The sequence below is a fragment of the Lipophrys pholis genome (genome assembly GCF_963383615.2).
Source record: "Lipophrys pholis genome assembly, chromosome: 10".
NCBI classification, from domain to species: Eukaryota; Metazoa; Chordata; class Actinopteri; order Blenniiformes; family Blenniidae; genus Lipophrys; species Lipophrys pholis.
Window position 1 is genome coordinate 17,401,657 of NC_137640.1, and position 70,994 is coordinate 17,472,650.

Below are 70,994 nucleotides of genomic sequence, written 5' to 3' on the forward strand. Positions count from 1 at the left end.
CAATTTTATACTTTTCAAGCATTGGGCCCACAGAGTAGCAAGGCAGGCTGAGTTTCACACGTGATTTGAATGAAAAGACTGCAGCCGCATATCCTGTTGTCTTTATGAGGCTGACTGTAGTTTCACACGCACATGCACACAAAGATAACATATTCAATATCAGTTTAAAGAGTGCTGTTCCGTTCCACACACATTTTCTCTATGTTATCTGAGGACAAGATACATTGCAACTCACTATTTCTAATATAGCTAATAACTATTTCATTAACCACCGAGTTAAATGCAGCAATATTTTGCCAAACTCCATAGGTTAAGATAGAATTTAGGCATCACCCCCAAATTATTATGTAGACTTATCATGCCAACTCTCCTCTGCATAATCAGATTGGATGCAAAGCACTTGCCTTTGTGTACAAAGACGTGGTGACATTTGCTGGGTTGTCTGTTTTCCAAGGAGGATGAAGGATAGTTTCCCCTGCACTGGTCTATATATCCTTCCTTCTCCTGAATTACTCTAATTGTCCAAGAAGACAAAACACATATTCCCTTCATGACGATTTACCGGCAGATCGTATAAGACATAAAATAAATCGTATTTTCAATATAAGTGTCATGCTGCAGCCAGGAAACAGGAAACGAAGTTGAACCTCAGTCAGAAATGGATTTTCACTCTCTGCACTGGAGCCTGTGTAATCAGAGAAAATAGGCCATTGGATGTTCCCTGTCCGTCTCTCCTAGACCAATCCACATTGTTAAAAATGTCACTAAAAACAAATAGCCCATTTCTGTATAAACCAGCTGCTAGGTAACCAGAAAATTTAATTACCATCCCTGAACCCATCTCAGCTCACCTGTATACTGCCATAAGTATACATAAACCATAAAAATATGAAGTGAAGTGTCCAACACTGATTACCTCTATTGTACGACCTGTTGGGTCAGGTATAAAACATTTTTCATTAAAGTAAAGGTATTAGCAAGACAAATGGGTAATCGTGAGGTTTGAGTGAATTTCATGTGGGCAAAAATTGTGATGACTAAAAGAGTGCATGAGCGTATCTCCAAAAATGAAACTCTTGTGAGGTAATCCCCATATGTAGTGGTCAATGTTTATCAAAATTGAGTCAAGGAAGGAATAATGAAATAGTAACAAGGTAATAGTAACAAGGTTATACGTGACTTAAGGGGGACCAATATGATATCAAGCAGGTGGTCCTAATTTTGTTTCCGTTTTGTGTCCAAAAATACTCTACCATGTGCAGTATATAGTAATATGTATATTATTTGTATATCTTCATTAACTAGTTAATGCATATTGATTATGATCATATTATTTGTCTTCCTTTTCTGCTGCAACTGTAAATAGTAACAATCTTCAAGCAGGTAAACCATGAAAACTATTCATGAACTTCGAATATCACATGGATAGTTGTTAGTATCAAATGCTGTTTGCATTGAAAACTGAATCCAGACACCAATTTTAAATAATATCCAACATTTTTTTACTTACTTGATATGACAGGCCTAATCAGCATTGTGTTCACTTAATAGGCACATTCGTTCACTCGAGCTTCACTACAGCTTTATTTATGTTCATTTCCGCAAATCAGTGAGTACAAAGGATTTGATAGCTCTGATTTTGAGTCCTATTCTGCGAGAAAGCTAAAATGGCAAAACGATGTCTGTTTTCACATTGCTCAGTTGCAGTTCACCTGTTTGTATAAATGGGATATATTATGCGTAACTGCTTATGCAGAATCACCTGCTGCTGGTTTTCCCAGAACAGCCGCATAATTGACATGATTCAAAATGTTCTTTCACTGCCAAACAGAATGATTTAGAGAACAATGGTGACTAAAACTCCTCAGACGGGTAAATATCTTCTTCTATATGCCTGACACTGTTTAAATCACTTCAATGAAGCCTCTGTGTTGCTTCAGATCTCAAAATAGTTGTATGCTCAATGAAAAGAGCTTGCTGTCACTAAATTCTTTTCTGTTTAAAATTACCCCCACGCCATTAATGGATCTCTGAATCACCCTTTATACAAACTTTCGGCAGCTCCCGGAAGATTACGCTGCTTGAAAGTACTCAGGGGAAAAATCATGGTCATTCCAAGAAAGTATGTCAAGTGTGAGATTAAACTCAGCAGCCACAGTGTATCACTGGTAAACTGCCATGACTTCAGGATCATTTATAACCAATGGGGGTGGGGTGGGTGGGGGGGAAACATGCTATAAAATTGAACATATGTAATACCGAAGGTCAACTGTCAACTATGGCTAGATGCTTTGTCTCAATGTATTTCCCACTTCTGCAGAGATCATGACAGCAGTTATTCTTCATTGCAGATCTTTACTGGGCACTATTTACTAGCTCTTTATTGGACACAGATGGAAATTTAATAAGGAGCAAACATCTTTTTGTTAATCTTTTCATTCACCCCTAGCAATTTAAATGGAGTGCAACGACAGTGCAAACATGTCAAATCAACAAACTGGTTATGCATCAGTTTAATCAGGTTTACTTAAAGTCCTAAGACAGAGTCGTTTATTGATGTATTGGGGCATACGGTCTTAAGATTAGGAGTTACAAATATAAATAAGTCATGATACTGTCATGTGAAATACTGAAAACCACATATGAAGTCACAACAGCAACTTTATGTTTATAATAAAAACATAAGTTACAATTCATTTAAAATGTACATTACTTCATAATTTAGCAGGGAATGCGTTTATATAGTCACAAAGAATATTGCATTACCACCAATGCTTCCTCTGAATTGTGTCATTGAGAGTTTTTCATTCATGTTTGAGACTAATCATATGGGAAGGTCTTTCTATTATGAAAAAAAATGTAATAGAATAAAATAAAAACACACCTCTTGCTTGGTGAAGAAAAATGAATTTTAAAACCAGACTTGAATGATGAATCCCAAAAAAATAATCACATACCGAGTGACAAGATCAAAATGCTGCAGTCCCTGGGGAAAGAGAGCTTGAGAGCTGTTCATCCGTGGCTACTGTAACTAATGTTGAACTCAAAATTACACTGCTTGTGCATTAACGCTTGGATGGATGAGACAAAGAAAAGGATGTAGAGACTTATACTGCAAGCTGACTTTATTGGATTTGTTCATTACAATAATGACATCAATCAGCAGAGAACTGCCGTGATTACAAAGCAGACCAGATATTGGAAGTTCCTGACTCTGGGCACAGACAGAAATTGCATCTAGAAAATCTGGATTTTGTTTTTTAAATTACTATAAAATATATTATGCACGATTCACTTTCAAGTGGTTTTCCAGCTGTAATAATTGTCCCCCATACCTGGGAATGACGCCCCAGAAGTGAAGAAAGTTTGTCATCTCTCTCACTGGCTTGTTTAAATTTTTTAAAGTGCGCTCCAATGAGCGAAGCAAAAATCAAACCCTGTATAGTGTCATTGTGGGTTTAGCCAATCCCAATCAAGGTTGCCCCCCCATTTGACCCTCCCTTAATTAGGCAGCTCTGCTCTGGCACATGGCACCATGAGAGGAAGCACATCCTACATACAGTACACTAGGACTCCGTTTTTGTTTTGTTTTTTATGGTAAATTAACAGTTTTTGTTTGTGTTTTTTAATCCATCATCATTACCATTTGTTCTTGGTGGCAAAATATCTTAAATGAAAACAACAACAATTAGTTTGAATCAAGCCTGGCTAGTCCTAATTCGATCTTATAAAGAGGGAATTGGATCAAACAAGGAATTCAATAGTTGCAGGTGTTCTTATAGCGCCATGAAACTTATGCATGGACTTGTGCAGACATTACTAATTCTATAGACGCCCTTAGAAAAACAGTTATTACAGCAAGTGCATTCAGAAAATATAGTATTTGGAGGTTGTCCAACAGGAAGTCATACTGTAATATCACTGAAAAGAATTTTACCATATTAACCTCCCCGCCCCCCAAAAAAAATAAAGTTATCACAAACAAATATAAACAAAGCAAAGCCAGTTTAAGATATAAAAAATAAAATTAATGGTGTAATAAAGGAATTAAGGAGGTTTTATTTATGAATTGTGTAAATCATTCACAAACAGCATGGTTATATTTTCCCAAGAACAAGTTTCTCCCTGATGGTTGAATTCCACTGAATTGAAGTAACTTGCATTGATCCGCTCAGGACCAAACTTCAGGTACCTCTGGTGCTCATCCTGAGTTTGACTGATTGAGGCTCAGCCTTGAGGATGGCTTGAAGACATCTCAATTCTTCTTTGGATGCTGTTTAATAGATAATGGGGAGAGGGGGGGGGGGGGGGGGGGGTGCCATTAATATTCAGTACAAGACACATCCAGGAAGCGGCAGGCAGACACCAGGCTGCAGTTAAAAGCAACATTTTGTAAAAAGAGTATTTTCTCGGAGCAGAACAGAAATTGTAAAGAAACAGCTGTCCATCTTGAGGGAAGTCAAAACCAGATTAACAAGAAAGCCCACGACAGAGAAAGCAGTCAGTGAAAAGAAAAACTGACCCAGAATTTTAACGCAAACTTGTAAATTTACTTTCTCCTGAAACAGAATCATATGCTTTTTTTCTTTTTCTTTTCAAATTAACGCTTTGATGATCTGGCCAGAACAAGCTGACCTGCCATCCTTTCAATGGAGTATTTCAAGGTACTTCTAAGGTAAATAAGGTACTTCTTCCTGCGACTAAAGATGTCATCTGAAATATTACTCTTCCCTCAATTTCCATTAGCTTCAAATGGGTGGCAGAGCGATACAGCGACATTATCTGAATGCAGAGAGAGGAGGTGCAGGCTGCCTTGCAGGGCACGGTTGAACGAGGTGGCAAGAAGGGATTTAGGATGTTCAAACCCCCTGCTGATGGCACTGCAGCCAGTGGGAGGGAAACGGTGGTGAATCAGAGAGCGCTCAACTGGAGGCCAAACTGCCTTGCATAAATTCTGTATTTTGCCCCTTTACATCTATGGACTATATAAAATACACAGAAACTTCCACCCATAAACCTTCTACACTCACAGGGAGAAACACCAAATAGTCTGACAAAATGTCAGCCGCCATGTCCGGGCAGAGAGGAAGAGAGAAAGGTGTGCTATAGCCTCAAATGAGAATGGCAGCAAAAGGAAGATGCGTGATAAAGATGCAGATGTCTGGACAAGGCCTGCCAGATCTCAAAGCATCGACATGCAGCTCTGCAAAGATGACGGCGGCTGAAACAGAACCGTTGTTGAAAATGAATTCTGAAAACATTTCAGTATTTTTCATGAGCCATGTGTTGATCTCATGAGCTGATTTTGAATTGTCTCCCCGGCCAACACACAAAGAAAAAGACATAAAGCTAGTAAATACACTTCTCACAGTTTTAAATGAAGATCTAGTCACGTGTTCTCCCAATTTCAATAGGGAGACCGCAAATAAGAATTAATTGGGACGGGTACAAATCAATATGACAAACAGATTTGCTGAGCAGGTGCAAACGGAGGAATACACCCAGTGAACTGCCTGGGAAGAATTTACAGCAGACGGCAGCACAGATAAACATTTCTCAGTGTGTGTTGAATCTGACCATGCAGCAGAGATTTGCTGAGGAGATGTTTATATTATGTGATGTACGATTGTGTGCACAGTGTGCAACCACTACACACGTAACTCAATCTTGATCTGGATCCTATAAACGTTCCCATGATATTGCCACCGCTGCTTCAGGCCTGATTTTGTCTTCATTTTAACTCACAAGCCCCATTTCATCCTATACAGGTCAAACAGACCTTGACTAGGGACTTGAACATGTGGTTAACTAGAATTGCTCATTTGGTCCCAGCTTCAAATATGGAGTTCTAGATGTTACTCATGAGATCTATCATTTAAGTTTTCATACATGCAGTAACTCATGTGCCAACACACAAAGCAGAGACATGAGAAACGATTCCATGTCGTTTTAACTTTTGATTATTCATCACAGATGTAGAATGTGACTTGTGCAATAAAATTGCCATTTGTTTCTGTCAGTCAGCGTTTTGTGCAAAAAGTACAGCAACACCCACATCGACAGCATGGAATAAAAAGCAACCCTGCAATGGCCCGGCTCAGTTCTGTTCTTTGAGACACATTACTGGTACTTAAAACCATCTGCCGTATTTCCAGCTCCCAAAGAAATCACCCAGTTAATATCAAAATGACCTTTTGTCTGCAAGGCTTTGCTTTCACGCGTTATTGCAGTTTTGTTTTTTTTTCTCCCAAGTTGTATGATCAAGCGAGGGTGTAACAGCAGCCAGGAGGCAGACTGTGTAATGATGGTGGTTTAATAATCAATAATTCAGTATTTAAAAACTGTTGGAAGGCAGCTAGTTCTCCAACATACCACACGTTGATAGATAAGTGCATACACTAATCTGTAGTTTGCCCATTGTGAAGTAGTAGCTGGAAGCATTTAATACTTACATTGTTCAATATGTGAAACATAAAGAGAAATTACAAACATAGCTTATGGCAAAATCCTGTTGTCTCCTATTCACACATGCGGGGCTATGAAGAATTATCACTATTATTGTAAGTGTGGGATTTATTAGGTCATGCTGAAGGTAATGCAGCCTCATGAAAACTATTTTGCAGAAACATTTATCTTTTAATGTTCCTAAAGTTTATTCAATGGATTGTTTTGGAGGTTTTAAATTGCATTCCAAGGTATCGCAGCCTATTTTTATTACAACTATCTTCTGCAAATGTGTGTTCAATTACCATGTCACATCCTAGCTTTCTCATACCAGTTGATCCCTTGTTAAGTATTGCGAGGAAAATTTTTTTTGAGGCTCTTGAGGACTGTAGTCTGACACAAATTCTTCTGTAAACACAGCTGTTGACTTGGAAAAAAAAACTGATAGTACCAGCGATTATGATACTTACAGCAGCAGCAAGTGCCTGCTCCAGGTCCTCAATGATGTCTGCCTCATCTTCCAATCCCACAGACAGTCGGATGAGTGTGTCACTGATTCCTAGTACACGCCTCTCATTTTCCGGCACCGACGCATGGGTCATAATCGCCCTAAATTATAATGGAGGACTTAAATGAAAGTTGTGTACGGAAAAACATCCTGAGGATTTAATAGAGGAGATACATAGATTTCATAATAGAAAGAGTCTCAAACTTTGTTAAAGCCATGGAGCTTTCTCCATCCCTTAAACAAAGTCCTCTGCCTCCCCCTTGTGGTGGAACATGTGGAATAGCAGCCCAGGTTCTCTTTAGACGGTTCTCTATGAATTTTGTGCAGCATGCCAAAAATCAACAACTCTGCTCCAAATGCATTAAGTCAGGATACTCATATAATATAATATAGTATAATAATCAAATACTTGAATGTTGTTTCTACCACAGTACTTACGGATGCTCAGCTAAGCTTTCATAGCCGCCAAGACTCTCGGCTACTGCAAACATCTAAAATTAAAATAAATAAAGCAGAGAATATGTAGTAAGGAAATGCACATACAGTCACAAAAACATTGAAATGATTTTACATCTAGCAGCAGGACTATAGACCCACTAGGCCTAAATGTACAGTAAATCAAGATATATAGTCATTGAGGACTTAATCTTCTATAGAAATATCAACTGTTAAGGCTTTGGCCTGACCTCTAACACATTCTTCCACATAAACTTTGTTTGACAGTTCTGAAATTGTTTTCTTAGTTTCTGGCTGAATTGTATGTTTAAAACAGGATATGAGAAGATGAATGAGTTGTCCACCAAAGAGACTGTGAGAAATCTCTTCCACATTATATCTACTGGAGGAAGAGGACTGCTCTACGGCAGGTTTCGTTGCAGTGAGGGACTTTATGTTCTTTGTTCATTGTGTTGGTACGTGGACATAAGATCTAGTTACAATAATCCCTCCAGTGCTACCTCACCTACTGTATGTGTTAAACATTAAAATGAAAAATATTCTCCATTAAAAACTAAACAATTCAAGACAAATTACTTTAAGGTTGCTGAGGAAGGCGGTGGCATGTTCAAGTTTCCCCTTAATGTAGAAGGTGATCATCCCTGGGCAGCCAGTGCACTGTTTCTTCATTACATCATACTGAGGGTGTGATGGCAGGCCTATAAAGAGAGAAAGAAACTTGAAAAACCAGTCTGACAACACCATAAAGGGTGCGCCTCCCAATGATTATGTACACATGATCTTTTAAAATACTTGGTTTTCATTTCATACAGCGATCAGCTACAACCATATGGCCAAGTTTCAAGGCCCACTTTACTGCCGCATACACGAAAAGCTGACATCCGTCTATCAGAGGCAACATTAACATCTGCACTACCTTGATCCGTTTGATCAGATCACACAAACCGGTTTTCAACGCTAAGGTGGATTAAAAGGGCTCTTCCGCCGGTGACCTGTCACCAGTACACTGCCTTTACTTCCCTGGACTACTTTCTATTGGCACTACAGGTCAGGGACACCCCACAAGAGTTGCAGTCTTGGACCGCTCTCACTCAGCCGTCTAGCCATTACAATTCAGCCTTTGTCAAACTTGCTGAAATTCTTAAATTTGACCATTTTTTTCTTCTTACTTGTAACAGATCGACTATGATTATAAAATGCTTGAATACTTACTGATATAGCCAACCCACCAAGAGCTAAGATAAAAAAGAGATGAGTGTTATTTATTTCTTGTGTCAGTGGTTCCAATGTTATGGGTGATTGGTGGACATGTATGGTGTTTACTGAAAGTGTGTCAATAAAGTAATTTACTGCTAAGAATAACCCATTCTACCTCCACTCTGTTTGATCCTGGACCTCAGAGCCTATTCATATAGCTATGGTGTTACGACAGGTAACAGAAAGAAGTGCATGTGGAGTTTAATGGAACGAGACGTTGAAATTCTTATGTGAGAGTTAACAGAACAGACTATAACTAAACATCACAAGGGAAGAACAGGGAAGGGCACCAATTGTTTAAGCTTTCAGCGTTTAGTTTCCATGAGAATCGGAGAGTAAATGAAGGTAGGAGCACTAATTATTTTAATTCTCATAGCTTGTGGGGGAAGACAAGCTCTTTAAATATTTGCTTTAGTTTGTTTGGAATGGAGCACATTCAATAGCTGGTAGTATGCTGACTGTTCATAATATAATGGGCGACTACAATGAGAGACCAACACGTAAATCAGATGGAGTCACTGGCATGGAGCCACAAGATACCTGTCATTTCTGTTTCATAAGAAAGTTGAAAAAAAAATGGCATGAAAGGTCATGAATTGTGAACCTGCACCTGTGCCTTTGACCATGTGAACCATTTCTCCGCACATGAGAGGAGCCGGAAATTCAAGAAGTTTATGTGCAGGTTAGGACATGTCTGTTGACGCTGGCATGAATGAATTACCTGGAAAAATGACTCGCTCCACTCTGGGATCAGCTTCCAGAAACTTGGCTGCAGCCATGGCATTCTTAAAGTGACGCTCCATCCGCAGATGAAGCGTCTTGAGGCCTCGGTTACACAGATAGCAGTCAAAGGGAGATGGTACACCACCGAGTGCTGAATGAACCAAAACAAAAATCACATGATGGAAGGGGAGAAAAAAAAAAAATACGAAAACACAAAGAGGTTTTTAACAAATCCTCTTAAAGTCTAGATCAAGCAAATAATCATTTCCTGCTTAAAAAAAAAAAAGGAAGGTTTTCAGTAAGATTTTAACTTTGCTCTTAGGTTCATGTTTTGGTTGTGCAGAAGTGCATGTAGGTCAATTTACAGATTAACCATTGCCATTTGAGTGTCTGGAATGGTGATTTCACTCACAGAAGAAGATGAAAGATTGAAAAGAAAAAAAAACGTAAAAAAAAAAAACATTTAGCTCTTGCTTTTGTATCATCATGTGCTTTTATGACAGAACGGTTGTAGCAATAACTCTTACTCTATGTACAAGACAAACAAATTCATAAATTTACCTACCATTCTGCAGAAACTTCAATCGCTCATGCAGGTCGTCTCTGTTCACGGAGACGAGACCCATCACAACATCACTGTGGCCTGTAATAGAGAAACAGCAACATCGCAAGTCAGGGATTTTTGGGCAAACAAAGACTTGGATATGTCTTTTTTCTTTCTTGTGTGAAAAGCATATCAGTCTGAAAGTGAACATAATGGAATGTCCCATTGCTTTTTGTTCTGAATAATGAGAGAATAGCTCAAATACACATAACCTACCATTCATGTACTTGGTGGCGGAATACATGCAGATATCGGCTCCCAAAGCCAAGGGGCGCTGAGGGTACACAGGAAAAAGACACAAGTTAATCATTCCAGGGTTTTTTTCCCTCGTGAACTGGGGTGGGAGTGCAGAAAACTTACAAATGTAACTTCAGAACCAAAAGGACAGAAACTCTCACCTGGAAATAAGCAGACATGAACGTGTTGTCCACAACCACCACTATGTCTTTGCTGTGTTCGTGCACCAGGTCCGAACAGGCTTTGATGTCCACAACTTTCATGGTTGGATTGGTGGGTGTTTCAATCCAAACAAGCTACACCAGTAAAGAGAAGAACACATTGTACTATCTGAGGTTGTTTGGGGTGGGGTGGGAACATGTGTTGGGCCTTCAGCTGCACGTGTTTAATAATGAGTCAAGTTATTACACAGTGTTGATTCTCCATGACTACCCGCAGAAGAAAAAGGACACATGATATAACATGCTTATAAATCCATGCTGCTTATACACACAATAACAAGGCATAAACTCAATAAATAGCTCTTGTAAAGCCAGACTGTACTATATTCTGCATTCTTATGTTGTCTTTCCTTACTTTAGTATTGGCCTTCAGAGCAGCCTTAAGCAGTTCTGGTTTTGTACAATCAGCAAAAGACACATCCAGACCAACTTCAGCTGCAATCCTTTGGAAGTAGCGGTTTGTTCCTTGCATTTATGAAAAATAAAAAGGAAAGGTTAGCGCCATTATTTTTCCAACTCATCCCCAGGTCAATGGGGGAGAATTTATAATCTCATGGCCGCTTGAAGTTCCTCACCTCCGTAAACATCATCCATGCAGACAATCCCATCCCCTGACTTGAGCATGTGCGTGATCGTCACTGTGGCTGCCAGTCCTGAAGCGAGAGCCAAACCTGCAAGGAGGGAGAAGAAGTCATAATTACTCTGTCACGTTGTATGGCTTGGATACAAGTCATTCATGTAAACATATTCCCTCTCTTGCTGTTAATCTATAAACAAATTTGTTGACTTACAATACTTTGCTCCATCCAGCGCCGCCACTGCTTTCTCAAGACAGTTCCTTGTGGGATTTCCACTGCGGCTGTATTCAAAACCCTACACGAAAATGTGAGTTCCATCAGTGAAGTGAAACATTAAAACAGCATAAAAAAAAAACACTGCAGAGAACAAAAGGAAGCAGGTACTGGATGTTCAAAGACTACATGGTATATTTCAGTTTAAGGTTTTTGATTTTCAGGAGAATTAAACTTTTCAAAATTCATAAATTTATTATCATCCAATTTTCACTTCACTTTATCCGTTTTAAAGGTTCCCGGTGTGCAATAGAAGAATATTTCAAAATCAGCAAGTTATTCAAAGACTATATCGCCATTTGTCCACAACAAAAAATGACAAAACATAGAAACTCACTCTGGATTTTAGAGCTCTGGGAATGAACAGAATCAGTACAACCAGTTTTTTTTACTGGTTTTAATCATTGTTACATATATGTCCATCAGTACATGGCCTGTGCCGTCTGTGAAAATGTCACTCCTGTCAGCTCAGACCACTAATCTGAAAAACACTTGAGTAAGATTGAATCACACAGGAGTTTTGAGATTCTGTATTTAGTACCTCTTCAAAAATGTTTTTTTTGTCTTCGAGCAAATTTACCAAGTTTAAATTGCAAGGTCAGCATTGTCTGAACCAACCTTACAACACAATGATATTAAAATAAGACATTTGTTTGGATAAATACCGTGCAGACTTGATAAGTTTGTCTATGGTAATATATGCGTGAGTGGCTTGTTTGTGTGTGCATGCGTCTGTGAAAAAGACCATGTAATATGAAATTGTCGTAAACCTTATCTGTCCCGTATGATGACTTGCCCCTTGTCGATCCCCTTGAGCTATAGGACACTGTTTGGTCTGAGACAATCATTTACTAGTTCAAAAAGAAGTGAATTTGAATCTGTTGGGAAATGTGTTTGGAAAAGGACCTACCTGAGCTGTTCCAAACTAATCCTTGTAAATCTATCCAAACAAGTAACTCCAATTCTAGTTTTACTCTCTTAAGAGTTTCTCATCATCTGCATAAACAGTTGGCAAATTGCAGTACCTTCTACTTTTGCATCCCATAATTAACAAGGATTATGAGCTCTAACAGAATATGGTGGGGGTTGTGTGCGGAGTAGATTTTGTCTGGGAAAACCAGAACAAGTGTTTGGATTTGGTGTATTTCTTCGAATGCCATAATTTAATAGAGAATGCAGTTTAAGTTGGTAAGTATGCTTGAAGATTAGCCAGATGACATAAATAAGAAATTTGCTGTTAAAACTAGACATGAGGACAACCTTAAAATGCCCTGCTCTCTACTTTTAATTTGATCTGATGTGTGCCAAAGTAGTTCCCACTCATAACCTTAACCGCTGATAGTGAGGTGGGAAAAACATTGTGTAATCATTGATACAGCTAAGTTGTATGAAATGATTACTATCTTAACCAGACAAAGTGCATGATAAGAGGTTCACACAGTCAAGGACAAAAAAAGTTGTTGAAAATAATAATTACATATTTAAAACTGAAGCAGGACATGATGAATGGTAACCCTATGTTGCTTTAACATAAGGTGATCCATCACAAAATTGTGTCTCATAGTGGGAACTTCTGTGTGCGTGTCTGTGCCACCTCAGTATAGTCATTTCCAATGTCATCCTAAAATATTGACTATTAACCCAGGTAAACGAATTAAAGAGAAGGTGTACATGAACCACGAGTTATTAAACAACATCATTTTATACGTAGAGTTTTAATGAAACTAAAAAGCCACCCCTGGTTAAACTCAGTGAAGAAGGTGTCTTCGTATTGTTCCAGGTTCATGATACAAAATATAGAACATTCGAAACTGATGACCAAAAAAAACTTTTCATATAAATTAGGTTATAGCATATTTCAAGAGAAACATTTATTGTAGCGTTACTAGTCACATATTTGGAATATGACAAAAAAAAAATGTTTTAATTCAATAATACAAATTAGCTGGCCTGGCACGTGCAGAGAACCGGATCAGTTTCATCACCCCGTCTCCCCTCCTTATTTGCCGCCCACGCCTTAAATAACCTAGCCAGGTCTGGGTACTTACGGCGTGGTTTCCCGGTGCGTGCTGCTTGAATGTGGTGGAGAGAGAGATCATGGGAACCACAGCCATTGATTTCCATTGCTCCGGCTCCTGGCCGACATGTATGGCCTCCGTGGCGAAGGACTTGAACGCCGTGCGGAAGCCGGAGAACACGTCGCCCTGCTCGGACTGCTTGTGCGCGTTGGGATCCATGACAGCGCGCCCTAATGCAAAACGCAATCTGAGCAGGACGCTGTATGGGTGTACAAAGCTTTACATACCACACGGAAGAGGGAAGTGTCATTTGATGGAGCTACGCCCTATTTTCGTCCCTCTCAGCCAACCGGCGCTCATAAACACGCATTGCGCGGCGCAGATTGGCTGTTGCGGAGGGCGCGTCCGAGCCTGTGACGCAGCACGTTGTTTGACACTTTAGTTGAGACCGTGAACGTGAACCGGACCCAGAGAAGAGAAACTGAAACATTGGTGTCGTGTCGCACGAGAATCACTCAATGCTCATGTTAGTATCCATGCCAATGATCGGTTCTTCCGCCTCTAGTGCGCAGCAGTGATGCAACATGTCCTGTTGCTGGAGTCAGCCACCAGCACATGCAACGTTGTGTCTGGTTATGTCAGATTTGACAGGGGACTACTCTTGAACCTATGAATGATATTAGCACTCTGTTTTGTCTCACTTGTTAACAGACTAATGCTTTAGTTCAGTTTAACCTTTTTCCAACACATTCTTACATCAGTATGTGTTATTCCTGATGGCTGATTATATTTTGTTGTTTTTGTTAAGGTAATAGGTTTTATAGTTTGAATGAATATTTACTTTTTTCTTTTGTGCTATTTTGTTGTATATTTTTAAGTCATATTCAAACCACATCTTGTTTGAAAAACCAAAAGAGTGCTTGACCTTCCCAATTGTTCCATTTTAATACCTCTGCTTGAGTATCATATTCATTTAAACCTTCCATAAACCAACATATTTAGCTGATAACGGACATGTAAAGTTATTTAGCTGTAGTTTTACAATCATGAACAGGAATGTTTACTTTTACATTATAAACACAGATTGTAATCGACCATCATAAATTAATTCAAAGAGTTCATGCAATTCAGCTTTTTGGCATTTTCTGTGTAGTTTATGCATATTTCAATTCGGAAATCAGATTCTTCGTTACAAATTCACAATACAAGTTCAGATTAGTTAACTATTAATGATAAAATCGACCTCCTCAGGATTTTAAACAGTCCATTTGTCATATTCTGTGGTTGGCTTGCAGTAACGAATGGTACTACACTATGTTTGTCTATCAAATACTGAATGATCCAGTTTGTACAGAGTTTGTTTTACAAAGATAAATATTATAAGTACAACCTGTGATTTAACTCATTAAAACCACAGAATATTTTAATAGATTTTTTTATTTATTTTTACAACAAAGGACAAATGTGTATAAACGGATCGGTTGGAAAGTAAGTGGGGCATTCAATGTAATACATGTTGGGAACAGGAAAAATAAAGACATAAAGACAGTATCAATTGAGCCCATCCTGCTTCTACATCTGTAATAAAGTGAATTATTGTCCGTTGTCCCTTCCCATCCTTTAGTGAAAACTTAATTCAGAACACAACTAAATAAGGAACACAAATAAATAATAAAAACAATAAAAAAAAAACTAGAATTGGATGGAGAAGTAAAGACGTAGCTAGTTAAGTAAGAGAAAAAAATCTAAATAAAACAATGGAAGGAGAGATACAGAAAATGGATGGAGAGGGGGGTGTAGTTAGTTTCTGGGTGAAAAGAAATGTTAGACAGGTGTTTTATAAAGGGTTGCCAGGTTTCATTGAAAACACAACTTGAGTTTGTGAGTGAAAATCAAATTTTTTTCCAGTTGAATGTGGGTTAGGACCTCCTTTAGCCAGTTGCTGTGTGTAGGAGGGAGCGCAAGTTTCCATTTAAGCAAGATAAGGCATTGGGCCAGTAGTGTTGAGAAGGCTATTACACGGGGTTTAGTCACAGGTACATTAGCTGTTGTAATTGGAGGGGACCCGAACAGTGCAGTGCAAGATTCAGGGGAAAGCTCCATCTCAAGCACTGTAGCAAGGGTGTCAAAAATCTGCTGCCAGAAGCCAGTGAGGTTTGGACAGGACCGGAACATGTGTATATGGTTCACGGGTGACCGTTTACATCTATTACAACTGTCACTGGTGCCTGGGTAAATTTTTGCCAGTTGAGCATTTGTGTTGTGCACTCTAAGGAGAACCTTGCATTGCACTAAGCCATGCCTAGCACATACTGAGGGGCAGTGAACCAGCACATGAATTTGGTCCCATCGGTATTATATATTATATCATAATAATTAGTTATTGATAAGTTAATTGATTAAGATGTTGTCAGTTCTGGATTTACTGTTCTACTATCATCCATCCTCAACCATATACTTCTAATTAACAGCCTACTATCATGACGTTGGAAATATCAGCTCAAATTCAAATTGATGAGGAAAAACTGGCCAAAATCAAGCTTCCATTAAGAGTCTTTGGAACTTGGCCTTAACTTTGGTCTATACTTTCTGCTCTTTCTCCAAGTTCATCATTTGGAAGACACTTTGCTCCACTTTGTGACATTGATAGGAATCATACAGTCTGGAGGCCACCACCTCTATCCCAAAAGACATGTCATCGTGTCCTAACTGAGACAAAGCATCGGCACACAATCTATACACATTCTAATCTAAATTCTGCTTATTTTTCATGCTTTGACTCTCTTCATGAATGCGCTCCCCATGGATCGGCTTCTCAGAATTTAGATAGGGAGTCTTCTGTGTAGTATTGCTATCTCTGAATTCGCTAATATATATGTTAACTTCATAGTGAACAAACGCTCTGCACCATCAGTGACTCAAGTGATTTCCTTCAAGTTCCTGTCCAGAATTTCTTGGACAGGTTACGTTACTGTTTCAAACAAGGTTACATTCTCTTCAAGACACAATGCCGTGTATTCATCCTGCAATTGTGTACATTTTTGTCCTCAAAGAGATCTTGTCTTTATGCTAGTCATGGAAGCCACAGTGATGTATGTCCTCCTGATGGGATCTCTCTTTGTAATCCAGTTTCATGCCACAATTCATAAACATGTATTTGATTTGAATTGGTGGCTGTAAATTCCGCCATCGGTGTGAATGTGAATATGTGTCTGCCCTGTGATGGACTGGTGAGCGGTCCAGGGGGTACCTTGACTGTACTTTGTTAACTCGACTTGGCTTTAGCACCATGCATCCCTGAACTGGATAAATAAGGTATATCAGATAAATGGATGTTTAGACATATTCTTTACATTTCACGTTTTTATAAACGACTATTTCAAAGTTAAGTCTAAATTGCCACATTAACTAAATTTTTTGCAGACATTGTCACCGCATCTGGTTTGTTTTTCTTCTCTAAAATTGATACAAACTGCAATTGTTGTGCAGCTATAAAGAGTGACCGATAGTAACCCTTCACCAAACTCTCGCGATACTTCGGGGCGGAAGACGTCGGCAGGGTCTTCATACAAGCCGATAGAGCCGCTCGTGCAGTGCTGCAACTGGCGAGTGGCGACACTTTTGGACGATAGAGGGAGAGTGAGCTATTTGTTTTCACGTTAAACAGGTGAACGAGATCTGGTAGTTGTCCGTGTTTTCTCAACTGTCCTATTGTCTTTTTATTTTAAGGAGGAGGGCGTGGGGTGCCCGGTGAAGAAATTTATTGTTTTCATGTTGTGCGATTTCCAGTGTTCGCGCGAAGACTTCCAACGGGCGAGTCGCATCAGTTCGCCCGGAGGGTCATCGTCGGCGACGACACCACCCTCCTCCGCTCCGCTCGTGTCAGACGTTTAAGAAGATGACCGGAGAGAAGGTCCGCTCACTGCGCAAGGACCACAGGCCGAGCAAAGACGACGGTTTACTGGAGCCGGACGAAGAGGCTGCAACCGGGACGTTCACCGCCCCCAAAACGAACAACAAGAGCAGAGCGAGTAAAATCTTCAGCAACCACAAGTTAAACAAGTCGTCATCCACTCAACAACAACAACAACAACAACAACAACAACAACAACAACAGCAGCAGAACCATCAGTCGCAAAATAATGCCAACACCAACACACTCTCAACATCAGATGTTATTGATGACAACAACAAAAACCCCATCATCCGGGCAGGGCAGGACTTTCCGGTGCACGAGTGTGTGTTTAAAGGAGATGTCCGACGCCTGTCGTCGCTCATACGGACGCAGAATATCGCCCAGAAAGATATCCATGGTGAGTTTACCAGCTGCTTATCATACCATCAGGACCCACAACAACCATCCACTATCTGCTAATTTCAAGGTCCGGTGAAGCTTAGTTTCAGCTAATAGGCCATCAGTCTTCAGCATCATAGGAAAAGTAGGCGAGGCTTGTTCCTGCCAAAGGCCTGGATAAAAAAGAGGAGCAGAGGTTCCTCTACCCTGCAATTTCTCCAAAGCCAGTTCCTTCACGTCAGCACAACACAACGTGTGACAGCTATCGTTTGCTCCTGCAGGGCATGCTGATTTCTCAGTCTGTAGCAGTGGGGAAATGTGAAGGATCTGTTATAGTCAAGTATATCATCTGGCCTAAACGTTGGATGATAAATTCCACAGCCTATAGGTGATGCATTAAAGCATCCTATGTGAAATTGTGGGATTCCCAGACTGATAGACACACTCAGTTTCCAAAAAACCCTCTTCTGAACTTTTAAAACTAATGTGTTATTTTGTTCATGTTCACATGTAGAGACGCACAATGACAATGTGCAATGAAAATTACTCGGAGTAACAGAAGAATGAGGTCTGTCTTCAGAACAACATATTGTAATCTAACGAGGAGTTGAACAGGACCTCAACATGTGTGTTGTGGCACTGAAACCTCTGCCCATTAAGGGGCTGTTTTTCCTGCTCTATTGAAGGGAGTATGTGTATTTACTGCCATCATAGTTGAACTTCTGATAGAAACAGGCCCAAAGATTAGGATGGTTACTGTTTTGAGATATTAACTAAGCTATACAGTTGGAAAGAATTGAACCCTTTATATCTATAATGATCTCCTTTTACTATATTGCCCTATAAAGCGCAAATTCAATGTATCAGCAAAAGGTCATGGGATTCACTGAGACAAGAAAAACACGTCTTTTCATTTTTGAACTTTACTGTGAAACATTTCTTGGTGTTTGTTCTGATCTTGAGTTTCTCTGGATTCCACAAATATGAGGCTGCATCAAATAGTTAGTGGTAATTATGGAGGTTTTTCTGATGAATATATATCTTCATAAGTTATGTTATGAATTTGCTTGTTGTCGAGGTTGCACAAAGTTGTATTTACTGTAATTAAACCCCCTTCATTTTGCTTCCAGCAACAGTATTTCTTTGTTGTCAGCGTTCTTTGTCAAATTATTTTAAAGCCATGGTTAAGATTTTTAACCAGTGTTACTGACAATTGATAAGGCAGTTCATATTCTGCAGAAAAAGATCTCCCGTCTGACTCCAAATTTATTTGAATTATCAAGACACTACTAAATCTGGAAATGACACATTATACAAAAGTTTAAGTGTATTAATTTGTACATTGTTGTTAAAATAAATCAAATGAAATCTCGGTGAAGGTTGAATATGTCAAAGACAGATTATTTAAGAGCAGTCCATAAACAATCTAGCAGTCTGCATGACAAGGTATCCCCTAAAGTAAATAAAATATTTTCTGCTGATGTGGTCAAATGACCCTTTGTGTACCAGTATCATGGGGTTAATGTTGGGGTCAAGGCCTAAAACACGCTCGCCTCCCATCAAAACCTCCTCTGTTGTGCCGCTGCACTGTCTCTGCAGTTTAACTCAGTGAGGGCAGTAGCAGAGCCCTAGATTGTATTTTCACCCACTGTTTATATACCTCCTACAGTAATGCTCACTCGCTGCTTTTTCCCCAACAAGAAGGACCTGATCAAGCACTTTAAGGTCCTCTTAAGAGAATCACCTCCTGCTTATGACGCTTATTTTATGTGCTGGAAAGAAACCTTAGCTTTTTCCACACCTGACACAGATGCCAGAGTGCATTTTTACATTGCCACTGTTGCAATGCAGTGTTCACACTGTGCTTATAGTCTGGGATTCAGCTGGTTAGTAGTCACTAAGACAGCCTGACATGAGAGAGAATACACAATTGGCATATACTTATACTCTTCATTTGATTTTGAGTTGAATAGATTCTGCCTCTCAATCTGAATCCCTAATGCAGGCTAACTGTGACATTCCTGAAGGCAAACTGCTTCTCACAGCATCTCATCACTTTGCTGGTATTATCAAAGGCAGTAAACTCTTGTTTTCTTTTTTCTCCTACAGGAAACACACCATTGCATCTTGCCGTCATGATGGGACACAAAGGTGAGTAACATAACTGACATTTGGTTTATTTGTGTCTTATTTATTTGTCTTTTAATTGAAATCATCTGTAGGCTTGTATGTCTGTTGTTGATGCTGTGTTCAATTGATATTCCTGCCATTGTGCGCGCATTTGTTTGGTTAAGCACCAACAGACCTTGTGACGGTTCACTAAACAAATCCTGAGAGATGGGAAGCTCATGCACGAGTAGACAGGCAGTGTGACTGAGTTTCTCCACATCGCAAAATCACAATTCCACCCCCCAAAAAAAACTTGTGTCCTCATGAGCTTTTTCTCAAAATCATTGATTGATTGTCAGCAGATATTAGATTATATTTATCAGTGAATCACAATCGGACTGTAAGAAACAGGATCCTTTATGTATACGGATGTTCTGATGTCACACTGTTAGTTCAACAACTAAAGCGAGCAGTGGGGGTAATTAATTCAAATAAGAGATTACATTTTCTACTCCAACAATATTTGCTTAGTCTGCTCTCATTCGGTTTCCCCCCAGTAGCTCTCCTGCTTAAGATACACTTTCTTTTTTGTTTAGCTGTGTTTGAAGCATTTTGTGAAAAAGAATCATCACAATGTAATTTTGGAATGTTTGACACAGATGCTGCAGCTCTGGTTGTTTCCCTGGCAGAAACTGAAAAGTCATTACAAAATGAGAATTTAAAGTGGGGGGAATGTTCAAGTTAGGAGTATATGATGAACTTGCTCTGGTTTTTGAACAGATTGTGTAAATTGTTGCACTATTTTGTTTTTATCAGTCTTGGCTGAAAGGGTGGTCATAAAACATTAAGGAACAGCCCCTTTGTGACTCGGTGCTTACACTCGGTTACAGAAGGACGCTTCAGAACATGCTTTTGAAAAATTAATTCATTCTTTTTTGCAGCAGGCTCTTGGTCAACAATTCAGGCATAGAATTGTTTGTATTGCACGTTCTCATCTTTGTAGTATCTGTCACTGGAACACGGGTTTCCAGAGTTCACATTCACAGAGTTCAGTTCCCATTGCTCAAGTGAATGCTTTGCCACTACCTATTGGTAATTCTGAGTGGCGTGTTGGAAGTGCAGATGGGACACCATGGAATTGATTGTGCTAATGAGTTTGCCTATCTTGTCTGAGCTGCTGGCCTGTCCTCCTGGGATGCTCAGAACAGACAGGCTGAAGGCTACTGCATGAGATCAGTCTGGGTGTGGCTGCACTCTTGGACTGCTGAGGACAGGGTTTCTGTTGTACGTTGTTTCATACATGTTAGTAGTGTATTACCTATGAGTTTGTCACACACAGACAGCTGACATGCAAGGAGCTCAGTCCATCCATTTGGGAGCAATTTGCAATTTTGTGTCTAACTCAAGGACAGTTTGGCATATGGAGAATGGCAGATGTAGAACCACTACCTGAGGTGGTCTGGGACACATTCGACCACGTTGTAGTGTAAACAGCATGCTGATGCGCTTCGGGACGCTGGCGTAGCAGGAAATTACATCAAGCGTTACATGTGAACGTCATCATTTCACACCGCGTTTTCATTTAAAACATCTGTAGTAGCTTGAGACACATCTCAATACTTTGCTCGCCGAGATGAAACCACACCCAGCCTTTGTCTGGGGACAGAACAACGCTGGGCCCTTTGACCTTTTAGGTCAAGTGTAAATGGTGTAAACAGTCTGCATCAGGGCTCACCACATGTGATCTGATCACTTGAATCCCATATTAATGCCAGGTATAAGCAGGCCCTTCAAAGTCCAAACTGAATGGCAGATGGTTGCCAAAAGTCAACACAAATCTTCAAGATGACCTCAAATACAAATCGAGTGTTACTGCTCTGTGATGACTTAAATCACCAGCCATATATTGACAATGCCTCATTAAAGTCTGCTCATCATACCAGAAATACTAGAAAACCCAGACCAGGAGCTTGCAGTTGTGCAGCTTGGGACATATGGTTGTGGTTGTGTAATGTTGTCATTATTATTACGCAATCATTGGATTTAACGGTTGTATATGTCGGTGAAATGCTTGTACAGGGGCTTATGTCACAGTTAGTGCTCGTGTATTTGACCGACCGCCTGCATTTTACTCAATATTGACCTCTGCTTTCAGCTGCTTCATTTCTTATTGCAGTCACAGGCTAGACTAATGCAGAAACACAAAGGTTTGTAGATGTCGTATCATAAATTCATATAGTGCAGAGTTGGACATAAATTAAACAAGAAATTGCATTCAAACTATGTGTGAGCCAAGTCTTTGAATCTCAGCTTCATCGCTGGTGTCAACACTGGTGTGAGCTTCTCAGTGCCAAGCCTTGGTTTATGTAAATCTTCACTTTCATGCTTGCAGCTTCAAGTTATCTGTACATTACTGGAGTAACATGGTCAATAATTGTTATTGAGAAGACTGTAGCCTCAACTACCTGTGTCAGTGTCAAAACATGTCCACTTATTTTTCTGTAACTGCACTCTGGGGATAAACATGCTTCCCTTTGTTGTAGGGATAATGTGTTTAATTGGGGCGAATATTTTTTTCTGTCATTAAGAATGTATGAGACCCTGGCCTATTTCTCATCAATAAAACATGGTGGGTATGCAGTAGTTGATGTGGAATTGTGACAGTGTGCTACACTTTCACTTCAAGAGGCAGATATTTGTATTGTCCTTTGATTCTGTGAATATACCACATGAGGTTAGTTTTTGAATTGCTTGTATTCACAAGCAGAAAAACAAGTCTGAACAGGACGACAGGACCTAGTTTAAATGACTCACAATTTTAACTCAAAAGCTGGCTGTGAAAGAAGAAGAAGCTCGAAAGTATCTACCAGACTATTATAAGGCGAAATGATCACTAAAAAGTGTAGTAAAACAAGCATAATAAAATTCCAGTGAGAGCCTGACATATACATTTAGCTGTGAACGTCTTGCACTTAACCTTTTTGCTATTTCCTGCTCATTGGACCTGCACAGTGCTGAGGCAGAGCTGCACAGATGCCAATATGAATGATGTCACAACAAAACTGACAGCTGAGCCGGAACAACGGGCTTCATTTTTGGCCGGCTACAGTTTGTTTACAATCTGTCCGGAGAGTGGAGGGATTTTGTGCTGCTCTTCCTGCTGATCTTGCCATTGGAAAATGAATAAAGCTCTCTGGCTGATTTCCAGTTGTTGTCATACAAGCACAGCTCTGAGGGTTACTCTCAACAGCATCACTTGATGTCCTTTTGTGGAGTTTGTCATTAAATTATGTCGTATTATAGCATAAGAGGCTATAAAAAGGATGCAGAGTCTTGTGTAACTCTAGCTCCCATATGGCCTGTTTGTTAATGGGTCAACTGTCGTCTCAATCCTATATGCAATCTGCCCCTCTGTAAAACCAGGATTATTTTCAAATCACTGATATGATGCTACAGAAAGCTGCTCCAGTTGGCATCAGATATGTTATAGATACCGTAGCTGCTTCCACCTGGATCAGAATGCATTTTAACCCGGTCAAATGTTATTCTGGTAAAAGCAATATGTGGCAGCATTTGAACAAGAAGAGGCAAAAAAGCTGACGTGTAGCTTTTTAAGTAGCGCTCATTTTGGGTGGTTCCCCTGCGGAAAACAAGTTTGAACAAAAATAAGACTTCTCCAGTGCTGAGTGTTTAATTCACCATGGCAATACAAAACGTGCTTGCAGGAAGTTCCCGGACAATATGAAAAATATGTTTTTAAATCTTACAGGAACGAGACTTGCATAATGTTGTGAAAACACTTCACTGTCCATTCAAAAGGCTACACGTTCTTTTTAAGGTTGTTGTTTTTTTTTTAATGAGGAAAAAACTAAAATCAGACTCAAATTGCAAAGTGTTGCATTGCAATTGGAGGATGTGAGCTGTGGTTGGTATAGAAGAGGACTTGAGATCTGAGTGTGGCTGGTTCAATCCCAGCAGCTGACATGTCACCACTGTGGGTCCCTCAGCAAGACCCTCGACCCTCGATTTAGAGAATCGGATCTCGGTGCAAGGGATAAAGCCACGTACTTGTGACGTTCAGGTAGACCTGCAGTAAAATACAGGATATAATTATCAACTGCATATCACTGAATGAGCTTAGGAATTCTTTAAAAAATGAATTCCTCTAATTAAAGAAAACGTTTGGAACCTTGTGTTCCCAAACTCCATTTCCAGGAAGATATCAGGGTGGAATACTTTGTGTTTTAATTTTAAATGACCATGCGCTTGTCCTATTGTCCTTTTCAGAATGTGCTCATCTGTTGCTCGCCCACAATGCACCAGTGAAGGTGAAGAATGCCCAGGGATGGAGTCCCCTTGCTGAGGCCATTAGCTATGGAGACCGTCAGATGAGTGAGTATCTGTGACTGATGGAAACAGCTTTGAAACGTTACAGCTGCTGCAGCTGGGCTGTGTTATATTGGCCAGCCAGTACCCTGTACTAAAATGACAGTGCCTTCAGTGAGGTTGCCGTTTGGGTTTTCACAAGTTAAAGCATAGAGGGTAAAAGTTATTATCAACACCACCAATGCAACAAATGGCTCCTCACTTTTTTCCACTCTGCTGCCTCCCAGTGAAGTGGTGACGCTGGCTTGCCTTCTTTGTTCCTCAGAGAGAGGGGACATTCCTCAAGGCCCTCTGGCTTTTGTACCCCAATGAAAAGGCAATTCATTCGATATTTCTCTCACTACACATAGCCTGTTTATTTTTATAGACTTGTTTCACCCGTTTTCGACCTACAGCTGAAGTGAAGATAAAACGTACAAAGTTGCAAATCTTTTGTTTTATTTCTGGTTATTGGTAACTATGAACTTGTAGAAACACAGTGCTTACTGATACCGGTTTTGAAACCAACAAATGCCAGTGTTTTTGTCTGATTTTTTATTTTATTCCCCTGGCCAGTTTTTAAAACCTTTAGGCAGTTTAAAAAGCCTCTGTTGACTGCCACCCCTAATGAACTCTTTAATACCACTTACCTTGCTAGATTAGGAGATACAATTGTTTCTATTGACCAGTTCCTTTAATGAACTCTGAGTTAACATTTTGCCGTTCCTCAATTGGATTTAAAATGTTTCTTTTATAGGCAGCATTTCCACTACATGGTTATTTTGTTATGTCTTTTATTGGGAGCATAGCTATTTCATCAGAACTTATGTAATAAGTGCCTTTTTTCTGACTTGCACCAAATGACAATCCGCTCGGTAGTCAGATCATTATGTCACAGTTGACCAAAAATAGTATATATTTTGTTCTTTGTCAATAATTGGAGCGTCACCGGGGCTGATTCTTGCACTCAGACTGGAACAGCCTCACCCGGCTGGCTGATGGCTGCAGTAAGACAGCCTGTTAAACACCTGGATCATCTGACAGCTTTTGAGAGCCACAACATTCTTTAAGCCTTCGTTGTGTAGAGGTAAAAATTAGTATCTTTGAAGAATTGCTATTGTTGAACTCTTTTCACCTACTTGTGATCTTCAGTGGCACAACGAAGTAAAACACAGACCACGTTTATGACATCTCTGCTTTTTCACTTTGGGAAACGGCACTGTTCCGTCCCTTTATATAACTTGAACTGCCTGCCAGGATGATAAAGTTGAATGATACTGGAGGAAACGGTGGCTGTTTTCTCAACTGGGCTGAACAAACACTCAGTTATTACACGGTGAACCTAGCAGAGTACTGCCTTACAGTTGCACATTGTACGCTGACTCAGCAATTGTCAGGACACTGTGAAGGAGGTGGAGACGGAGGAGCTTTGTTTCAGAGTGAGAGCAACTGTATAGGCTTGGATAGAACAGGGTACCACCGTATCTACATGAGAGTTCTGTTTTACAGATCCATAAATCAGTAGTTTTCCTATAAGTACCGTATATGAAAATAATCACACTTTAAAAAAAAAAAAAAAAGTAAATCACACTAAACGTTTGGACTAGATTCCCATCCATGTCCAACCATGTTTATTGTGACTTGTTTGCATTTGCCACATTTCTATTTACGCTTCATGTTTTTCATTTGAACAACGATGGAAATGTTGCTCAGAAATAGGTTTTATTGTGTGTTTTACTCAAAAAGTTATTTTTGGCCTCAGTCGCCTTTAACCAATAAAGCTATGTTGTGAGCGTCAAGAGCCCACTTAAGTCAGTCCTGTTGGTGTTATTAAATGGAGAGGAAACTGATTTTCCATGTGGATGTTGGCGAGTAATGATTTCAGTTGCTTGAATAAACAATCAGACTTCACCAAAGCTATCTGTTTTAAAGTTTAAATTGAAAGGTGTTGGAAGTCTGTTCTCAGTTTCCTAATGATGAATAATGTCTTAAAGATTTCTTATTTGTTGTGTTCATGTTTGTTCTGCTTGTTTAGTTTTTAATGCAACCTGATTTTGCCTTCTCTTAATATGGATTCAATGGGGATGGAAGATGAATGGACCATGTGACGTTGCTATGCTATGTCAAGTGGATCTTCAGCTTGTAATAACAGACATTAAACGCTCCTGACACAACATGTGGTTTGCTCTCTCCTGGCAACCTGTCCCTTTTCTGTTGGCTTCTAAAAGTAACCACAATCTCACACAACTACTCCAAAGTAAACTTTTGTCAGTAGCACCGTTTTCAGGTTTTTAGCAGGAGTTGGCTAATTAGATCCAATTATTCAGCTTCTGATGATGTGTCCTATCACTTGTGTGTAAAGATATTAACCACCTGATTAATACCAGGGATGTTCCCTGATCAGCATCGGGGATAAATTAGAGCCAGCATGGGAAGTCATTTTGGTTTAGTGTTGAAGTGTTTGGCAAAAAATTTCCCCGTCGGTGTTTGCTGAGTGGTCTGTACCCAGATGGTGAAATTGTCCTCCTTTCCTTGTCCTGCTGGGAGGTGGTGAATATTTGGAGGAGCCCCGTCCAGAGCTTGTCCACACTCATTAGAGAGCCAGGACACAACAACACCCTCTTCCTGTAGTTGTGTCTGAGTCAGTTGGCCTGTGTAATGTCATGTGTGCCTGTGCTCTCATTTGGCTGAGTTGTAACACTGCCCTGCGCACCTTGGGTGCGACTCCACTGGCAGCACAAGTCGGAGTGAGCAGCATATTTGTTTGCTGACTTGCCACACAGACCTAGAGAAGTGAAAGTCAGAGAAATGATTTTGCCCTTTTTTTCGATTGCTATTAGAATGTTGGTTGTTCTGATTTTCACAGGCCAAATATTTTTGGTTTTCAAAGTAATAGTCTGCAAGAAATGCAGCAATTGTGTAGTCACGTTGTCTTTCATTCCCTTGCAATTACCATCAAATCATCAAAATAATATTGACACAAAAAGGAACTCATTGCCCAACTCCCTAGGAAACACCAAGTACCCTCTAAAATAAACCTGATTTGTTGAATTTGTTCTTCTTTTCTTTTTTCTTTTGCATATACAAGCAAGTCAATAGCAGCCAGGCGATAAAGAGCTCTGTGTGATTTTTAATATAACCCATTATGGTTTAAAGGTCTCCTGTGAGCATGCCTTTCTTGCAGGTCATTATAGATGTTTAAAGGCACACCTCATTAACTGGCAGCTTCATATCTGCGAGGCCTGTTTGCTTTGAATGTCTTGACATTGGTTGAATGATGTTTGGAGTGTTCTTAATGACTCAGTGGCACATCTCTAAACCAAATCCAGTGTGACTGGAAACCGCATGCCCTTTGCCTTTATCAGTTTTCACTGTAGGCAAGATTACAGAAAGAGATTATTAAGGCAATGGAGGATTAAGTTGATGATGAGAACTATTCATTACTTAAGGGGCAGTGGTGGCTTAGAGGTTAAAGAAATGGGCTTAGGTTCAAGGGTTTGCGGGTATTAATCCCACCCCAGACAGGTAACAACTATAGCTACCTCTTCAAGGCATTTGACCCCCTGCAGCTCCCCAGGAACTGCACTGCAGCAGCTCTCCACTCCCAGTATGTGTACTTATTAAGTATGAACGGATGGGTTAAATATAGAGCAGTACCTTTCCTAATGGGAGAAATGAATTATACTTTTGTCTTTTTTTCTTCTTCTTTTTTTTAGAATAATATCCTGTTATTGAAGGACAGAAGGATTTTTTTTATTTTAATTTAGTTTCCTCAATAGTGGATCATAATGCAGTTTGATATGTGGATGCCTACTGAAACACCTAATGTTTGGGTTGTATTGTAGTACAGCAAAAACACCTATTACATGGGTACTAGAATGACACCAGGTTTTTTTTTTGGTATTTACTCAGAGATGAGCGTAGATAGCATGAAGTGGTCCTTCTATGTCATTTTAACCAGCGAGCTATAGAAGTCTGTAGTGTCCTATAGCGCTGTCTCACCCATTTACCCAGACATTGTTTAACCTTTGTCGCTATCCCTAATGAAAAAAAAGCATTTGACATCCACTTCCCTTTTCCACATCCATGTTATTTCTACAAATGATGTGGCAGAATAAAAATGCAACAACCCCTCAACCCTCTGGCAGAGCAAAAGCGGATGTCGACACAAGACAAAAGACAAGGGGCTCATTACACCATGTCTTAATGAAAGTGAAGATTGGCACTGCTTTAAAGTCAAGAAAGGTTTCAGAACTTTTGAAAAATTAAAAACATTTTATTTAGATTTTAATTTTTTTGTAACTAGAACAGAATTCTGGGCCATCTGGAAAAGAGCAGTTGTCTTTCCCTCCAGACAAGTGTTTTTTCTTTTTTGTTAGTTTTTTTAAATGTACTAGAATAAATGTAATGAATTTCATTTAATGAAGCAAAATGTTATTTATAAAAAAAAAGTTGGCTGTTTGGAGAAAACATAACATTAAACTTTTTCATTGCTTCACCTTACTGCAAGTGGAAAAAATCAGTTTGAGCTCGAACTTTCATAGCATTGCAAATGTAAGTTCAGTAGTGATGTTTTTGTGTCGTGTCTGCTCTTGATCGGCTTCTCTCTTCAGTCACGGCACTGCTGAGGAAGCTAAAGCAGCAGTCCAGGGAGACCGTCGAGGACAAAAGGCCCAAACTGCTGAAGGCTCTCAAAGAGGTACATAGTCCTTACTTTGGTCCTGCTGCTCCTTGTATCCTGATATATACCTTCTGTTTTCTCAGATTTGTTTTGTTGGTTTTACTTCTACTCCTATTTAAATAAACAAACCTATTCCCCTTAGACTGTAGCCGGGTTTAACACTTCCAAATTGCTGAAATGAAACTAGAACAGAGACAGACAAATCCCTGACTGGTCAGAGCTACATGCAGTAAGGCTACATGATGTGCTTGTGTGGAATCACATCATCTGTATCCACATACCCACTGCTTCACAGGAACACACATTTGCACGTGTTGAGATTGAATAAATACATAATCAACTGAATCAAGATGATTTAAAAAAAAAAAAAAAAAAAAAACCGCAGCACATTTTAACAATATTTAGAGGTGCCACGCCATCTGACATGTTACATAGTGTAATTTTAAGAGTGTTCTTGGTTGCTTGGCAGTGTCATCCCAGGCACAAGTTATATGTATCATAATAAGATCCTTTCTGGGTGATTAAGCAGAGGCCACCTAATATATATCATAAAGCTTGGAGAAACTGATGAGCCCCATCCATCTGATATAACATGCAGATTGATTGAGACCACCACTGATGATAAGATCAGTACATTCCAGCCTTACATAATAATAAGGCCATATTGCGTTGTCAGATAGGTTTGCTTTGACAAAGAGGCAAATTTGTCTCCTTTCCAATGTAAAGTGAATGGCCCTGTGAGCTCATTCTGATTCTAGGTGAAACAATGGCATTTAAACGGTCAATTTTGTTGTCACAGTTTTTTAATAGCGCATGTTTTTATAGATGAAGGATAAGGCAAGTCATGTTTGTATTTTTATTATGCTCAAGTGTCATCATAATCATAAAGAAACAGACATTTATGCACATAAGAATTGTTCCTCTTTGCCGCAAAGTTCTGTCGCTGTCCAGAACTATGAAAAATCCCAAACAATGAGCCTCATTGTTCTACTGGGTGATTAGTGGCCTCATTATCAAAAAGTCATGGTTCGTTTTTGACCCAATTTCAGATCAATGTCAAGTCAAAATAAGATAGACTTTACATGATATTACAAATGAGCCATGACAAAAGGTCCAGCCACAAAGAGAACAACACTTATCACAATTAAGTGTACAGAATTTTATCAATTATTATGTCTACATCTCATTGACAGCTTGGGGACTTTTACTTGGAACTTCACTGGGACTTCCAAAGTTGGGGTGAGTCAAGTTCCACTGTTGGCTGTATTAGATTGGTTGACTGACAAATGTGCAAAATAAATTCACAATGAATCATCCTCGGTTCAGATCAGCATTGTGATAGAATTAGTTATTTGGTTGCCTCACTTATGTAATTACAGACTCTTATTGGTCCCCTGCAGATAATCGCTTCACCTCACACATCTTCCTTTAACGTCAGTGTCCCACCTTTTCGGATCAAACTGCAGCTGATATCAGAACCTCAATGGTTTTTTTATCTTTCAATTGACATGGATTGTAAAACTAAAAGACAGAAATCATGCTTGATCTGAGATACGATACATTTACAACCTAATATGTGGCGGTAGACACAACAAGTTGCCACAAGAACTGATAGATCAGCATTTGTTTAGTCTGCATCAGAGTGACCCCAGAGAGTGAGCCAGCATCGGTTGCTTTGTACTCGTTGTTCTCTGTGATTAATTACCAAATTGGGAAAGATTACATGATGCGTGTATGATAGTAGTAAACTGTAAATGAGATACCAGTGTATTTGTGAATGGTGATGATTCAACAGTCAAGGAAACAGACATCTGGAAGTATTTCTCCACTACCCATTCAGGATTGTTTCAGCTGTATGCGAGACTTTATCGGAGTAAAAGAGCTTTTGAATTGACTGACAGGTCTTTTCAATAGTGATTCTTACAGTTATTCTTTCAAACAATTGTTCAAGTATATGTGCATTTCTGGCCAATAATGGGAAAGAAATGAGAGTTTCTTGCCTTCAGTTGCTCATTAAATATTTAACTGCAGAACCACATGTTATTGCTGGTATATGGCACTCTAGTCCACAGGGTTATATGCCCCTGAAGCTTTAAAGTGAATACTGGACTTTATTTTTAAGCAAGCTTTCTAAATTTAGGCCCTCTCAGGATGTTTTGCATGTCTTCACTGAATGCTTTCATGTTGCAGTGCCTTTGCTCTCAAGAATCTTGCCTTCAGACGCATGCAAGATCTACAAGCAAGGCATCAACATCAGGCAAGTACTGTCTCTAAATGTTTTTTTCATTCCTCTAAAAACGTCAAACACAGAAAGGCGACTCTGAAGCTGTCTTGAAACGGCAAAATCCTGTATGTTCTAGTCGACAGTTGGATTGGGCAAGAACACTACAATATTACTAGGTGCTTTGTTCATGTTAAGGCATAGTAGGTTTTTTTTTGCCATCTTGCGGTTGCACATAACTACCACTATTTATTTTTTTTCTTGATACTTCATATCATAATTTCATAAATCTAGTATCTAACTTATGTATGTTAACTCGAGTGTATAATCAGTGCCTGAAGCATAAGGAAGCTTAACGTCAGCGACTGTGCACGGAACTGTTACTTCTGCGTTTCATAGTAAATTACAACCTCATAGATATTTACTTGAGAACAATGAATCTACTGAGAGACTCTATATCGCAGTACTTCAGTGTCTTGTGGGTAAAATTATGCAGCTTTCAAGAGCCTCAGGGTTTACCTGTCACACCTACACATAGTCACACAGTCATATTTCTGCAAATGTGTATCACAGAGCAGGCCACTCATTTTTCCAGCAGATAGAAAGGTGTTTTTACCATTTGGGACCATGCCAGTTCATTGTTTGTCAAGATTGATTGTCGATCCTAAAACAGTATTTGTGTCTCTGCGTGCTCCCTCCATATGAGGGGAACTGTGATGTGGAGCTTGTCATTATTCTCCAAAACAGCTCCTGGCTGTCTGATTTGGTATTCAAAGTGCCTTCCTATTATCCTGGAGTCATGAGAGGAAACAAAAGACAAAGAGAAAAAGAAGAAAAAAAAAACGTCACAGCAAGTTCATTTACATTCATGCGCTCCAGCATGTTTGCACTGTCATACTGACACATAGCGCCACTTGGTGTCTGGTCTTTGGGAGCAGATCAGTTATTCTCTTTGCTGTTGTCCTTCAGGACTTGCTACTAAAACAGCCAAAGGAATGTAATTGAGATGTCGTTTCCATTGGCAGTGCCGAGCATTACACATCGTCACTGAACTTTCACACCGCACTTTCTTTCCCTTACAGTTCACACTCTCACCTGAAATTGGCCAAAAGTTATTCCAGCTCTGTGGTTGTCAACATTGATTCTTCTTGCAAAAAATCTTAAAAGTAAATCTTTTTTTTTTTTGCGTATGTGTGTCCTTTGTATGTTTTATACTTTCTCTGTGTAGGCTGGATACAACGCTGATAGACTTCATGGATATGAAATGTCAGCGTGGTGATCTCAGTTTTATCTTCAATGGCAACGCCATTCCCTCGGAGTCATTTGTTGTGCTGGACAATGAACAGAAAGTCTACCAGCGGATACATCACGAGGTGTGTGAAATAAAAACTGATATTTAACGAACGGATGGAACCCCTGCGTCTTAGTGGCCTGAATACTTGTACTGTTTAATTAAACCCCCGTCACTAATTAAGCTTTAGGGGAACTACAAGTTTGTTTTCAGAGCTCTAACCGCAGTATTAAAATGTTTGTTGTAGCGGTGATGCTAAATACATTTGCATTTCTTATACTTGTACTGAGACCGGCTCAGCAGATTTATAAAACAAATTTTTTCCAAGATGGAATAAGACAATGAATCCCCACATATGATTGTGAAAGTTGTGGCAGTTGCTCGAAAATGACTGAAACAGACTTTCGAGGCTGTTGGGGAGGCATCATCTCCTGGCATATGCACCAGTGAGTTTCTACAGCCTTGTTGAGTTTACAAGTATGCAAACTCTTCTTTAAGTATCAGTCCTCAATAGTTTTATGGGCAAAATGCTTGTTGTGACAGACTTGTTAACGTATTCGGTGCAGCAGGAAAAATTTAGAAATGTGTGGGTTTTTTTTATAAACAAATGTTAATTTCATTCACCCAAAGGAGACTAAACTCACAGATTCTGTTTCAAGAAAAGATGTTATCCTAAAAAAAAAAAAAAAAAAAGCTTATATTTATTTGTTGTTAGTAATTTTTTGACGATTGTGTCAAGTAGAAAGACAGCCATTTTTTTATTTTTATTTTTAACCTTACAACATGTACTGTACATTCAGGAGTCCGAGATGGAGACGGAAGAGGAGGTGGACATTCTGATGAGCAGTGACGTTTACTCCGCCACGCTGTCCACAAAGTCCATCACCTTCTCCAGAGCGCAGACTGGCTGGCTCTTCAGAGAGGACAAGACGGTTGGTTTCACTTTTCAAGCACGGTGGTTCCAGACACCTTCTCAGGTTTCAGAAACATGACACTTGGTCACAGGAGTCCACCTGGTCCTGGAATTTCTGGAATTTGGAGTGGTTTGTGAAGGTTTCTTCACTGAAAACAGGAAATTGAAATTAAACTTTACACAAGGATCATTACACACACATATACTGAATGTTGAAAATGTTATTAGTGTTGTGATAAATAAGCTCTGTGGCCGATGTGCGTTATTTGTCAGACTTATGAATGTTGTTGCTCGGGATCCGCTTGTAATCTCACAATTGAAACGTACCTCTGTTCCACATGACTTTGGTCAAGGACCGACCGTTCTGCTATTCTGTGTTTCAGACTACCACCATTTACATGATTACATTTTCTCTTATGTCCTCCACACTGGGCAGAAAAGACAGCAAATAAGCCAGAGACACAGCAATGATAACTCCATAAAGGAACCACAGGTGATAGGCTTGAGGTCAAAAACAACACAGACAGGGCAGGAAGGCAGTGAATGAGATATGAGGGTATTGCTTTCTGTCCTTCTGACACGTCTTTAAAACGGAAATTGGTGACTCAGCGGCGGATACTTATCGGTTTTCTTTTATCTCAAGGAGCGCGTGGGAAACTTCCTGGCAGATTTCTACTCTGTGAACGGCCTGGTGCTGGAATCCAGGAAGAGGCGAGAGCATCTGAGTGAGGAGGACATCTTGAGGAACAAAGCCATCATGGAGAGTCTGAGCAAAGGAGGGAACCTCATAGAGCAGAATTTCGAGGTGAGTCAGACGTCCAACGCTGGCTGGTCACCTGGATGTTTGGACATCGTCATGTCACTACCAACAACCTATTTGCGATGGGCCTGTAAATCTGTGCATTGTTAACACGATTACACGAGACACACGATGACTAACATCCACCTTGAGAGAAGAAACGCTACATAACTTGGCTGAGTCCACTTTTCTTCCACGGTCTTTGTTACTTATCAATTTCCTGTTGCTTTGTCTGTTTTTCAGGATAGGTTTAGAACAGTTGGATTTGTTTTAAGGTTTGGACTTTATGTATATAATTGCTTTGTTCAGGAAAAATACCATTAACTCAAATCTACTATTTATCATTCACCCGTTCTGACGACAAAGCCTTTTTATTACTTGGTCGTGTTAAAAGTATCTGTATCTGGCGTTAGTCTAAGCAATTCCGTTATAAAACAACCCTGATGATTTGTCCTCATGAACTAAAGGATTGCAATTAATGAATGACTACGGTTTAGAACTGGTACATCGTGTTATATTAAAAGTTATAAAGCTCAGTTATAATGATCACAGTGAACTGAGAAGGCTTGTAATAGCCGAGCTTGTTGACAGTAACCATTGTGCCTACTGAGGGTGCGTAAACACACCGATGACTGGACGGTAATTGAAAAGCAGAAAAGCAGTTGTTTCAGAAAGTGAGTTTTGACTCTTAAGTTTGAAGAAATGTAAATTAAAAGTGCCTCGTATGCAAGCCAGTCGGGTTATCTTATCCTTCTCTCCGACATCCTGGAGTATAACTCACAAATGAGTTTCACCTGTTTGTAGTCCTTGTAACTGCTCCAAGTCTCATCTTTAGAGGCTTTCAGCGCTTTATTTCTTATTCATTGAAACACAGTACCCCAGCGACTTTGATTATCAAGTTTCATCCATGCAACATTCAGATTTCTGCTGCTTAATGGTGTCATTAAAATAGGCCGCTCACTTTTTGTTTACATATTAATTTAAGTTTTGAGGTGTCATTCATTATTGAAATGATCTCGCAAGACAGTAAAATGTTTGTACTTTTGTTAAGTAGTTGACCTAAATTATAACAAGCTTTACCAGACAGTTAGTATAGTTACTGTGAAGAGCAAATATTAGCATATGTGTGCATCAGTGTTGAAACCTTCTCAGCAAACATAAGAACCAGTTGAAGAAGTTTACATCCGACTGATCTCCATGTTGTTTACTTATGCCTGCAGCGAAACCACCAGTCCAATCCTGAAACTGTCCTGTCCCGCTGGAACCTCGGGGTAGGATCTAAGTGTCTCAGGCAGAATAAACTTGATAGTACTGCACTGCTGCACCAGCTGAAACATAAATCCAGTAGAAACAGCATGGCCCTTCTGGCAACCTCTTTCGAACACATGTGCACAGTTTATTGAAAAATTCCTGTCTGGGTCCCCGCTGATGTTTCTTTGATGTTTTATGTGTTTCGGTAATAGAAACAGAATGGCAAGCTCACACAGCCAGAAGCACCTCCTTTTTCACCTAATGCATGGATTTGAGTCCCTGCATCGCCACCCAGTGGTTGAAAGCTTTGTAGCTTTCAGTGATGCCTCTCCCACCCACCACCATCCTCACTACAGTATGTTCCAGAGCTTGCTTCGCAAGCCCTTGTTTAACACCAAGCATAAAGCCAGTCACATAGTGAAGACAAAGCCTCTCATCACTCAGTCGACGCCTTTTAAATGCCCACTTTTTTTTTTTTTGTGGAGTCCCCTTTGTTCCACGTTGTGCTTTGTATTTTTACTGGGTCCTCTGTACTCCATTCCTTTCTTACTGATGTGAATTAGTGCTTGTTCCTGTGTGACCAGAAACATTTTTAGTGGCTCTCACTGGTATAAGTGGACACCCATCAACAGCCGCTGTGACATAACTGTGTTTACTCCATCAAGGAAAGCCAGGTTGATTTGTGGATGCAAGCAAGTATGGGGTAGAGCTCCATTGATCGCATGGATGAGACCTAAAATCCCCAGTGCCGTGGAATGATGTGGGTGCGTTGCTGGCATACCAGCAGTTTGTGGTCTTCACAGCCTCTGTCCTCGTCACAACAACACTTTGGGCCCGGTACAGAGTGTGAGCGCAAGCACAGTGTTGCAGAGAGAAAAGCACCAGAGCCGATGATTGTAGGTTAAGTTTAAAGAGGCATTTTTCCCATAGCCCATTCAGCTTTATCTCAGCACTGTGGGAGCCACAGTTTTCAATAATTGTCAGCCGTTTTTGCAATTCATAACAGGAATTTATATATATATATATATATATATATATATGAAAGAAGTCTTTTCTTGACAGCCTTGAGTATTTTAATGGAATTGTGCTAATCTCATCCATTACATTGTACACTCAGTCCACTGCTGGCTCATACTCTGAAACATTAAAGTTCTTTCATCTCAAAATAAACTGACTTTTGAAGGAGAACCCCAAAGAACAAAGACCATTTTCTTCTGAAGGATCAAATCATTCTGTTCTAGGACAAATGTCGGCATGTTTTTTTTATCAGTTGTCTTTCATGATGTGTTGGTGTTTGAAATGAATGTTGTGGTAAAAGAAAACTAACTTCTTGGGTTTCTCATGTTGGCTCAGTCACAGCTGAAAAAACAAATTTTAATTTGACCAACAGGTACTTTCCCTCTGTCAATTTTAATCCTTTCAGGTTTGTGTTTCCAGTTGCACAATGTATTTGAGCCTTCCGGGTCAATGGTGTGGTGATGCATTGGGGCCCTCTAGTGGCTACTGTTGGGTATTGTACTGCTCTAGAGGAAGAATTCCCAAAAGTCAGTAGCTGTAATATAGTTTGGCTATTTTCTGTTGTGACGAATTTTTTTCAGGGTGATTATTAATTGCTCTTTTAAGTGGGACCTCACACTGCTTTTTAACGTCTTTGTCTGCCCTTCACTTACATTGTTTGGCTTTTTTTCTTTAGCCGGCAAGGAGGCCGTCCCTCACGCCACCTTCACCAAACACTATATCCTGGGAGGAGTACATCACTGCTGACAATGGAAAGTAAGTGTAGTTTTGAAGATAACCACACATTTTACTTGAAGGAAATACTGTCATGTGGAGATCTGATAAGAGTGGATTATGAAAACATAAGTTACACTGATAATATACCAACAAAATTATTAAATGTCGCAGTAATGTAAAATGGAAATAAAAAGTATGACAACCTTCTGGATTTCCGTAATTTTCTCTAATAATTGGTCTTAAAATGTGATCCAATCTAAATCGAACTCTTAAGTATAGATAAACACAAAGTGATTAATGTAATAATACACAAGTATATTTAAATTCGCAATGAACATGTTTGATAAAAACATTAAAGTACTGGTGGAAAAAATAAAGCTGATAACACTCCAAAACAAGAATAACGTGGAGTGGATCAGGGTAATTTCAATTAAGACACTTGTGATTTGCATTTTCAATGTGATTTAAAAAAAAAAAATCAGCTTTCTTTACTTTTACCCTTTTAGTCTATCAAATTAATTATCCATGAGTATTGTGCAGTTGATTTTGTATCATGTTCACTCTTTACGTGTCCACCTTATTGTCCATTTGAAATGCACACTGTTAAAAATGCTCTGCTCGTGCCGTTCATTTTTGAGAGTGTGAATGCTGTCATTTGCACCTTGGTGGGAACCTCACAGGCAGACTGAGGCGGCGTTAAAGTCGGGCCTTAGTTCACTCGCGTACTTATTTGGGTGAGTGTGAAGTGTTGGGACTTCTTTAGCCCGTTAGTAATTTGAGCCGATCAGCTGCACTCCAGTTGCAGATTCCACACCTTCAGCGACATGATCCACATGGCGACCGTTAAATCCACTCTCTTACCCAGCTCAAATCCAGACTCAAAACTCCCCTGTTCAAGAACGTGTACTCTCTGTGATTTATTTTTTTTATTCTCTGTGTAAGCTTTTATCTACAGTTTGATTGTGTTTACCCTTGTTTTGGACAGTGTCTTGGGTGCTTCTAAAAAATATATTTTATTATTATACTAAAGTTTGACTATTTCAAAACCATAGTGTCCAGACTACAAGTAGATATTTTGTCATCAAATAGTGATATTGGTGTATTTACACAGAGTTTCATAGATGTGTTTACACAAAACAACATGGTGTATGATCGGAGATGCAAGAAATGTCTCTTTTAATGACATAATGTAAGAACTTTCTCCTTGAGCTGCCTTCATACTCGGCTTGAATCGTCTCTTCACTCAGAGCTCCTCATCTTGGAAGAGAGCTGGTCTGCAAGGAAAGCAAGAAAAACTTCAAAGCCACGATAGCCATGAGTCAAGAATTCCCTCTGGGCATTGAATCGTGAGTTTTTACGTTTCCTTGCAATCAATACGATTCGTCACTTTTAAAATGTCCTTTACTTAAAGTGAACAAGTTTCATGTCCTGTCTCAGGTTACTGAATGTCCTGGAGGTGATCGCACCATTCAAGCACTTTAATAAACTCAGGGAGTTTGTTCAGATGAAGCTCCCGCCTGGTTTTCCCGTCAAACTTGGTAAGTTGAGTTCCACGAGCAATGCAGATTTGATCAATTTGGTAATTGGCTATGTTTTTGTTGACCTTTCCGACACAAAGATCCTGCCCGTGTGTTTCGTAGCCATTAAAAGTAAGGCCTCCTCTCTCTGCCTCTCTGCAGACATCCCAGTCTTTCCTACCATCACAGCCACGGTGACGTTTCAGGAGTTTCGCTACGATGAGTTTGACGCATCGATTTTTACCATTCCCACCGACTACAAAGAAGACCCCAGTCGCTTCCCGGACCTTTAGCTGCTCATGCTGGGCTTTGAGCAGCAGAAGCAACCTGATGTTATGGAACGTGTTTTGAATTAGAGAGAAAAAAACAAACCCGGAGGCAAAAAAACAAAACAACAAACTGCAGCAAGTATTTGACCATTTCTAGTGTTGCTCACACGTCATGAGTTCTAATCCAGATGGCAACAAAATAACCACACGACCCTCACTAAAATAGTGTTATCAGAGCTGAAGGAGAGTTTTACAGCTCCTCTTGTCAACAAAGTGTTTCCAGGCGGAGAGTTGCAGGTTACAACTCTTACCTTTTCTACAGGTTTTCACTCGGCAGTCAAGGGAGGAGTTGCAGGTAACTTTAAACACCTCGTCATTGAAAGGGCATTGATGTTAAAATGAGTGACCACGCCGCACGAGAGTCCTCCCTACATGGGGAATGAATAGAACGACAGAAGTTCAGTGGATGCTTTGTACTAAATGATGTAAGTAATTTTAATAAAAAAAAGGGATCGTCTTAAACTGACCTGTAGTGAAGCACTGATATGACTGTGTGGGGCGCTGGAGAGGAGTTCCAGTCAGGAAGAGTTTTTAAGTTCTTTTCCTACTTGTTCTTACCTATGAAAAAAATGTTAACACTTGAAATTTATTATTCAGCTTTGAGATAATCTTTTTACACTTGCATCGTTAATGACATTAAGTGTGCTAATCTGCTTTTAGGTGGTATTTAGAATGTACAATATTAGATATCCGTTCTGAGCGGATCAGTAGCTCAGAACCCTAAAGATGAGCTTTTTGGTTGCATTCCTCTTGAACTCTGCACAATATAAAGTCGCCTGTGAGTTTGTGAGGGTGTGTCTTACAATGATTTCTATGGGCATGGGGTAGCATCACTGAACTTATGGGCACGATTTCGAGCCACTCCAGCTGCTCTCCACTCGGTTTAGTTCACAAACACACGTGTTGTGACGCTGAAGCGTTTATCTCACATTTTGAAATGGGCAAGTTTCACTGCGGTGATGCTGGTAAAGCTGCGGCCCCGTATGGTACCACAAGGTTGTGTTAACCGAGCATTTAGTTTTTTAATTCACCATTTTTGAACCGTGTCAAACAGAACAATCCTGCAGGAGGGAGAAATATAGATCTTGGTGAATGAGCAACCACGATCAGGAGCTTTTTTTTTTTTTTTTTCTCTCTCACTTAACCAGGCTTGTTCACTGTACACTATATGAATACAGGTTGACGTTTTTTTTATTTTACCATTTTGTTTTTCGTCCTTTGTGTATTGGCGATCAACCGCAAGAGCAAAACTTTTGTTGATTTTTATTTTTATTTTTAATGTAGCATCTGTTTATTTGAGAGTATACTGGTTTGTAAATGGTGGCAGTTGTTTTCGTGTACATACTTGTGTTGTTTTGAAGAAGAAGAAAAAAAAAAAGATTCTCCCTATTGTCCTGTCATTTCTTTTCTATTCAGAAGTGTGAGAAGCACAATGCAGTTGGTCTGTGGAGTAGCCCTTTTGCTCATTTCAGAATAAGTTTACCTCTGGCGGAGTGTTCACAGATGCTTCTGTCGTTTATGAGCTCTTATTGTTGATAAAAGCAGGTTCTTTGCAGCCTTTCACTATTGTATTGGTTTCTCAGTCATTCGTGTCCTATCTAAATATTATTCCTAATATATTCAGATAAATCATAATAACCAAATGTTACTTCATTTTTCATGCTCTAGTGCTTATTGCAGCCAGATGCAGTTGGCGGAGGTGTGTCTCTGACACAATACTTTACATCCGGCGATCCTCTCTGACTTATGCTGCTTAATTTTTTTTATTTTTTTTGTGAGATAACATTCATCCAACTGTCAGTTGTACAGCATAAAAGAATGTTCCATACGTCTCTGACACTATTTTCATATAAAATGTGCTAAAATAAAAATCCACATAACGAACAAGAGCGTAGACTCTGATTGCAAGGTTTTAGAAATGTAAACGTTTTACCTGGTTGATAAGAAACCTGCAGACTCAGAGATTTGGGTGCTTTCTGCTTGGACTGGTTGAGGTTTCGGGGAGAGAAGAGTTGGGACAGAGAGAAACAAATAAGTTAACGACAAACAGGAAGCCAATCCACTCGCTGCATACTTGAGAGGAACAAGAACTTCCAGTTCCACAGTGAAGAGATCCTGAAGGAAGAAAAGAGCACGGAGCAAGGTTAATGGCATGCGTATGGTGACATCCCAAAGCAGATTGAATCGGTTCAGCTGAACCACTGGCCCCGATTCAATTTACTTTGTCTCCTACCTGCACAAATGAGAAACATTTGAATGTTTTCAGAGGAGCGCGTTGAAGAAAGTCTCCCAGCCATCTGAACATGATGATCCGGGTCAACTATAACTACAAGCTTTACTATATAGATACACTTACTCAATTAAAAAAACAAGAACAAACAGGCCCTGATATTTACTTGGAGAAAAAAGGCCTGTAATCTCTGGCGCCCACAATAAGGTCATGAACAACTGCTTTAAGGGTTAATATCTTTATTTTTTGACTGAATCACAGACGCATTAATTTTACCTGGTGTCTTTTGTCTGGTTTCTCTGATATTCTGTCTGATTTAAGTCTGGTCTTCCTATGTTTGTAATGAAACATCCTGATTGCAGGATTGTCATTTGTTTAAGTTGAATTGGCTTTTCGAAAGAAACTGACAGAAAAACAAGTCAACTGTATGAAGACACGGAGGAGCAATGCAAATACACAGGACAGCCATAACATTATGACCAGTGAGAGATCACTCGGACCACTTGTCCAGCCAGACAACGTCTCCTTTATACATTACAAATATGTACAATATTTTACATAGACTGTACACTTTATTTATGTTATACATAGTGGCATGTGTCTTTTTGATGCTTATTGTCATAATTCTTCCACCCATCTTCTATACCACTTTGTCCTATTAGATCCTTTTCGCTGTGAGGTCAGAGCAGTAACCACTCTCCCACCACGAGGCTACATTTTTCCCACAAAGTTTACAATTTTGTTATGGATGATGTAACAAATAGTGATTTTTGTCTTTTTGTTTTGTTGATTTTTTATTTTTTATTTTTGAGCAGGTGGGGGGGGGGGGGGTAGCCTAGAGACTACAGAAGCGAACCTGGGATCAGGAGTTGTCAGGTCTGATTCCCACAGCAGACATCACTGTCACCAACAAGTTTTATGATATAATAATTAAATATGGGTTCCTGACCCTCCATCAGCAGCCTGAAATGGCTGCCCACTGCATTCTAGAAATACAATGGGAAAAATGTCGAGATGGGAATTTCCCCAAGCAGATTAATAAAGTTTAGTTTATTAAAAAAAAAAAAAAAAAAAAAAGCAATATGGAGCTGCTGTGAGGACTGAATTGTCGCATCTGGGATGTCCCCCCTGGTGAAACTGAAAGCTCCGTCCAGCGCGGGTGAGTTAAATCTCCAGTGAGGAGGAAACGTGTGAACTCATGCACCCGTCAAACAGGGCAGACGGGTGATATCCGGGTTAAAGGTGCGCTCGTGGCTCATTTTGATTCCGCCACCTGTTTCCGCGTCGTTAGCTTCCTGCTCACTGGAGCCTGCTGTCATCAATCCAGCCGGGCCAGCCGCCGCCTTTCAGCCCGGACAGCCGCTCGACGACAGGAGCCGCATCTGCGAGGTCTCCGGCCGGAGCGCGTGAGCTGAAAACCGACGCACCGTGACCCACCGCGGGTGTTTACTGCCTTTGTGAGTGTGCTGCTCAGTGTTGGCGCGAGCTAGCTAGTTCCTGTTTGGCGGCTGGTTGGTTTTTCAGCCCCAAACCGGGTGTTTGTTTTTTTTTCCTTTTCTTTTGCTCTCTGAGGATGCAGCTTTGAGGCCGGCCACTTCGCTGTACCGGGTGTTTCCACTGAGCTTTGCCCTCACAGGCTGGGAACATAAACACTCCATACAGACATAATACCGTGTGACACCCCGTGTCGTCACGTGACCTCAGGCGAGGCTTACTTCATAAATTACTGTTTTGAGTCGCACATCGGCATCAAACTGCACAGTCCACACAATATATACGTTTAATGTGATGCTTTGAAGCACGCTGGGGTCCAATTTGTATCTATAGGAATGACATAATGCAGTCCATTAAATAAATTGGATCATATGGTTAGTTTAGGGCAGAGCTCCGCAACCTGTGGCTCTTTGGTCCGTTTTAGTGGCTCCCTGACGCTTTCAGGAAATAATACCTGAATAAACATCCGATCTTATTTTTATTTACACACGAGCTATTTTCAAAATGACTTTTATCTCTTGGATAGAAAAAGGCTTTAAAATAAAAGCCACAATATCTACATTGGGAAAAACAAAACGAAAACCAGAAATAATGGGGGGGGGAAGAAATGCTGAAATCACTAGAATTCAATTCAATTTCAATACAACTTTTTTTATATAGCATCAAATACAACACAGTCATTTCTAGGTGCTTTCTCTAAAGGGGAAACATAACTTTAAAAATCGAAGAAAAAAATAAGCAAAACTGCTACCAGACTCCTCACTCATCCCCTTTAATAGTGTTTGCTGTGTTTATCTGTGTTTATTTCATCTTATTAATCTTCGTTAAGCCTTGTACATGTTTAAATGTTACTTTATCTGTTTTATTTGACATTCAGCTTTGTATTCATTCCTTGTGCTTAGAGGAATTTCCCTCTGGGATTAATAACATATTTTGATTGTATTCTAAAATGTCAAAATTGTCTGAAAAATGTTGGTAAAGGATGAAACTGCTAAAATGAGGTACAAAAAGCAGCTGAAAATGTAATGGAGTGTTTGTCATCTTAAGTTGTTATTGAAACGTCATAAATGCGACATAAGATACACGTTTCAAATTTACTGTATATATGAATCTTTAGAAGCTGTTTGTCTCATTTTAAAGGTAAAATGTATTTTGCAGCTCCAGGTAAATTCAATTTGGTGGAAAATCACAAAAATTACTCTTTTGGTTGATGTTGATTATGTTGACTTTGCTCGTAGCTGATCATTGTACAGCTACCACCAGCAAAGAAATGTGGAGCACCGGTGTGATATTCGCCACTGTAATGACACAGGCGTTGAAGTGTCGCAGTCATGCAGCTGAGTCACACTCGGTGAGACTGAGCTTCAGAGAGCAAGAAGTGTAGGTGGTCATCTGAAAAACAGCAGCGCCTCAATGAAGCAGGATGGGGACGTCTGCCAGGACCGAGGCCGAACCCTCAGTAATAGAGTTTCTCTGTTTTGTCGCATTATGCGCTTCTGTCCAGTGTCCTCTTTAGTTTTTTTGGCTCGTGAGTTATCTCTATGGAATGGATCGTGATCTAGAGTTTACCTGTTGTTTCACAGGGTGTGAGGTCTGGTTCAGGCTTGTTGAGCACTTGATGCACAGACGAAAAAGACTGAGAATCGAAGTCAAAACTGAAGACGGCACGGAAAGGTACGCAAACTTCAAAATATAGTTTGGGCAGTTATCATTAGCTTGTGATTAATAGTTTTCCTATTTCCTATTATTCTTTTGTCTCTTTTACTTCATTACAATGTTTCTCCCCTCTAAAATGACAAATGTTTCTAAAATGTGTCACGAACATGATATTTTAAACATTTCATAGAAGATGCCATTTAAACGTACAAAAAAATAGATCCCTCTTAAAAATGAACACACAGATTAAAATCTGATTTTAAGAGGTGAATTTTAAGGAGGGTTTGAAAAGGTTAAAGTCTGACGAGGTTTAGGGTCCAGAGGGTAGGTGGGCAATGGAAAAGTGGTGGTTGTCCATGGTGGGTTTTTCAGACCTAAATATCAGAGTAACTCACAATCACTTTGTCTTTGTAGTAACATTTAAAGACTTTTTTTTTGGGCAACTTTTGAAAATATTTCCTAGCAGAGCCTTGAACTCCTTAGTTTTTCACCCCTGTGTTTTACCTCTGGCAGCGCCAGAGGGACACCAGCGGGCATGAGGGCGGTGGAGGAGCTCTCCGACAGCACAGAGGTGGTGGAGATGGAGGACGTGAATCCCACCCAGTTCAAGGTGGAAAAGCACACGTGGGATGGCCTGCGCAAAATCATCCACAAAAGCCACAGAAACACTTGTGTGGTGAATAACAAGGCACCGCACGACTTCCAGTTCATCCAGAAGGACGAGGACAGTCCGCACTCGCATCGCATCTACTATCTGGGTGAGAAAATAAAATAAGATCTGACGCTGGTATACACATATATGTCTTATTTGTTGGTTTGAGATTAAACCAGGCCAAATAATCTTGTTGTTTTTTTTGTTGTTTTTTAACAAAGACCATTTAAAGTGAATTATCAGCAGTTTAATTCTGAAGCTTTAAGAAGAAGGTTTTAATTTGTTGGCTTGCATACTCGGTAGCCCGTCTTCAGTCCCGTTGAAAAGTAGCATGTCTGTGTGAGTACACGGTGGAGAAAGTCGAATCAGAGTTTCCACCTTGGATCGGTTTCATTCTCGTCTGACTTCCTGATTTCACTGGCCCTTGTCAGTATTTGTTGGAGAAAGTGTGTAATCGGGATCACGATCATGGCTCGTGGAAATTTTTCAGCTTTTTTATTTTCTGTCGCTGTACAGCTCAGAATCGCCTCTGTTTTGGGGTTGTTGTTGTGTTTTTTTAACTGAATCGCTTCAAGCGACCAGCAGACAGTGTTATGTCCAACGGTGCAATGCGTGACCCCCACTGGAGCTTGTTGATACACTATAAATATTCAGTCCGGGACTATTCAGTATTGAACCCCTGTGACAAGTACTTCCTGTCACAGCAGATGGTGGCTTTGTCGCTTCACTTTACAAATAAATAAAAGGTAAACACGCTGGCTCGTGTGTAAACACGAATGTTTCTGCTGCTTAACTGTGTGGTCGCCACTGTGATTAAAGTTTTGCTTCAGTTTTTGCTCCGTGTAGAACTTTTTGTGGCTTCACCTGTAGTCTCCCTTTATACGGGCGTCGCCTGTATATGTTGAATGTATTTAATGGTTGTAATTGGTTTTTATAAAAATGGGCCCTAAAAAGGGAAGGAAAGGTAAAAATGAAAAATGTCAGGCTTTTATAATGACTTTACTAGAATATTTTTCTTCAACTTGTGAATAGCACAAGCGCAAACTCCACACACAAGGTCACAAGCCAGCTATCGAAACCGGGATTTTCTCACAATAAGGCGATGAGTTCTAACCACTAGACCACCGTGTGGCCTGCAGCTCTGCTCCTGACATCACCCTGAATGGAAAAGTTAATTGTAAAATAATATTCACATCTACAGTCCAAAGCAAAAGTGTGTCGCCGTTAATTCTAGTTAGTTCATTAGAGCTCAACACAGGTGGCACCTTGACCTCATCCACAGTGTGACCTGTCAGCTTGGCTTTATCCACAATGCGAACTGCGTGTGTGGTCTGTCCTCACAGGAATGCCTTTCGGCAGCAACGAAAACACATTACTCTACTCAGACATTCCCAAGAAGATCCGCAAAGACGCCCTGCTGGTTCTGAGCTCGAAAGGGATGCTGTTGCACTTTCAGGTGAGAAAGGCTGTCAGCCGTTGTTTTGTGTTGTCGCTTTTGATTTCAAAATGACAAATTCATTTGAAGGATATTGTTAGGCAGCTTTAGTAGTCACCTTGTCAAGGTTTTCTGTATTTGATAAATATATGTCAAAGTTTCATATGTGAACAGACCAACATACCAACTCTAAAACCTTTATATTAAAGGTGGGCTTCATCATGGACACATTAAATGGTAATCCAGATAAAGCAGTGAACCCATATCTTATAAAGTTTCTCAGTTTTTGTGGCTTTTCTTTTATTCAGGACTCGGGAGTAGAGTAGAGCGGGCTGAAATGGCCTCTACTAAACAGAGACTAAACCCACAAGATATTTTAAATTGCAATGTACATCTAACAGCTAATATATTCAATAATGGGAGTCTTGATTTTCTTTAAATTGCTGATTACATTCTAAATCCTTTTGAAGACGAAGTAACCAGTTTGCTGTCTTGATTATTTATTTTCTTCCATCAGTAGCAACTAACAGCATTTTTTTTTAATAACCGTTTGCTTAATTTCATTCCTGAACAAAATCCCCATCTTGGGTCAGCGTTGTGTGTACTGTAACCTCTGCCCTCAGACCAGCCCCCAACACGGCGTTTTCTCTCGGGAGGAGGAGCTGCTGCGAGAGAGGAAGCGTCTGGGGGTGTCTGGCATTACCTCGTATGACCACCACCGAGCCAGCGGTCTCTTCCTGTTCCAGGCCAACAGCAGTCTGTACTACTGTCGTGACGGTGCGAGCAACAGCTTTATTGTGAGTTAACAAGCACAGTTAAGTTACAGTGAACCTGCCACGCAGCGTAGCGCCGTCGGTTCAAATATGCTAAGAGGGTGACGTGCGGTGTCTCAGGTGTTTTGACAAGTGGTGAGATTTTTGAACCGGTCCTCTGATCCCAGGAGAATCTATTACAGTTTACCGAGTTCGGATTCCAGGAGCGTTGGGAGTAGAATATCAACAAATGCTTAATGAAATTGTGGCTTTGGCTTAAAACCTGTACTTTACTCTGGGTTTTTCAGACGTCTCCCATAAAACCGACAGAGATTAAGAGTCAGTGCTCGGGTACACGAATGGACCCCAAAATCTGTCCCGGGGACCCCAACTTCATCAGCTTCATCAACAATAATGACATCTGGGTGACGAGTATCGAGACGGAAGAGGAGAGGAGGCTCACCTTCTGTCATAAAGGTCGGGGCTCATTTCTACACATGCGTCCGATTTATTGCCCTATATTATTGTTATTGTCCTCTTTTGGCATGTTTATTCTTACTTTTTTGTTTTTGTTTTTGTTTGCAGGTGTTGATGACCCAAAACAGGATCCTATATCTGCTGGTGTTGCCACTTTTGTGACACAGGAAGAATTTGACCGCTTCACTGGATACTGGTGGTCTCCAGCGACTCGTGACGGTTAGTTATTAACAAGAATATGTGTCATACTGAACAGGCCTTGTGAAAAATGTCTTTGTTTTAATAGCAATAATTAATTCAACATCATCAAAGCTCTTTAGTGTTTGCAGAGACTTGCATTTTTTTATTTTTTTTTCTACTCAGTTTTTTTTTTTTTAACATTGTTTCCTTTGATTAGAAGAGTCTTTAACGTCACTGTAATTTAAAACTTCATGACACATTAAAGTATAAAAAAAAGTTGATATCGGCCGAGAAAAGTAACTTAAAATAACCAAACCGACTCACTAATCTTTATAATCACAAGAAGTATTTGTGAGTCGTCTTTGTCATTTAAAGGTCTTTCTAGTTTCTTCATTCTTGCAGTTTTTTGTCCTCAAACCAATGTTTTGATCACAATAAACAAAAAAGCCTGTGAGATGCAGGAACAAACTGGATATGAATTCTTGAGCCGATGAGACTGATGATGTTTACTTATTGTTGTGACGTTACGAAGCTAAAGCTAGTGGCAAAAACAGAAAAATGAGATCAGAATGAATAACTACCAGCACAGCAATGATGATTAGATATTATTTTAATCTATTTGAGGTGTTTAGGAACAAATTGGATATTTTAGTAACCAGTCGTTTTGGTGGTGGTTAGTTTTCCTGATTTTAATCAGGATTATTCAACAATTGCAATATTTACTCAATTTTCTTATGATTTCCTTTTTGGCTCAGAGAATGACGGCGGTAAGACTCTGCAGATTCTGTACGAGGAGGTGGATGAGTCTAATGTGGAGATCATCCACGTCCCGTCTCCGACCCTGGAGGATCGCAAGACTGACATCTACAGATACCCACATGCAGGTAGGAAGGCAGGGAACAACGTGCACAGATTTATCCTTCATTGTTATTCCTTCCTGATCGCCACTGCTGAATTTGGTTTGGATTTGTGGTTGTTTCTTCCTGCTGTTTCAGGTCTATTTGTTTATGTGTGTGAACTTTTAACAGGTTTAAGGTTTTTGCTGATAATTTGGTACCAAACTCAATTCAATTTGTTTCCAGGCAGCACGAATCCGGGCATCACTCTCAAAATATCAGAAATCAAGACAGACAATCTTGGCAAAGTGAGGACTCGTTCAGCGTCGCCTTTGTTTTTTTGTTGTTTTTTTTAAATGTAACAGCCAGCTGTTGTAAACGATATGTACTGAAGTTGTTCTTTCTGTGGTATGGTTCTCCTTGTTGTCGTTCAGATTGTCAGCATACAGGATAAGGAGCTGCCAGTTCCCTTCACCACCCTGTTTCCTAGTGTCGAGTACATAACCAGAGCCGGCTGGACAAAAGACGGACGATAGTAAGTAATTTTTGTGTTTTTTTTGCAGTAGAATTAAAAAAAATCTGCAATGTTTCAATAGGTCATTGTTGTCTGATCGAGTTCTCACTAATGTCTTTTCTCTCTGTGTGTCAGTGCGTACGCGTTCATGATGGACCGACAGCAGCAGCATCTGCAGCTGGTCCTGCTCCCTCCTGCACTGTTCGTCCCTGCAAATCAGGACAAAGACACAAGACAAGCGACTCTGGAGGCTCTAGGAGATGCAATCCATCCCTTTATCATCCACGAGGAAGCCAGTGATATCTGGATCAATGTGAGAAGCGTCACCAACTTTTGACACTAAAATAATTGATAGAATTGCTTTCTGAGCTTGATTTGTTTATGTCTGAATGTGAGCAGTACAGGAAAACCTTTCAGCAAATACCTGCAGTGCCACTTATCTTCTCTGGTTCTAATCTCTCATTATTGTACACTGTATTGCCGAAAGTATTCGCTCACCTGCCTTCTCACACATATGAAGTTGAGTGACATCCCATTGTTAAACCATAGGATTTAAAGGATATGTGCAGCAGCTTCAACTCTTCTAGGAAATCTTTCCACGAGGTTTAGAGGTCTCTTTATGGTAATTTTTTAGCATTCTTCTAGAAGGGCATTTATGAGGTCAGACACTGATGTGGGACGAGACGGCCTGGCTAGATGTCTCCGCTCTTAATTCATCTGGAAGATATTCTATTGGGTTGAGGTCAGGACTCTGTGCAGGCCAGTCAAGTTCCAGTCAAGCTGGCCCCATTTTTATTTTTCGTGGCTGAGTCACTGTTGTTCCCATCACTTTCACTTTGTTAGAGTGCTACTAACAGTTGATTGTGGAATATTTAGTAACAAGGACATTTCCCAGCTGGATTTATTGTAAGTAACATCCTATCAATGTACCACGCTGGAATTCCCTGAGCTCCCGAGAGCGACCCATTCTCTCACAAATGTTTGTAGAAATAGACTGCATGCCGAGGTACTTGATTTTATACAGCTGTGGCCATGGCAGTGATCGATTGATCACCTGAATTCAATGATTTTTGATCGTTGAGCACTTTTACTTTGTCAAATATAGCATATAAACATCCTGACGCTTCTCATGTGACTTGATGTCTGTTTTCAGGTCCATGACATCTTTCATCCGTTCATCCAAACAAGTGATGATGAAATCACCTTCATTATAGTAAATGAGTCCAAAACTGGCTTCTGTCACCTGTATAAGATCACGTCAGTGTTGGAGCGAAGCAGATATCACTGGGCCAAAGGCTACACACACTCTGAAGGTAATGTAATATGGAAAATCCAGGCTGCTGTCTGAATATTAATGCCACGTGCATTAGTTGTATAAGAAATGACAAGAAAAAAATATGTGAACCTTGAATTTCCTCTTTTTCTGCATCATTTGGTCATAAATAGTGATCCAGTTTTAATCTAAGTCACATACAGTGTTTACCCTAATACCACACCAACAATTAATTGTATTATTTCATGTATTCATTAAGAATATTTGTTAGATTAACAGTTTTTTAAAGCGGCAGCATGGTTTACGTCCAGGGACATTATAACTTAATATATAAAGATTAATGAACAGAGACGTTATCCAACTCTAATGACTTCTTCAAGTCTTTAAAGGTTATCCAAGGGTCTATTTTAGCATCCTCAATAATAAATCATCTGCATTTGTACATGGTTTGTCTTACTATGTACTTGTGTATATATATCTCAAGTGTGGGCTTCAGCTGCCTGGTGGTCCCCAGTGGTATTGCAGGAGGGCTGTGCGTTGTCATTGACATACATGCCATTTTTTTAAGGGCCAAGAACGAAAGGCGAGAGGCCTGGTTATTATTCAATTTTGTAAATGAATTCAAAATCATTGTGCTGTACAGTTGATCACAGCTGATCTGTTCCTGTGAATTAAAAAACAAACAAACATCTAAGAGGAACACATGCAAGGAATGATGTGCCCTGTTTAATGTAGATTAGAGAACGCTTAAATGTCTGCGATTTCAGTTTAAACCCCAGACATCGAAAAAAAAGAGGATAAAATATATGAATGGAATACATTACATTACATTACAATCTAAATAATTAATCTGAGCTGAAACACTCCCATGTGAATTATTTAATCCTCCTAACTTATAAAGCTCTTAACAACCAGGCCCCATCATATCTTAAAGAACTGTTTGTCCCATATCTCCCCAGAACAACACTTGGTTCTCAGAGTGCTGGCTTACTGGAGGTTCCTAGGTTTTCTAAAAGTATGGGAGTAACGGGAGGCAGAGCTTTCAGCTTTCAGGCTCCTCTTATGTGGAACCCGATCGCAGTTTCAGTTAGGGAGGCTGAAACAGTCTCTACTTTTAAGGCCAGACTCAAGACCTCTCTGTTTACTAAAGGTTACAGTTAGGGCCGTTTCAAAACACTTTTTTTCTGCAGTCTACTCTGTACACGTCTTAATGGATATCTAAAGAAAAGCCATTTGTGTCTTTGGCTAAACTTGTGACCGACTTGTAAACAGGATCACATTTTATGACCAAGTCATGACTCATGACACAAATGAGGAAATTCAAAAGATGCGTTTTTTTTGTTTGTGTGATTTTGGTTCCCTTTGGCTCATTTTGTATTGAAAAGATTTAAGGGTTCCTGAAGTTGGCGCTTTTTAAATTGTTCACTTTGTATAAAGTCAGGATTTGTTGTGGTGACTCCTGTGTTTTTTAAATTTATGTTTCAGATGATTATTATTACTTTACATGCTGTTTGGGTTTTTAACTAAAGTTTGATGTTCCTGTGGATCCACTCAACTGACGTCTTTACTCATCTGCTGTCAGATGATTTCAAGTGTTCGGTGAAAGAGGAGGTGACGCTGACGAGTGGAGAGTGGGAGGTGCTGGCCAATCATGGAGCGAAGGTACTCGTACCAGTTATTTATTGGGATGTTACCTGTGATTCCCCCGTCTTAATAACCCAACTACCCAACACAAATGTCTCAGATTTCATGGACCCATGAGGTTGGGCTCTTCTCATATGTTAATAACGACGTCGCAATTTATGTAAAAAAACTTTCAATATACTGCTGCCAGAATTTTACCAGCAAGAAACTCAAATCAACATAATTAAAACATTAAATAATAAATGAATGATCTCAATCAAATGAACCTGTAATATTGTTGTCATTGAAGTTCAGAACAATAGTGAAGAAATACTGTCCCCGTAAGTGTGGATGCTCCCTCCTCTTGTTGTTCACCCAGTGAGCAGTTCTTTGTGGACTGAATGTTTTTGTGATATTTGTTGATGAATCTTAGCACAGTGGTCGGTTTCCTTTTGAAGCCCCTCTGTCTAGTCTCAAATTGACATACATTCCAGTGAGTCCAAACAGTGGTGGACACACTCTCACAACAGACAAGACGCTGCAGTCGTCCAATCATTTATAAATGTCCCTGTGAAGTTCTCGCGGTAAAGGATTGTTTAGTTGCCATTTTATGCTCATTTTGTATTAAAAACAGCTTTGTTAAAGATGTAGCTTACATATCGTAAGAATGTCAGAAAAGGAATTTTGTACAATGTAACTGCAGTGAAAGACTAAAACAAACTAGTTTTCTTATCGATCTTTAAAGAGAATGTCCCAACATCGCCACTTGTTTTTTGTCATGACATCTGTACAGCAATCCTCAAGCCCTCAGGTTTGGGTGAACGAAGCGGCGAAGCTGGTTTACTTCCAGGGGACCAAAGACTCTCCTCTGGAGCACCACCTCTACGTGGTGAGCTACCAGATTCCGGGGGAAATCGTCAGACTCACTAAACCCGGCTTCTCCCACAACTGCTCTGTGAGCCAGGTACACAAACTTCCAGATCACTAACTTATGTGTAAAAGCAATATTTTGAAATGTCTGCAGCTCATTTCTAATTCATGACAGTTGTTCAGGTCGGGTAATGGAAAAAACACAACTTATCTTGAAATCACTGGCCAATCCTTACGTCTATGATTGGTATTGTTGTAAGTGTAATTAAGATGAATTCAATTAATAAAATACATTTCAGTAATTCACTTCTAAAATGTTATTGATGAAATAACATGGCAGCACTCATTGCTTATTGAAAGGAAAACTTACAATCATAGTACAGAAAGACAAATATCTATAATTCATCACGTGTGTTTGCTTTCATGTAAATGAAGTAGTGTTTTGAGATTTATTTTCTGTTTTTAAAAGGTTTAGATCATAGATTATCACACGCCACAAAATATGATAAGAATGTAACTAGTTAGTGTCTTTACACCGCCACAGATCGCCACAGCACTTGAACTAATTGTGAATGCTGTTGACCATGGATTGTCGCTTTTCCTTTCAGACCTTCGACATGTTGATCAGCCATTACAGCAGCTTGTCCGCCTCGCCCTGCGTTCACATCTACAAGCTGAACGGCTTGGACAGCGACCCGCTCCAAAAACAGCCCGAGTTCTGGGCCAGCATGCTGGAGTCGTCTGGCAGTCAGTCCTCTCCCTTTTATAAAACAAAAACAACCACATGAGCTTATATTGCTTTCATTTGATGGTGCCCCATAAAATATACAAAGGCACACACAAAAAAAACTATTTGATTTATATTTTTTTCTTTTCTCATTTCTGCTGTTTTTCACACGTCGTCTTGTTTGCAGATTTCCCATCTGAAGACTCCCCTCCGGAGATCTTCAGCTTCACAGGAAAGTCGGGCTTCGTTCTTTATGGCATGCTGTACAAACCACACAATCTGGTGCCTGGAAAGAAGCATCCCACCGTCGTCTTTGTTTACGGTGGTCCTCAGGTCCGATCCTTCATATTTTGTAATCACATCCATTCCTAACGTCCGAACCGACTGAAGCAAAATGTTCATGTATTGAACACAAGTCGGTCGATTCAAAGTTAAAATTCTTCATACAAACTCACCTTGAGTCTGCATTTATGCTTTGAACATTATAATGTTAAAAAAAAAAAGTGTTTTTTAGTGAAACACCCTGAGTTGTCATCTACATCTGTCTTGATTTATAAATTACTGCATTGAATAATAACATCTGACAAGACTTACAAAGCACACGGTTAAAAGATTGCCTATAATAAGGTATTACAAAACATAACTGAGTTAATTATTTGCCAGGTAAAGTCATGTAGGAGAATTTTACCTTGATTTAACTGACTGCAGGTATAAGCCGTATTTTACAGCAAAAATATTAGAAGCATGGACCTTATTTTGAAAGAGTGGTTTTGATAGCTGCACAAGTGAACGCACACTATACTGGGGTTGCAACATGCAGTATATTGACTGTCAGCTCTTCATTTGCTCTGAGATCCGTCACAAAAAATGGCGAATGCAGTGTTTTGTTTCCTTTTGTTGCAGGTGCAGTTAGTGAATAACTCTTATAAAGGAGTGAAGTATTTGCGTTTGAGGACGTTGGCGTCTCTCGGCTATGTGGTGCTCGTCATCGATGGGAGGGGTTCCTGCCAACGAGGACTCAAGTTTGAAGGAGCTGTGAAAGACAAAATGGTAAAGACCGTGTGACACTGCCGCAGCTGTTTGGGGTTAATACATCAACGGTATTAAAATGGGGTTTTCATGACGGTTGTGCGAAACGTCTGTTCTTCTCCTTCAGGGTCAGGTGGAGATCAATGACCAGGTGGAGGGTTTGCACTACATCGCAGACAAGTACCAGTTTGTGGATCTGACTCGTGTCGCCATCCACGGCTGGTCATACGGTGGCTTTCTCTCCCTCATGGGACTCATCCACAAACCCGACATCTTCAAGGTCAAAACCCCCGATGCTTGATTTACATACCGCTGAAATATGTTTACAGATTCTGGGACCGGTAGACACAGAGGCCGTTTTAGCAATGTGACATGTTTGTATTTCTTTTAATATTGTGAAAGTGGTTTATTTTGGCACTTTTGAAGAGTTTAGTAAAATAAAGTTAATAATGAAAATAGCGCTGATAAGTCGGTATGCACTGCAGTTACCCTTTCACAACTTTTTGAGAAATGCCAATCATAGATGTGTTTTTATATATTTTGCTATATTTTTGGGGATGTTCATCTAAAAAAGTTTATAAAACTCAGTTTGAAATGGCTCCATCTTTCTCGACCTACGAAACTACAGGTATCACCTTACATTTTTACTTTCAGCTGCATTCAAACCAGTTAAAAAGTGTGTTCTGAGTCTGTATTTGACTTATTGTTGCTTCAGATTGCCATTGCTGGAGCTCCAGTGACGGTGTGGATGGCGTATGACACCGGCTACACCGAGCGGTACCTGGACATGCCTGAAAAGAACCAGAAAGGATACGCAGATTGCTCCGTCGCTCTGCATGTCGATAAGCTTCCCAGCGAGTAAGCACTGTGACCATGAAACCTCCCGTGATTTAGAGCTGCGTCGACCAGCTGCAACACAGTGTGGCGTTTACGTACTTTTCAGTTATCGCTGCTTCCCACAGTCGACGGCAGTTTCCCTTCCACCAATCACAAGATTGATCGCGTTTCTGTCTTCCCGCGGCGCAAATGTGAGTGTAATATTTTGGATCCTTGTGCTCCAAACAGGCCCAACAGATTGCTGATCCTGCACGGGTTTCTGGATGAAAATGTACACTTTTTCCACACCAACTTCCTGGTGTCTCAACTCATCCGGGAAGGAAAACCGTACAACCTGCAGGTAACGGAAGCAATCTGTTTTTTTTTTTTTTATTTTGAGTAAAAATAAAATGTGAAGATGGTGAAAACCTGATTACTTTTACAAAGGAATGTTTTTAAAACAGGACCAACCCCCCCCCCCCCCCCCCCCCCCCGAGGGTCACCATGCAAACATCGTCGCAAAAGATTTGACAACCTGTCATGTTGGCTGTTTGTGTACCCTGGCTTTATAGAGTGACGCTTCCTTCTCAGCTCTAATTAACTCGAGCTGCTGAGAGTCATTTTATATTAAGAGTCACTTTTTCTGTTGCTGATAGACGTCAATGTAAAGGTGTTTGAGGTGGTGTTAGTGGCCATAGACGTTTTGGTTCCTGGTTTTTAAAAGTTAGAACATCCATGATTATTTAGAAAGGGCTACTAATCACAACAATGGGTGCATTTGTATTATTTTCAGGTTTATCCTAACGAACGACACAGCATCAGGTGTCCAGAGTCTGGGGAGCACTATGAGATCACGCTGCTGCACTTCCTCCAGGAAAACCTCTGATGAACATTTCGTCACGCCGAAGCCTCCTTCCTCTCTTTGTGTCACACATCCACATCACATCGCTCTTTCATTTCATTTTTTTTAAATTTTTTTCCTCGAATCCCCAGCTCACTTGAATTGATACCGTTTTTGAAATTGTACCAATCCTTAGAAGCTGCTCGTCAGTCTCGAAAAGTGCTGCAGCATTTCAGCACCTGTAGCCTCTGAGCTGATTCCAAATCGTACTCCTGTTGTCATGTTTTTGGCGCTTTCCTGCGTTAACAGATCGGAATTTGATGACTGAGTCGGCCAAACTGCAAGAAGCCTGATGACAAGCTGCTCATTACAATCAGGTGCTTTGTGGCGATCCAGAAACTCCATAACATGGAGTCAGAGTAAAGCAAACATACACCAGGTGGCGCTATTTAGCCAGAACAAGCATGACTGGAGTTCTCAGTGTTTTAATGATGGCAGAAAGTGAGGGTTTAAAATCTCCGTTACTATTTCACGGAAAACAGTGTTTTGAAACACAAACAAAATAAACAGCTCAGACTTTCCACTTTCACCTCTTACAGTCACAACTCCTGTTGGTTTTTTTCCCGGGAACAAACTGACGAAAAACATCGGTTTGATCTATGTGATTAAATGATGCGATGTAAACGTAAACCATTCCAGTAATACAAAAGCAGTTAACCTTCGCTCTTTGTCTTGATTTGCGTTGTGATTTGTTCCAAGTGTGTCGTGACGTTGTCAAACTAGAGCAGATATACGAGAAATAAGAGCCTTAAGTGCCAAGATTTTATGTGTCTTGTTTAGATTGATTTGGTCACAAATGGTGAAAATATGTTGTGACCAGTTTTTATTTCATCGATACTTTCTGATTCCCTTTTTTTCTTCTTCTTTTTTTTTTTTTCTTCTTCCTTGCCAACAGTTCAACCAATAGGAAGATCTTTAAATAAACTGTTTTAGGTCTAAGGTGCCTTGCAAAAGTTATTGAGCTTCTGCGTATAGTTTATTTCAGGAAATCAGTCTACAACAGAAAAATGCCTTGTTTGACCAAAGTATCTGATGATGCGTACCTGATTTGTTGTACTCTCCGATACAGAAGGAATAATAAACAGAAGTAAATCTTTATTCAAGGTCTTTTCCCTCATCCTGATGTGTTTTCTTTAATAGTTCAGCCACTATGATCTATGAACTAAAAGTGAGTGGGCAGAGGTCAAATGTAAGAATTTAGGCCATTTTAATCACCATTGATTAACCACTAGTTGCAACAAAATGCAAAGACTATTCAAGGACTTCTACACTTCATATCAGATAAACGTCTTTTTTACAAAATATGAGTAATTTACTTTACAGTTTTGATCCAGAACCTTGATTCTGGCTAAAAATAGCTGAATAACATCTGGAAGGTGTTCGAAGTGTTGGATGATGATTCCAGGCCCTCAGCCACACAGTGTGCCGTATCTGATTTGATTGCATATATAATCTGCAGCTTTTGGTTTTAATTCAGCGCCATTGAACTTAACATTTGATAAACTGTTTTAATAAGAATAGCTTTTACATTCAGTCTTGAAAATCAGAAGAAAGTCTTGGAAAAGGCGTCCATCCCCCTGACCCTCGCGTTTTTCCTGTGGCTCAGTTCCAGTGAATCTCAAGTCATAAACACTTTTTCTAAACCTAAAATATTTGGGGAAATTGCTGAGAAGAGTTATGGCTGCATTTTATTTGGTTACATTTATAACGTGCCGACTCGCCTCTCCACAAATGAGCAAAATTAATTCGATGAAAGTCAGTTTCATGTTCCATCCCTTTCTAATGAATTTAGCAGGTTTACAAGTCGTTTTTGCTGCACAGCAGCTGAGCAGACGATCTAAAGCTGGTTTGTAATAAAGTTCTAAAGCCAATTTACACTGCGAGATGCATCCTTGAAGGTCGGAATCCTCAAAGGCTTACATACATCAGTGTCGGCTTATTTCTTACAAGTCTCTTGTTTCTGTAATGATTGGACGATTTTTATGTCCTTATTAGAGCTCATGTGTCTTAGGTATCTTTATACGGCTTTGCCTTCACAAATAAACAGCAGGGATTCATCAAACCATTAAACTGTTTTATTTTGTCGCTTCATGTAAATGAAATAGAAAATGTACAAAGTAAAACACTGCATTTTAAAAGTACAACAAAACAGTTACAAAATAAGCAAAACCCTCACAAAGGGCATAAAGTAAAAGCTGTCAATATGACTGAACATAAAACACCTTGTGGCATAGAATAGAAAAGTGATCATTCAGTGCATCAGGACGTTCAGAGCTCGTCCTGCTTTGAGTCTCGGGGTTTGAAAACCCGTCTCTGGTTTTTCAGTAACTTGGATTTCCAGCTGATCTCTCTCTCTCGTTCCCCGAGATGGGCTCACTGTTGTGTTGACGTCGGTGCGATCTTCAGAAGTGTTGTCTTGAGAGAGCGGTTTGGTCCCTGTGTGCGCGTCCAGAACATGGCCTTCCTGGGCGAATGTCTCCTGTGCACGCTCGGCCTCCTGGGATACCTGCCATTGAGGTTTGACTCGCCACAGCTGCTGAACCACCAACCACCTGGAACACGAGAAACTTTCTCTCAACAACTGCCATGAAGCTTCAGTCATAATATATAAAAAAAAAAAAAAAGTTTTGGGATTTTCTGTGTGAATTGGGTGACTGGACTCTTTGGCGTACCTGAGAGCAGCTCGGCACAGTTGACGTCTGCAGCAAGGTCGTTGTCTCTGTCGGCAGTGGAAAAGGGGACACCGCTGACGATATTCCCCGAAAGCCCAGAGGACAAGTCGTGCTGCAGGTGGAGGGCGAAGTTCTCCTCCTCCCCATCAAGGTGAAACTGGTGGCGAGCCTCCTGCCGCTGCCCCGCCTCGTCTGACAACTCCACCTGCAGGACGTAGCGGCCTTGTTTGGACAGCGAGTGGATGTTGTCCAAGCCCAACCAAAACTCGCCTGTGAGAGAGATAGCCGTTCAGTTATTTTCTGATCGGGGGGGTTTTAATATCACAAGTTTTTTTTTTTTTTTACAAGCACATGTAAGGCGGACTTGCACTCACCATTTAGGCTACCGAAGCCCTTCTTGTACTCGTCCCACAGCTGGTTGAAGCTTTCGGATCCATCATGACGTTTCTGGACAATGGTCCAGCCTCCTTCTGCAGAAAGAAAGTTACAGACATTTAACAATTTTACTCAGTCTTATGTTGAAAGATAATGTGTGTGTCTAAGGACTGTCTTTTGTTTTGTTTTTTTATGTCAAGACTCACTATAAAATTCACCACAGTGCCGCTCTCTGATTTGAACAGATAAACATTAAAAAAAAACAACATCAGTTTTAGTTTTCCGCCACTGGCTCCGTGTGTGACGTAGAATTGATTTTAAGATTTGACTGATCATGTCGAAAGCTCATTGGAGCTTCCTCCATCCTACATTTCACAAACGCTAATACACAAACATATGGCCCTTACTTTTTTTAATGATTCTATCTTTTCCTATTAACTTTCTAAATGGCTGAAATCAGGCTGCGCTTAGAACACAGTGGTGACCGTGACTGGGATTTGTACCAGGCTGCCTGAGGTGTATGTACTGTTTGACTCACCTGATGTCATTTCACAGAGCACACCGAAGGGTTGTGAGTTCTCCGGTCGGATTAAGTAAACGCCGCTCACTTTCTGCCCTCGTACAAAGAGATCGTGGCAGTCTCTCGCCAAACCTGGGAGGGAAAAGAATACAAATCCTGGTCAGTAAATCAAGTGATTGAGGATGAGCTCCTGTTTATGTACTGAAGGTTTCTTTTTTCTCATGACTAAGTATTATCAGTCATAACACTGGTTTCATTATCTCTTTTATGCACCCCAGAAACATACTCTACTTTGCAGGAGTGTCTGAAATGCTGCTGGCCTTCTTTTTTTTTTTTTTTTCCCCTGATCTTTGGACCGTGTCTGAACGACTCTGCCAACAAGTCAAACATTATAAATTCAGGTGCAAAGGTGAAACTAGCTTTGCCTCCATGTTAAGATTCTGCATGTGTGAACTCACAGCTGACAGTGAAGGAAAAACAGCAACAAATATTTCCTTCCTTGGTAATTCCTAAACTAAATTGTGTGATTCACCTCAGTGTATAAAAATAAGAGCTGAGTGAGTTAAGCTTTAACTGCTCCAGTGTTTCTCATTCATCCTTGTGGCTCCCCGCTAAACATTTCAAGTCTGTCCTGCACTCTTCTTGTCTTTTTCTTTTTCTGATTCCCACAGTAAAGAACGTTACCTGCTTCATTGTGGGTCTGCTCTGCCTCGCCCCTCAGCGCGGTCTCTTCGTCTCTGCGTCTGTGCGATTTCACTCTCTTGTGAGAAACCTGCAGGAAACAGAGATTCGGAATCTTAAAAGTTGTTATGAGGCAGCCCAGTGGCTTCAGTGCTCGTCCTGAGGCGCAGGTTAGAGACCAGATAGGAGCTCTGATGGGGAATACCGCACCTTGCTCTGCAGTGCTTGTAGGTGCAGACTCTGTTTCTCCAGTTTGTCCTGTTGCTGCTTGATTTTCTCCACCAGCTGGTCAATGCGTTTGTTCTGAGCGGCAACAAACTAATGAAAAAAAAGCAAACGAAGGTGAGCTTAGCGGCATCATTTTGTGTGCTTGTGTGCACAGCTTCATTTCACATGAGGCATCCGTCTCTGAAGACTGTAGATAAGAGAGACTTACAGGTAGAAACTGATCTGTCTGTGTTAAGATATTAATATTTGGTGCCTGTTGTCACTTATTCAGCATCTGTTTAAAGGTTAAACGATATCTGAAATGTGCAGATATCATGATGGTGATGACATAATTAACTCACCTGGATGAATGAGACTCCTGTGTGCTCATTGTCACTGTCGTCCAGTGTCGGCCCCTTCAGCACCTCCTCCAGTCTCTCCATCCTGGAATGGATGTCCTTTGTCTCCTTCTTCACCTCCTCCACCTTCACTATCGCCTCCTCGGCCAGCTCGGAGGTCTTTCTCTCCCGTTCCTCTGCCTCGCTGTGTCTACTTTTCATCGCTTCACGTTCCTCCTGCTGCCTCCTCTCCAGCGCCACCAACGTGCCATTGAAGGCTGTCAGCTTGGCGTTCACGTCCCTCATCTGGACTTTAGCCTTGTCCACATGCTCCTTCAGGCCCTGCCCGAGTTGCAGGAGGCCGTGGGCCACCACGTTCACGTCATCCCAGGAAGCGCCTTTCTCCCGGCCTCGCCTCTCGGTGGGGAAACCGGCAGCTACGTGCACCAAAATGGTTACAAGGAGGATGAGTAGCTGAGGCATCTTCATCTTTGTGTGTCTGCTAAGTCTTTGGTCAGTTGCAGTATTGCTGCTGAGTCTTCTGTCTCTCTGTCTGCTGCTGGAGGCATTGTGGGGTTCTTATATGCTCAGCGTGCAGCAGAGGCCTCCTCTGATTGGCTGCTGGAGGCGGAGGAGGGCGGGATGGAGGCGGGGAAAGCGTTTCATGGTAAGGAACTCCACCATGCTGCATTGAAAGGGTTGAATTACAGGTTACACCCTCAACGATGCGTGCAGGAATGTGCCATGATTTCAGTTTGGTTTTTTTGGAGTCCTGGGTTTTCTAATTATGGAGTTTTTCTTTTTACTGGTAAAATTGTTCATGGTTCCTTTTTCCATATAAGTTGCTGGAATTTACTCCTTAGATACTATTTCTATTCCAAACATAAGCTTTGTTTCCCCCAATGCACAGCGGATATCCTCATCTGGTGATTATATGACAAGTACTCATATCCTAATGACATGACAAGTCAAACAAGCAATGAAAACGAATTACTGTGTAACTCATGCCCATTTTTCTTTATTAGGAACTTTTCCATTTCTCTTAATAAACAAGAACCTGTTCAATGTCTGTGATTATTTTTCTGTTGATCAACTCATTGATGGATCATTTAATTCAGTGTTTCCCGACATTATTGTCCTTGACGCTCCCACTGATGGCCTTAAAGAACTGCTGTTCATCCCCTCTGATCTTCAAGATTTGTATTAACAATAGAGTGAAGCCAAACGGCAGAAGACACTAACATACAAACACAAGAATCTTTCAAATAAACAGGACCCATGTCTGCTTTATATTGGAGAAAGTGTGTTGTTATGGTTCTCCTTGACATTTGCAAATATTATCACCAAGCCTTGCGTCGCACAAATTGGTCTTGGGCCCCACATCAGGAAAAACATATTTAATTGTTGCTTTAATCTCACTTGTTTGTGTTAATTTGGAATCTAATAAATGCTGATAATCAAATTCAGATAGAAAATGTTTTTTTGACCAATTTCTCAATTGCTTTGATATTTCTTCAGGCTGAAATGACGCGCAAAGAAAAACTATTAATCTATTAAACATTCATTCTTTGTCCCTAATGTCCTCCAGCTAGCTCATAGCCACTGACGACGTTCATTTATTGATTTTTTTAACCTTTGAAACAAACATGGCCATATTCTATTTTTACAGTTTATCTGGAGATTGAAGCCAAAGGGTTGCTGAATCGGGAATGTAGGAGAACATTCAGGGACGGAGGAGTCAGTGTGTGTGAGAAGTAGGGGAAAGTTCAGCCCTCAGGCTGTTTTACTCACTCATTCCTGATGACAAAATCCTACAATCACACACGCAGGCACACTGGCAGACACAAGGCACGTGGTATGACACACACGAACAGACACGTACCGTGTGCGTGATGGCTCACAGAACTTTGGTTTATACCCTTTGTCCATCTTATTTTGGGACCGAGCCAAAACTTTTACACAATATCTATCATTGATTATTAGTGACTCTTTGGGGCCATAAAAGGCCTGCTATTTGGGTTATTATCTCAACTTCAGACAAACAAAAAAAAGTTAAAAAAAATACCAAAGTCATTTTGCCTTTTTTGGTAATAGCTTACATGGATTGTACTCTCCATGCATGACCGATGTTTGCAGTGTTTACTTTAGAGCATATTCAGGTGTTTTTCCTGGTCTTTTGGTTAAGAAACATCAATCATGGTGAAGAGGAATTAATTCTGCCGGGTGATGAAAATAATTCAACAGCTAATTAGATCCTGGTCCTTACTAATAATTCATAACCAAATCATATGCATCTTGAACATGAGAGTAACCAATACTAATCCTCATTAAACAAGCAGACACTTGAGAGTTTTACAACTTAATTCATTCCTTTCATATCTGATATTTGAGTTTGCAAAGGTTCATCACCACTGACCCCACTGTTGTAAAAGTAACTAAGTAAGGAAAAATGTCTGGCAGATGAACATGGTTCTTCTTAGAAAACTGTCAGTTTCTTTCATTTCTCTACTGAGAATTGTTGGACACAGCGGCTGAACCTTCACCTCATTAACTGAAGCAGATACATTAATTTGGCTCATCTGACTTCGACATAAATGATAAAGTTACACTTTATTGTAGCTAACTCATGTTTAGGGCCACATTTCACCATAATGCCCTAAAAAACAGTATTATGAACGTGCATCTGAGCGACCTCAGTCAGTTTGAGTCAAGTTTATGTAAGGAGGACTCTCATGCCATTTTTTTCTGGCCCTTTCAAATACGTATTAATGTATATACTTATTTGCTGAAATCACACAACCTCTGCGTAGTTGTGTCTGCTAAGAAATCAGATTGTTGTTTTTTTTTCCATTAGTGACTCAGAGCAGAAACCAAAAGATAGAAAGTCACGAGCTGGCAGTAAACTGTATGTGCATAGTTACGGGAAAACATTGACACTTGTTGTGATTACTGGGTCCAGTATATTTGAGGACGAGTGGCCAGTCTGACATATCAGTATCACTGTCACATTTCGGTTATTTTGTATCATTTTGTGGGTATTTTGCTTGTCTTATTGACTTTCTGTACATTTTACAGCTCTTAATCTTTGTTTTCTTTGCCAATGAAAGTTGGAGCAAAGGTTATGTTATTGTCCACATATATTTATTTATTGGTTTGCATGTACGTACGTATGTATGTATGTATTTTACCCACTTTTCGCAAAAACTATTAACCTCAATTGCATGAAATCTTTAAGGATGACTTGTCATCATCCAAGGAGCAATCTTTTTAGATTCTGGGATGTTAACAGCTAACTGTTTCTGAATAAATCCCCCAAAAACTGCGGAAAAACGTCCCATACAAAGCGGATAAGAGAGGCACCTCATGAACTAGATCAACGGAAATCAAAGGAGATCAGCATCTGTTACCATGAGACACACTGGAGGGCAGCAGCTGCTGTTAACCCTGCTAACACACTACTAACTCTGCTCCCCACTCCCCTTCTTCACTCTCAGCTAACTCACTCTAATGGCGCTTTCAAGTAACACAAAAGAATGGGCCCAACAGTACATCATCATTTAACCTTAACATTGCAAGGTGGCGTTGGTGAAGGTACCTCTTCCGAGTGCTCTACCTAGTTTTTTTTTTAAATGTGTTTCTTTTTTTTTCTATTTAATACAGAGTTCCCGCTCCTGTTTTCAATTTTTAACCGTGTTTAACTTTTTGATCACATTTTGTTTATCAAGCATGCTTTTTGTCAATTTGCCTGTTTTATAGTTAATTCCGTCCTATTTTTTTTTTTTTTACTTTTGTCACATTTTGACCAAATACGATCAGTCGTATGTCTTGTGATCTTTTAACAGCTGTTATTGTCAGTTCATTTCATTTCTGACATATTTTAGGTGTTTCATGCATATTGCTCATTCAATCCAACTGTTTTAGTAACCATTTGCTAAGTTAACCTCTCTCTGTAGAACCATTTTCTTCAGTGTGTCTTCCCCGCCACATCATTTCTGTCACATCTAATAGTCATCTGTCCTCTTTCATGGATATTCTGTGCCATTTTGCTCATTCATAGTTACACTTGGATCATTTACTCTCTGTTGTCATTTTGCAGCTCTTTAAAGTTGTGTAACTCTCTTTATTTTATTGTTTCACAATCTCTGGGTGTATATTGGACATTTTATGAAGCTGCACATCTAATATGTTAACAGGAATAACATAGATGAGGTGTTTTGGTCATTTATATCTTCTTGTGAACACCGTTATTTTGTTATGGCTGTCTTTTTGTTCCCGTTTTGTTCAACTTTGGATACATTTAGTTTATCTGAAAACCTTTTTGGGGAATAATGTTGGTTTTTTGTGTCTTTCATGTCTCCCTATGGTTATTTTTATTTTAACCTGACAGTATTATATTATATTATATTATATTATATTATATTTCTATTTTAAACAGTTGATCTTTGACTCTGATGCTGACGACAGATTCTCGCTTATAGACCAGAAAACAAAAGTAGAAACTCCTGAGCTGACAGTAAAGCGTGTGTGTATAGTTACTCACGAAATATTGAAACTTGTCAGGAGGAACATGAACAAGCGAATGATTAAAATTGGTCCCCAAAAATAACGCCAGCACATATTGCGCAGACATTTTTCCTGGTATACATAAGAGGACTTTGCACTTCCTAGAACCACAGTTTTCTTCTCTTTTTTTTTTTTTTTTTGTCCTCACAGCACGAGCCGGGAACATGTCTGGTGACCCAGTGCACGTAGCTCTGCTGCAGGCTGCAGCTCTGCAGCTCTACACGTATCCCCCGATCCGCTGAGGGGCCTCGGCCATTGTGGTTGCGCAGCTACGTGCAGGACCGGCTGGGTCCCCCCCCCCCCCCCCCCCCCCCCTCAGTCCCGTCAGGACACCGTGTTCGAACCGCACATGAGCTTGTGTTTGGAGACCAAGCAGTCGATCCGTGCCGGGACTCACCTGGAACAAAAAGCTGGTTCCTGTAAATGATGCAGAGAGCTGCAGAACAAGTTGACACAACCTGTTCTCTTAGGGCTGCAAACCTCGAATCAGGATCTCATGAATATATAACTCACACTCAGTCCAGATATCATGAATATGTTAATCGGGATTGCTCTGTGTGGAATTTCAAAATAAACTGCAGTTATGTTGTGACGTGGAGTTGCTCTTCAATATCCACATGTTTTAATGTTAATTGTTGATCAACAATTGATCAACAATTTCAAGTTAATTAGGGATATAAAATAATAATAATGGAAAAACAGAACCGTGTGTCCTGTGATGAACTATTTCCCTTCAGTACCTGGTTGGTCTGGGTCCATGGGCGACAACTGTTGTCATCCTTTGGTTCTGGACTGAAGCCGAATGTGTGATTTTTAGTTGTCTACATCATACTTTACTCCTAGGTCTGTTCTTATGTGTGAATGCAGGATAAAGTCACTAATCTTTACATGCATCCGTCTGTTTCATCCTGCTCAGGGTCGCAGGGCGCTTCAGCCAATCCCAGCTGACTTTTGGGCGAAGCTCGCCAGTGCATCACAGGCCAAACACAAACACGCACTCACATTCACATCTAGGGGCATTTTAAACTCACAACCTCAAATGCACGTCTTCTTTGTAAGAGGAATGTAAAGTACCTTAAGGTAACTACAGCATATACAGGAAGAACATGCAAACTCCCTACAGAAAGGCCTGTAGTCTCAACCAACAACCTTCTTGCTATAAAGTTAGAGCATTAACCACAGATTTAAAAAAAAAAAAAACAACATGCTTTGTTCTCAAACATTAATTCCCTGTACACACGAGCCAGAACAATCTTTTTTCTCCCTGCCGTTCTCCAGAACAAATTCCGTCCACATGTCACTATGAACACAACTCATCACGATGCTATGTCGAACATATGCCAGACCTTTAGGGGCGCTGTGACTCACCAAATACGCAAAAATGCAGAAGAAGACACAGAGAACATAGAAAACGATCTCAGAAGTGAACGTGAACGCCACCCGAACCAATTGTAGGTGTGAAAATCCTCGGAGAAACCCAGTTCTCAGGCCACTAAAACGCCACACCGTGTGGATGATCGGCCAAAAACGGTGCGTTTGAAGAGACATTGTTGAAAACAACTGAACAAGTTAAGTGGTTGATTACACTTAATAGTTGTTGTTTTTTTTCTATTAAGGTAGTGACTTTACTTCACTAGTTACAGTTTATAAAAGTGTTACTCTTGCCTCACTTCGATGTGTCACTTGTGCTTGTTCATTTTATTTATTGTTACATCACTGGGGTGCTAAAATATGAATGTATGAGTTTCTTTTGGAAAAATAAACAGGCCGACTTTAGAGCAACAACAAAACAAGTGAGATAAACTACAGACATGCAGCGGACAAGTAAGCTAAACTATTGTTTAATAAATCACAGCTATGGCGACAGGCTGCGGAAATTCATTCCAAGAAAATCAACAACTACAGCAGACCATGGAAACAGAACAAGAGTGTTAAAGGTGTATCATTCAGGCTGTTTCAGAGCGTTTCTTGGAAAACAAACAGTGTTGCATGACAACAACTGATAAAAGTACATTATTGTTTCCAAATATTAGGGCGATGGGCTTGTATTCTGATCAACAGACAATGTGCAGATTGCAGCGACGCAGCATGGCCCGTCAGCTCGGCACATGTTCGGTACATGGGTTTGCCGGGAGGTGGGGATTCTGCGAGCAGACAGTGTTTTTAGGCACCACTGGGTTAGTGTGTGAAAGGTGAGGCTGCTGTCACGTGCCTGGTGGATTGCATCAGCCTCTCAGGAACAGAAAATATCCTCGGACTCTGTTTGCAATCAGGCATGCACAGCTGGAGAGCACAAGCAACTCAGCTGGAGGGAACCCTGAAAGCCACCGCCACAAATACACCCAGAGCCAGCTGGGTCACCACTTCTTACTTTAACTTCAACCGTTTGTGTGGGAATTATCAGAAAACACAAATAGTCGAAGGGAGCCACGGAGGCAACACATGAGGACAAAAGGAACCCTGTTGTTTCGATCTGTTTCTTAGTTTTAGCACCCAGATGAAAGTAATAAACCAGAACTCCTTAATGATTATCAGTAACCTGCTCTGTACCTCCAGTCATCTAGGATCACCGTAGGTACAGATCAGGAGCAGTGCCATCTAATCTCTTGTTGGACAAATTGTCATAGAAGACGGATGGATGGATTATTGTAAAGATATTATGTCTGATATGCCCACTTCCAGTCTGTTGAATAAATAAGCACAATAAGAGCAAAGCTACAATAAGACATCCATGCTGGTAAGACAGACGAGGAGAAGCAGGTAACAACAGGTAGCATGAGCCTGTTCATTAATGCATTTATTTCTGAACAAGAAAAATGGAACAAATGTGTTTTTTCTTTATCATTGTGCTGCTTGTTTATGTTGTTTTTTTAAATATCTTTCAGTTGAATACTGTTTTTACCAGCAGTATATATTAAACACAGTCTTCTTCTCCGTCAGGATCCCTCTTCTTTTATTGACATCATTACGTCAAGTCAAACCGAAATGTGGGTGAAAGGTTGCTCTCCTTCGCTTCTTCATGTGTTGATGTCATGGGGGATTCATTAGCAGCTGTTATTTACAATCCAAAGGTTGATTCCCCATTCATTCACTTTCATCACCGACCTTTTACCCAGATTCACCCTCCTCCACCCTCCTCTCACGGCGTCTTTATCCTGACGTCCCCCCTCGCTTTGGGATCTCCTCCACCACCACACCCCCCCCCCCCCTTTTTTTTTTCTTTTTAACAATCTCTAGTTTGCACTTTAGCCCAGAAAGAAGTGTTGCTTCCTGGAGGCGTTGTACCTCTGATCAAAGAGAGCAACACAAGCATGGACATGTGAGCTAAAGTTTGCTTTTGTGTTGACTGAGGCTTTTCATGCTTTCATGACAGTGTTAATTAACTTTAATGGCGCCTGTAAAACTCTGTGAGTGTTTAAATTGATAACAAAAGCATACAACAATTTGAGGATCATCTACCTGAATTGAGCTGAAAGCTATAATAAAGTAATTTGTTTGTGGTTCTGCAGCAACTATTGTTTTTGTTATTTTTTGCGATGACGATGAAGGTTACAATATTGTCTTCTCCCACGAGTTTGAATCAAATACCATTCATATTTGCAAAAAGGGTACTTATAAGGACTTTAGTGATTCCTTATTTTCCTTTTAACAAACCACCAACAGCTTAAAGTCTCCACGGTAAAAGATGTTTATGTTTAATTGACATTTTGAACATCCATCATCACAAGCTGAAGCATTCAGTGGGACTGCAGCGAGATTTTGTTTCCTGCTGGATAAACGGTGAGGACTTGCAAGATGCTGTATCTTTTTTCCCAAAGTGGTGAATTATTTGCTAGGGTCAACTTCTTCATCGCATACGTTTATTTTCATTTTATTCTTTTTTTAAAAAAATTTTTTAAATCATAGTCGGTGTACGATTAATCATGGTCGGTGCTGAGAAGTTAGACAGTTAGTCAATACAGTGGGGGTAATTTCTCTTGTTGAAAAGTGGAATTAATTAAACACAACATAAAAATCCACCTTGAAAGCCAAAGGTACTTGCTCCAGCTGTTCTGGGGAATGTGGATCGTGTCTGTTCACAAAAAGATAAAGGTGTTATCAAAGTGCTTGTTGAACTGAAACAACAAAATGAGTCAATATTGGCTCACTTCTCAAACATATAACACCACGTGCGCTCACACATTAATAATATTTATTAAGTCCTGTTTGGTTGAGATTTGACTGTTTTGTTTCTCCTTGTACCAAATGTTTACTTTCTTTTCTCGTCGCTGAACCCAAACTGACATTTTCTTGCATGAAATCCTGCACCGATCCGGCCAATCCGCCATATTGTCCTTCAAAGACAGACTTTGTTTGTCTTTTAATCCCAGAGGCAATGTTACATCACCCTCTTCTCTTCACTTGTCAACAACACACATCAGAGGTGGAGCTACGTGTAAGCACATCAGTAATAAAATGACAGCATCATTGGTGAGATGTTGAAATAGTTGGAAACATTTGGTGACTTTTAAATTGAGAATCAAATCCTTTGGGAACAAAATGCCAAACTACAATAATTTGTGAGTTCATTTTTCTTCTTTGCAGTTACCATAATAAATGTCTACAACAACAACAACTGCATTAACTAGAGGTGAATTATATAACATATATTGACTGAAATATATGCATGTGATAAATATGTATATGTTAATATAGTATATGTGTATATATACACATATATATATATATATATATACAGTATATATTAGATAGCATTCTTATTGTTATATTTACATATATAATACAATTTCTAAGACAGAAAGATAATTATAATATATAACTATTGAATATTGGAGAAGGAGTCTTGCCGCTTGTGTAACGCTGTGCTTCATTGTGTATGAGACTCTGAAATGATGGCAAGTGCTTGACGCTATAGAGACTATTATAAATGAAACCCGTGTGATTTACAAATGACTCCCGTATTTCATCTCAAATCTCTGGGCTGTGTTGCTCTCGGGCGTGGATGCTTGTTGATGGCTCCATGATCATTTTTTTATTTTTATTTTTCATTTACGAGCAACGGACCGCTGTCACGCAGCGCTCCAGCATCCATGACTGACACTTTCTGTGGCCAATCAATGTCCGCCTAACATCCTGACCAGTCAAAATCTCCCATGTACTGAGGAGGTTGCAGTATGAAAAAGGGTCAGAACGAGCTGTATGTTTGATTTTTTTTTTCCCAAGCAAACTTTAAAAATTGATTTGAAGACCATTTAAGTGAGACTGGATACGTGAGAATACCAGGTGCTGACTTTACAGCAGCAACATTTTCTGTGATCAGCCTCATCTTGTTGACAAGCTCTGACTTGTG

At 40.1% G+C, this 70,994-nt stretch overlaps 4 protein-coding genes across 6 annotated transcripts; 2 read left to right on the forward strand and 2 right to left on the reverse strand.

Moving 5' to 3' along the window:
* Window positions 1–3,104: 3,104 nt before the first annotated feature.
* Window positions 3,105–13,619, reverse strand: LOC308115287 (cystathionine gamma-lyase-like). The gene is made up of 12 exons (XM_080472718.1): window positions 13,350–13,619; window positions 11,242–11,323; window positions 11,026–11,121; window positions 10,806–10,915; window positions 10,391–10,525; window positions 10,209–10,266; window positions 9,954–10,031; window positions 9,387–9,539; window positions 7,985–8,106; window positions 7,391–7,443; window positions 6,915–7,053; window positions 3,105–4,273 (listed from the first exon to the last, which is right to left on the reverse strand). Exons 1-12 carry the CDS (start codon window positions 13,536–13,538, stop codon window positions 4,256–4,258), a joined length of 1,233 nt encoding a protein of 410 aa, XP_080328844.1. The 5' UTR covers window positions 13,539–13,619; the 3' UTR covers window positions 3,105–4,255.
* Window positions 13,620–16,848: 3,229 nt separating this feature from the next.
* On the forward strand, window positions 16,849–40,706 carry LOC308116241 (ankyrin repeat domain-containing protein 13C-like). 2 transcript variants are annotated; one of them, XM_080474307.1, is made up of 14 exons: window positions 16,849–16,986; window positions 17,109–17,632; window positions 19,723–19,764; window positions 24,010–24,114; window positions 28,701–28,786; window positions 29,962–30,007; window positions 30,959–31,025; window positions 32,218–32,362; window positions 33,081–33,212; window positions 33,837–33,998; window positions 36,937–37,016; window positions 38,225–38,323; window positions 38,415–38,515; window positions 38,657–40,706. In XM_080474307.1, the coding sequence occupies exons 2-14, from the start codon at window positions 17,218–17,220 to the stop codon at window positions 38,785–38,787; spliced, it is 1,611 nt and encodes a 536-aa protein (XP_080330433.1). In that variant the 5' UTR covers window positions 16,849–16,986; window positions 17,109–17,217; the 3' UTR covers window positions 38,788–40,706. The 2 variants fall into 2 exon arrangements, with proteins under 2 accessions (XP_080330433.1, XP_080330434.1); XM_080474308.1 differs by having other exon boundaries at window positions 16,867–17,632.
* A 1,428-nt stretch (window positions 40,707–42,134) lies between these two features.
* LOC308115448 (dipeptidyl peptidase 9-like) lies at window positions 42,135–57,404 on the forward strand. 2 transcript variants are annotated; one of them, XM_080472970.1, is made up of 22 exons: window positions 42,135–42,212; window positions 42,345–42,510; window positions 44,131–44,221; window positions 44,717–44,961; window positions 46,199–46,311; window positions 46,914–47,087; window positions 47,351–47,519; window positions 47,628–47,738; window positions 48,455–48,583; window positions 48,782–48,843; window positions 48,970–49,070; window positions 49,185–49,362; window positions 50,203–50,362; window positions 51,905–51,984; window positions 52,739–52,909; window positions 53,424–53,562; window positions 53,730–53,875; window positions 54,446–54,592; window positions 54,699–54,851; window positions 55,287–55,429; window positions 55,637–55,748; window positions 56,181–57,404. In XM_080472970.1, exons 3-22 carry the CDS (start codon window positions 44,166–44,168, stop codon window positions 56,271–56,273), a joined length of 2,682 nt encoding a protein of 893 aa, XP_080329096.1. In that variant the 5' UTR covers window positions 42,135–42,212; window positions 42,345–42,510; window positions 44,131–44,165; the 3' UTR covers window positions 56,274–57,404. The 2 variants fall into 2 exon arrangements, with proteins under 2 accessions (XP_080329096.1, XP_080329095.1); XM_080472969.1 differs by lacking the exon at window positions 42,135–42,212 and having other exon boundaries at window positions 42,228–42,510.
* A 944-nt stretch (window positions 57,405–58,348) lies between these two features.
* Window positions 58,349–61,630, reverse strand: LOC308115376 (angiopoietin-related protein 4-like). The gene is made up of 7 exons (XM_080472828.1): window positions 61,106–61,630; window positions 60,747–60,854; window positions 60,540–60,627; window positions 59,874–59,987; window positions 59,335–59,430; window positions 58,961–59,230; window positions 58,349–58,840 (listed from the first exon to the last, which is right to left on the reverse strand). The coding sequence occupies exons 1-7, from the start codon at window positions 61,568–61,570 to the stop codon at window positions 58,662–58,664; spliced, it is 1,320 nt and encodes a 439-aa protein (XP_080328954.1). The 5' UTR covers window positions 61,571–61,630; the 3' UTR covers window positions 58,349–58,661.
* Window positions 61,631–70,994: the final 9,364 nt, after the last annotated feature.

Coding starts and splice junctions, on each gene's coding strand:
- LOC308115376 (XM_080472828.1), bottom strand. CDS start 61,570: ATGAAGATGCCTCAGCTACTCATCCTCCTTGTAACCATTTTGGTGCAC. Junction 59,988..60,539: donor GCAGACCCACAATGAAGCAG/GTAACGTTCTTT, acceptor TTTCCCTCCCAG/GTTTGGCGAGAGACTGCCAC. Junction 59,431..59,873: donor GCTCTGTGAAATGACATCAG/GTGAGTCAAACA, acceptor TTCTTTCTGCAG/AAGGAGGCTGGACCATTGTC.
- LOC308116241 (XM_080474307.1), top strand. CDS start 17,218: ATGACCGGAGAGAAGGTCCGCTCACTGCGCAAGGACCACAGGCCGAGC. Junction 24,115..28,700: donor CTATGGAGACCGTCAGATGA/GTGAGTATCTGT, acceptor TTCTCTCTTCAG/TCACGGCACTGCTGAGGAAG. Junction 38,516..38,656: donor TGGTTTTCCCGTCAAACTTG/GTAAGTTGAGTT, acceptor GCCTCTCTGCAG/ACATCCCAGTCTTTCCTACC.
- LOC308115287 (XM_080472718.1), bottom strand. CDS start 13,538: ATGGATCCCAACGCGCACAAGCAGTCCGAGCAGGGCGACGTGTTCTCC. Junction 11,324..13,349: donor ACGCACCGGGAAACCACGCC/GTAAGTACCCAG, acceptor ATTTTCGTGTAG/GGTTTTGAATACAGCCGCAG. Junction 8,107..9,386: donor GGAGCGAGTCATTTTTCCAG/GTAATTCATTCA, acceptor CTCTCTTTATAG/GCCTGCCATCACACCCTCAG.
- LOC308115448 (XM_080472970.1), top strand. CDS start 44,166: ATGCACAGACGAAAAAGACTGAGAATCGAAGTCAAAACTGAAGACGGC. Junction 52,910..53,423: donor ACAACTGCTCTGTGAGCCAG/GTACACAAACTT, acceptor TTTTCCTTTCAG/ACCTTCGACATGTTGATCAG. Junction 53,876..54,445: donor TTGTTTACGGTGGTCCTCAG/GTCCGATCCTTC, acceptor CTTTTGTTGCAG/GTGCAGTTAGTGAATAACTC.